This window comes from Prosopis cineraria, unplaced genomic scaffold (genome assembly GCF_029017545.1).
Source record: "Prosopis cineraria cultivar Desert tree isolate PC_DT_omini unplaced genomic scaffold, ASM2901754v1 PC111, whole genome shotgun sequence".
NCBI lineage: Eukaryota > Viridiplantae > Streptophyta > Magnoliopsida > Fabales > Fabaceae > Prosopis > Prosopis cineraria.
In genome coordinates this window covers 1,423-73,511 of record NW_026555438.1, presented here as the reverse complement: position 1 = coordinate 73,511, position 72,089 = coordinate 1,423, and the positions used below count along the sequence as shown (strand labels likewise).

At 32.8% G+C, this 72,089-nt stretch overlaps 5 protein-coding genes and 1 long non-coding RNA gene across 10 annotated transcripts; 1 reads left to right on the top strand and 5 right to left on the bottom strand.

The window, feature by feature from the left end:
• Nucleotides 1-531: 531 nt before the first annotated feature.
• On the bottom strand, nucleotides 532-3,850 carry LOC129295427 (uncharacterized). The gene is given in 3 exon segments (XM_054933946.1): nucleotides 532-875; nucleotides 878-3,043; nucleotides 3,046-3,850. Coding segments are annotated over 3 exon segments (3,315 nt in total).
• A 3,962-nt stretch (nucleotides 3,851-7,812) lies between these two features.
• LOC129295429 (uncharacterized) lies at nucleotides 7,813-9,486 on the bottom strand. The gene is made up of 2 exons (XM_054933948.1): nucleotides 8,351-9,486; nucleotides 7,813-8,287 (listed from the first exon to the last, which is right to left on the bottom strand). The coding sequence occupies exons 1-2, from the start codon at nucleotides 9,484-9,486 to the stop codon at nucleotides 7,813-7,815; spliced, it is 1,611 nt and encodes a 536-aa protein (XP_054789923.1).
• Nucleotides 9,487-18,436: 8,950 nt separating this feature from the next.
• Nucleotides 18,437-19,623, bottom strand: LOC129295426 (uncharacterized). Its single transcript, XR_008589573.1, has 3 exons — nucleotides 19,535-19,623; nucleotides 18,870-19,438; nucleotides 18,437-18,600 (listed from the first exon to the last, which is right to left on the bottom strand). It is a non-coding gene; the product is annotated as an uncharacterized LOC129295426 (long non-coding RNA).
• A 2,254-nt stretch (nucleotides 19,624-21,877) lies between these two features.
• On the bottom strand, nucleotides 21,878-35,373 carry LOC129295428 (disease resistance protein RUN1-like). Its single transcript, XM_054933947.1, has 5 exons — nucleotides 35,161-35,373; nucleotides 24,056-24,222; nucleotides 23,404-23,957; nucleotides 22,073-22,755; nucleotides 21,878-21,912 (listed from the first exon to the last, which is right to left on the bottom strand). Exons 1-5 carry the CDS (start codon nucleotides 35,186-35,188, stop codon nucleotides 21,878-21,880), a joined length of 1,467 nt encoding a protein of 488 aa, XP_054789922.1. The 5' UTR covers nucleotides 35,189-35,373.
• Nucleotides 35,374-38,126: 2,753 nt separating this feature from the next.
• Nucleotides 38,127-38,923, bottom strand: LOC129295425 (cysteine proteinase inhibitor 4-like). The gene has a single exon (XM_054933945.1). It carries the CDS (start codon nucleotides 38,896-38,898, stop codon nucleotides 38,395-38,397), a length of 504 nt encoding a protein of 167 aa, XP_054789920.1. The 5' UTR covers nucleotides 38,899-38,923; the 3' UTR covers nucleotides 38,127-38,394.
• Nucleotides 38,924-51,220: 12,297 nt separating this feature from the next.
• LOC129295430 (pentatricopeptide repeat-containing protein At5g04780, mitochondrial-like) lies at nucleotides 51,221-60,405 on the top strand. Of its 5 annotated transcripts, XR_008589575.1 has the most exons (4): nucleotides 51,221-51,431; nucleotides 52,812-53,011; nucleotides 53,255-56,151; nucleotides 59,304-60,404. XR_008589575.1 is itself a non-coding variant. In XM_054933950.1 (2 exons), the coding sequence occupies exon 2, from the start codon at nucleotides 53,275-53,277 to the stop codon at nucleotides 56,029-56,031; it is 2,757 nt and encodes a 918-aa protein (XP_054789925.1). In that variant the 5' UTR covers nucleotides 51,221-51,431; nucleotides 52,812-53,274; the 3' UTR covers nucleotides 56,032-56,925. The 5 variants fall into 5 exon arrangements, 1 of the variants encoding a protein (XP_054789925.1); XR_008589577.1 differs by having other exon boundaries at nucleotides 52,812-56,151; nucleotides 59,315-60,405; XR_008589576.1 differs by having other exon boundaries at nucleotides 52,829-56,151.
• The last annotated feature ends 11,684 nt before the right edge of the window (nucleotides 60,406-72,089 follow it).

Below are 72,089 nucleotides of genomic sequence, written 5' to 3'. Positions count from 1 at the left end.
ATAATGAGATTTGTAATCCAAATATGATAACATGAAACGAGAAGAAAGATGGTCTCAAAGGAGCAAGGGCGGAAAAAATTCATTCACTGAGGCTAAAGTTCATAGAGAAATGGGAATATCTTGGTTTATGAGTACAAATGGCCAAAGCGCGAATGGGATATATGGATTTACTTAATCACATCTCTTTCCTTTAGCTTTTCAAAACCCCAACAGGTGTTTCACTGAGCTGCTATTGATATGCATAATATGAGAGACGATGGAGACAACTTTCCCAAACATAGATAATTAACTTTTGATGCCTTCCTTTTCTTCTCCTAAGACATCCTTTTGTCTTGGCGAACTCTTCTTCTTCTTATCATGGCTTTGCCCCCCTTTTTTTTTAGCTCTAACTTTTGCTTAGATTACCTTTACAGGTTTTTTAACCTAACGAGCTATTCTTTCCTTTTCATTTTCTATTAGCTCTAACTTTTGCCTAGGTTGCCTTTACAGGTTTTCAACCTAACGAGCGCTTCATTCTTTTTCATTTTCTGTTTAAGCAAAGTAACGCTTGACAGCATCTGCATTAATGGGCTTTGCTAACTCTTGACCGTCCATGTCAGCTAGGATCAGTGCTCCTCCAGAAAAGGCATGTTTGACAACATAAGGTCCCTCATAGGTCGGAGCCCATTTGCCTCTATTATCTTCTTGGTTAGGCAATATTTTCTTGAGTACAAGATCCCCAGCACTGAATTCCCGTGGGCGAAGTTTTTTATCAAAAGCTCTTGCCATTCTCTTTTGGTACAATTGTCCATGACACATTGCAATGAGCCTTTTCTCTTCAATCATGTTAAGTTGCTCAAATCGGGTTCGTATCCATTCATTTTCTTCTAATCTACCTCTGCCAATACTCTTAAAGATGGTATTTCTATCTCAATGGGTGTAACAGCTTCCATTCCATAAACAAGGGAGTATGGGGTCACCCCTATGGATGTGCGTGCAGTAGTACGATAACCATGTAAAGCATAGGGAAGCATCTCATGCCAATCCTTATAAGTTACTGTCATTTTTCCAATGATCTTCTTAATATTTTTATTGGCTGCTTCAACTGCTCCATTCATTTGAGGTCTATACGGGGCTGAATTATGATGCTTGATTTGGAACTTCTCGCAAAAGTTCCTGACTTCCGTTCCATTGAGATTGGGACCATTATCAGTAATGATCCTTTCAGGAATCCCATATCGGCATAAAATATTTGTCTTCATGAATTTAAGGAACGTCTTTTGCGTGATGCTAGCAAATGAATTTGCTTCTACCCATTTTGTGAAATAGTCAATCGCGACAAGGATGAAGCGATGTCCATTCGAAGCTTTTGGGTTAATTGGGCCAATAATGTCAATGCCCCACATTGAGAATGGCCAGGGTGATACCAAATTATGTAATGGGATTGGAGGAGCATTTATCCTATTAGCATAGATCTGACATTTATGGCATTTCTTGACATGCTCAAAGCAATCTTTCTCTATTGTTAGCCAGAAGTAGCCATACCTTTGAATCTGTTTGGCCATAGTGTGACCATTCGCATGCGTGCCACATATGCCCTCATGTACCTCAACCATGATTTTATTTGCTTCTTCTGAACTCACACAGCGAAGTAAAGTACCATCATAACCCCTCTTGTACAGAACATCTTGACTGATAAAGAATGTCATAGCCAAACGACGAAGGGTTTTCTTTTCATTCTCAGTCATTCCAGCTGGGTATGATCTCTTAGTGATATAATCCTTAATATCCTGGAACCAAGGATATTCTTCTCGATCTTCTTCAACATTCAGACAGTATGCTGGAAAGCTTCTAGCTTCCACTTGGATGGGTTGGATATGGACTCCACAATCAAGTTGGATCATTGCTGCTAAAGTGGCTAAAGCATCAGCGAAACGGTTTTTATCTCTAGTCAAGTGATGAAAGCTAGCAACCTTAAATTGCTTAATCAAATCTGTTAGGAGTTCTTGATAGGGAATCAATTTTACATCCTTTGTTCTCCATTCTCCTGTTACTTGATGAATAATGAGAGCTGAATCACCAAATACCTTCAAACACCGTATACCAAGGGTAATAGCTGCTCGAAGACCATTAACACAAGCTTCATATTCTGCTATGTTGTTAGTACAATCAAATTCTAATTTGATGGCCACTGGAAATTGTTTTCCTTCTGGTGAAACGATCACCGCTCCTACCCCATTTCCATGCATGTTGGCGGCTCCATCAAAATACATTTCCCATTCTTGCTCTTCATTGTTTCCTTCACCACAACCTTCTTCTGTAGTGCATATGCCTTCATCAGGAAATTGAAAATCTAATGGCTGGTCATCCCCTAAAGGATTATCGGCCAAGTGATCTGCTATTGCACTACCTTTGACTGACTTTTGCATCACATGCTTTATATCATATTCTGATAGTACAACTTGCCATTTTAGTACTCTACCAGCAATGTGCGGGCTCTCAAAGATGTATTTAAGTGGGTCCACTCGTGAGATTAGCCAGGTAGTGTAGTAAAGCATGTATTGCCTTAGCCTTCTAGTTGCCCATACTAGTCCACAACAAGTTCGCTCAATCACCGGATAACGAGCTTCACACTCATTAAACTTCTTGCTCAAGAAATAAATCGCTCTTTCCTTCTTTCCAGAATCATCAAGTTGACCTAGCATTGCTCCCATTGAGCGAGGTAAAGTTGTTAGGTAAAGGATTAGTGGACGATCTGGTGATGGAGGTACCAAAATCGGGGGATTTAACAAATAATCTTTAATTTTATCAAAGGCCTTTTGACAATCATCATCCCATGTCTCCTTGCAATTTTTCTTTAACAGCTTAAACATTGGTTCGCAAGTGGCTGTTAGATTGGCAATGAATCTAGCAATGTAATTCAATCGTCCCAAGAAACTTCTAACTTCTTTCTCTGTTTGGGGAGATGGCATTTCTCGAATTGCTCTCACTTTATCTGGATCTACTTCTATCCCTTTACGACTCACAATGAATCCCAATAACTTCCCAGAAAGAGCTCCAAAATGCATTTGTTAGGATTCAATCTTAGCCGATATTCGCGTAATCTCCCAAATAGCTTTCTAAGGACTCCAACATGACTCTCATTCTCCGCTGATTTAGCTACCATATCATCTACATATACTTCAATTTCTTTATGCATCATGTCATGGAATAGTGCTACCATAGCTCGTTGATAAGTTGCCCCAGCATTTTTCAAACCAAAAGGCATTACCCGATAACAATAAGTTCCCCATTGGGTTGTAAAGGTTGTTTTCTCTTTATCCCTTTCATGCATAGGGATTTGATTGTACCCTGAATAACCATCCATAAAGGAATAGCGATAGCTTCGAGCAGTATTATCGACCAATACATCAATGTGGGGTAATGGAAAGTCATCTTTCGGACTCGCATTATTTAGATTACGATAATCAACACACATTCGAATCCGACCATCTTTTTTAGGAACAGGAACAATATTTGCCACCCATTGTGGGTAAGTTACTACCTCCAAAAATCCTGCTTCTAACTGCTTTATTACTTCTTCTTTTATTTGCAAGGACACCCCCGTGTTCATTCTCCTTAACTTCTGTTTCTTAGGCTCGACCTTGGGAAGTAATGGTATTTTATGAGAAGCAATGCTTGGGTCTAGCCCAGGCATGTCTTTATATGACCATGCAAACACATCTATGTATTCTTTGAACAACTCAATCATTTGTTCTCTTTCAGGATTATCTACTATTTTGAGCATTCTTTGATCCTCCTCGGTTCCCATATTAACCATCTCAATCACTTCTTCATGTGGGCATATTCCCTTATCACTCAATTCAAGCATCTTTGAAAAAGTTTGGATTATGTCTTCATCATCAGACTCACAATCATGCATATCAGTGGCAACGAATGAATCATCTTCACAGGGTTTATTAATCTCTGGGTGGGAGATGGAATCAGAAGAAACAAAATCCCTGGATAATGAATATGGAACGAGATAAAATAAGGAACAGGAACGAAACGGAGAAAGATGTATTGAAGTAGATAGGGTGGAATAAAGAAATAGACATGAATGCAATTGAAATTCATTTTCATGAATTATGTATATCAAAAGTTTGCATTAGTGAATACCCAAGATCTATTACCTAAACCTGGGCTCAAAAGTGGATAAAGTAGGAACAACATAATTGAAACAATTACTCTAAGCTAATGACATCATTGGCCTCTTCAAACTCCCAATTCGCTAGAACTTTGTTGGAATCATCGACTGCAATTGAGGCACTTGTTCTGCATGCTACATCTTCATTAAAAGAGATCACTGAGATAGTTGGTTTATATATCATCTCGGACGGGCCTGGGAAGGATTCTTTAATGTGTGGAATCTCCAATTTACTAGCCTTTTTGCCTTTTGCCAAGCTTGCTTTGTCTTTCATCTGGTCTTCTAGGGTAGGCTCATACCCTAACCCTTGGCGATTACAATTATCCAAAACCTTAATTGGACACGTAATTCCTTGTAAATGAGAGCCTAAACCTTTCCCTGGCATAAACCCACTCTTTGCCATGATTTTAGCCACGACGGAATTGATGTTGTGAGTACTATCGCAAATACTCTCGACCTCTAGGCTTTGAAAGGAAACTCCATGATCTTTCTCTGCAGCCTCAATATAAGGGAGTGAGCTTGGTTTGCTCACCATGATTTCCTCCTCTCCTTTAACTGCTATAATTCTCCCATCACTGATGAACTTAACCTTTTGATGTAAGGTAGAAGGAACAGCCCTAGCAGAATGAATCCATGGCCTTCCTAGCAGCATTGTGTAACTTGGGTCTATGTTCATGAGTTGGAAATCCACCTTAAACCTGCTTGGCCCTATCTCCAGGGAGAGACAAACGGATCCTAATACTTCCCGTCTTGATCCATCGAATGCTCTTACCACAATATTACTTTTATGTACACTTGAAGCTTCTAGTGATAATGATTCAAATGTGGAGAGCGGCAAGACATTTAACGCTGATCCTCCGTCAATTAATACTCTTGCGATTATGAACCCTTCACATTTCAAAGTGATGTGCAAAGCCTTGGCTTGGTGGATAGCGGTTTCTGTAACTTCCTCTTCCGAAAAGGAAATGGTAGAGGAGGCTTTTACAACATTCATTACACTTGCCACCTTCTCAGGGGTTATATTAGGCTGCACAAAAGCTTGATTCAACACTTCCTGCAATGCTTGGCGATGCGCTTCAGAACTCAAAATCAAAGAAAGTATGGAGATACGCGCTGGAGTTTTCTTCAATTGGTCCACAATGCTGTAATCACTTTGCTTCATAATCGATAAAAACTCATCTTCTAATTTTTCCATTTCTTTAGGATTATCCTCCTTTGGCCTGTCAATACTTGCATTTTCCTCTTTTACCATTTTCCTAATGTAGGATGGTAAGTATGGTTTTCCACTTCGAGTAACCCCCTTGGTTTGCCATTTCATTGCTTGTCCCGGCAATTAACGTTGGGTTTTTGTGGTTCTCCACAATGCTTTGATATTTCCACGGGACTGCTCGATCACTTTCATAGGGAAAGGGATGAGGCGTGCTTATGGTCAATGTTGGTTGTCTTACGTGAGGTACAAGATCTGCAGAGGCTTTGTTTATCACAAAAGAGACTGCCTGAACCCGTTCTTTTGGGCTCGAATTTTTAATGACAAGCTCAACATGTTTTTTTTCTACCATGCACACTTTGGTGTCTCCCTTCTTTACAGACACGATCCCTAACGCCATCATTTTTCTAACAGCTCCTTTAAACTGTTCACAACTTTCTATGTCATGGCCTATTTTCTCCTGATGATATTCACAGTATCCAGGCATTTGATCACTGATATTATTCGTGAGGAGCATTTCTCGCATATAGCCATACTCCTTTAAGTGAGCATAAAGCTCATTCATAGGCATCCTGATCCTTGCGGAGCTTTTGAAGCACGCATCTTCTTCTTCAATAGCGTTGACTCGTTTTTCGTGATTTGGGAGTGGATCAGTATAAGGGTAGAGCTTCCCTCTTCTTTAAGCTGGATATGGTTAGAATCAACTAGGTCTAGCACATTCCTTTTAAACGTCACACAGTCTTCTATTGAGTGCCCAGGTGCACCCATGTGGTATTCACAAACAACATTTGGATTATACCATGCCGGGTAAGGCGGACCAAGAGGCTTATAAGGTCGCGGACCTAATAATTGGGCTGTCAAAAGTTTATGTACAATTCAGCATTTGTTAATCCAAAATTGGGCCATGGGTGACTATCCCTGGATTGGACATTTCTCCTCTCTCCATCCTATCCGTGCTTGTTAGGCCTGAACCTAAATTGTTGCTGTCTTTGATTCCTTCTCTCTACTTGATAAGGGACTTGAGAATTGGTAGCTGCTTGTCTTATAGGTTGAATATAGTTCACATTCCCTTCTTTCTTTTTTTGGTCATAGTTCTTTCGTGAACTACTTTCAGCTTGAGAAGTGGCTATCTTCCCTTCTCGTATGTCTATGTCAATCCTTTCCCCAATTACCATTAAATCAGCAAAATCAGTGACATGTGTTCCTATCATGTGTTGGTAAAATGGCTTAGGCAATGCACGGATGAAGTACGAGCAAAGTTCGGAATTAACCATTGGAGGTTGCACTTGCGAAGCCACTATTCTCCATCTTTGAGCATATTCTTTGAATGACTCTGATGATTTCTTGGTCATTGCTTTCAATTATTCTCTGGTCGGAGCAGTATCAAGATTGAACTTGTATTGTCTCATGAAAACATCCACAAGGTCTTTCCATCTTTTGATCTTGGTTTGGTCTAGTTGCATGTACCAAGTCAATGCGGCTCCAGTTAAGCTTTCAGGAAAGAAGTTTATCAGAAACTTCTCATCTTGTGACCATATGGACATCTTTGTGCAATAGGCCCTCAAATGATAAATTGGGTTACTTGTACCATCATATTTATCGAAGCTTGGCATCTTGAATTTCTTGGGAACATTCAATTTCTGGGGTCAAACATAATTCTTTCAAGTCTAAGGAACCCCACGTGTTTGATCCTTGAAGAGCCTTCAATTGATCTTTCATCTCTCCAAGTTCTTCTTTCAACTCCTTCTCTTTATGTAGCACTTGTGGGATTTGGAACATGTAGGCATGATCTTCCCCAGGACCATCCGGTATGTTAAAGGCCCCTATCCCAGAATCTTGTTTTTCTGGCGTGGGTACTTTAGGATCTGATCCTCTGTTTGGCTCAATTGTTCTATTAGCCGCGTTCTCATCTGCCATGGTATTCCGTGGTGGGTTATCATCACTCCGTCCTTTTAGAGCCTCTGTTAGCAATTTCATCATGTCACTTATTTCGGCCATTTTAGACTCCACTGCAGACATCCGATCATTTAAGGTTGCTGACTCACTCAAGTTTGAATTTTCCATTGCACGACTACGCGATCGTGTGTTGTATGCTCGAGTGGCGGGAATCTGGTCAATCGAGTTTTTCTTTCGAGGCGCAATGTTGGCTTACCTGTGTAACATAATAATTAATTTTAATAAGTTTTACCTTTACGTTTGTTTCGTAAGATATCCAGCATTGTGTAGACATAAGGGTTTCACGACGCTGGCACCCTTTAAATTCCTCCAGAAATTTATTATTTCATAGGGGATTTAAAGTTGACTATTGAATTAGAAGGACATTGGACCCTATCGAAATTCAAGGTCTTAAGAAAATGATGGTAGTACAAATCAATCAACAATTTCACAACCACAAAGCGTCATGTGGATCTCATACAATGATTCAAATGTTAATACAGATTTAGATCTTTGTCACACTATTGAGTTCTTTTACAATTTCATTGCACAAATGGAAGAATTCAACAATCTCTAATGGAGTTCCTCTAGGGAGAACCATGCCTTCAGCTTGCTTAAATGCTCTTGCAAATTCTGGAATTTTGTCATTAGCCAAATCAATTATCTGCCTACATTTTAACATCCACTCTTTGGTTTCTTCTGTTTGATCAAGGCAAAGTGATTTCCACTCTTCTAAGACTTCATTTTGTTGATTAAGCCTCTGAACAAAGTTCTGTGCTGTCTCAGCTGCACTTCCTCTCACCCTGGCTAGTTCATTCACCTTCCTTTCCAATTGTCTTGTGAGCGTATTGATTTCTTGCTGCATCTCCTCAATGGGTCTGATGTCTTGTAATTCCTTCTTCAATGCATCATTTTCTCTGACTATTTTAACAAGTCTTGCTTTAGTGCTTTGAACTTTGTTATCACTAGTTTGCACTTCCCTTTTCAGTTTGGCATTTTCCTTTTTCAATTTCTTAGTCTCAGGTGTTTCTTCAAGGTTATGCCCTTCTCTTTCCTTTGCTAGCTTCCTCCGTAACTCAGCGCATTCATTTTGGTATTTTTCCAATTCTTCTTTATTCTTAGACTCTGAGCTAGCAAGCGCTTGTAACTCATTTTCCTTCATCTTCAAGCATTCAACCAATTGCCCATTAATCTCTTTCAAGTCATTGCCTAACAAGGGATTTTGAGGATGAAATAAAGGATTTGCTCCTTGAATCATACTCTTCAGCCAAGTAGTGTACTCTGGACTTGAGTTTACTACACGTATCCCTAGCTCAATCTTCCCTTTGTAACCTATCTCTTGCCATGCTTCTTTGACATTCTGGTTTAATAACTTTGTCCCATCCTCCTTATGTAGAAAGTATAACTCCTGCACCTCTTTCTTAGAAGGAACATTTTGCTTATAGGCCAGTTGCCTTAACGCTAAGGAAGGGTTATAGTTGATACACCCTCTGGGTCCCATTAAAGGCACATTCGGAAAGTCACCACAATGGTAAATAACCTCCTCTTTCCACCACCAGTCTAGTTTCCATAAAATGGAACTTTCTTTAAGTTCTGAGAAGGTTCTTTTCCAATCCATGTAGCTCATTCCGTCAATCACGAATTGGCCTTTAAAAGACATGAGTGGATTACTGTCTGAGTCGTTCTTCTTTCTGAAAGGAAGCGTCTTTCCATAAAGGTGGCCAAGCATCCATAAATCCAGTAATGCAATACAACAATTGACCTTTCCTTTCCCTTTATTGTGACATTGAGTTAAGGTCAAGTACGTTTCTGCCAAGATTGCTGGTACCGGATTCACGTTATGGTATTCCACCATTTGGAATACACTAATGGCTCCTAAGTCAATTATGCCAATTGATGATGGAAACAGGATTATTCCATATATGCATAAGGCAAAGACTCTGCAAAATGTAACCCAAGCCTCTTTTCCTGCCAAAACTTTCAAGTGGGCTTCTACATCAGCTCTTGAGATTCCCTCTGTTTGTCCTGGGCAAACCATTCGTACCTTTTCCTTAGGAATTTCCAAAATTTTCGCTATCGTGCCTCGAGATGGTAAATATCCAGGATAAAGATATACTGCCATGTTCTCCTTAAGGGGCATTCTCAGAATTTCTCCATATTCTTCCAAAGTCGGTGCCATTTGGAAGTCTTGAAATGTGAAACATCTTAACGAGGCATCCCAATATTGGCTTAATTCCATTATTGCATCATTATGTATTGTGACTGACAGAAGATCCAAGATATTTCCATATTTCCTTTTAAAATCTTGCATAATCTTCCCTTTGATATGACGGCTCAACTCAATTAAGGTTTCCAGCGGCTCAACTTTTACAAATAATTTGATCCCTTTTCCCTGATATAATTTTCCAGTATGACTTAGATTTGTACTACCTTCGAGTGCCATTTATCCCTTATGCTAATTTCACAAAGATTCTGGATAACTCACAGTTCCTGTTAATCAAAACAAAGGTTAATAATATATAATTCTCATAATTTTAGCAAGCTATCTGGCTCACTTTTTTGAAAACCCTCTCCTCCAGATACTTATTGCACCATAGGGAGATGGAGTAAACAATTAATGGACGAGAGGCTTAAATCCCTACATGATTAATGTCGAAAGGTTTAGCCTTACAATCTTATTTTTGAGAAAAGAGAAAAAAAAATGATAAAAATGATTTTGATAATAGATATGCAAGGAGAAAATCCATTCTCTCCTCAATGTGCTTATTGCCCATAGGGAGAAAGGGATTAATTAGCCTATGTGTAGCTAAAACTGACACATGGCTAAAGTCTCAACTTTAAAAATAAAGTAACTCAATGACAAGAGAAATTATTTAATTTGTGGTTTTTTTTTAAAAAAATGCGAATACTTTATGATGACATGCTATGACAATGATGCAATAAAAGATCAATACTCTCATCCTGCGTCCTATTCAGGGAGACTTAAGTTCATAATCGGGTGCTCACTAGAATGGTTGGCTACTAGCTGCTGTCTGAAACGTGTAATTCACGGGTGGATGTATATTCCTAAAAGGCTCCCAGATGCCCTCACACAAAGGTAAAGACCTTACTTAATAATTTTGGCCCTCCGAGAACATAAGCTCTACAGGGACCAAATTTATTAGGCAAGTAACAGCTTGGGTGAGGCATTCATGGTAACCTCCGAGAGTTCAAAAACTCCACAGGGAAACCACTACTAACCTCTACTAACCTATGGTACTCACAGACCCGGGTATAGGGCCCAAAATATGTGTGTGTCAAATTGTGTAAGTGTATAGTGTGATGAGAGCATGCAAGCATGCTATCTTATTCCCATATGCTACCCAACTCCCAACTTTTAATCAGATCAAATAGAGAAACAAATATTTGTACAAATAAAAGTCATCTATCTTAAGGTTCATTCCGCATGTTATCTATCCTAAGACATGTTATAAGAATCAAAAGAGAGAGAGAGAGAAGAAAAGAAAAAAAAAAGAAAAAAAGGAAGGGGAAAAAAAAACCCACACAAATTAAAAGGGATAATAATAATAAAAGAAAAACCATATTATATTTTGAGCGCAACAAATTTATACAGGCTTGACTCTCATATTGTCCCCAGTGGAGTCGCCAACTGTCGCACCCGAAAAAAAAATGCGACGCGGATGGCGCGAGCGGAGGTCCTGGCCTTCGCAGCGGGAACCGGATCGAACGAGGAGTCGCCACCAAGATTTTAAGGGAAATCTCGGGAAACCGATTAATGGAAGATGAGGGTGGTCTGCGAAATCAGAGAACGGGTTCGGGAGTCGGTTGAGTGTGGGGAAGGTGTTAGGCACCCCACAACACCCGTTCGTCAGAACGGTTACCTGAAGTTTATTGCGCTCTATTAATATAGTTTTATAATTATTTTAATTATCCCTTTTATATTCATGTGTTTGATATAAAAATGATAAGAATTAAGTGAGAAATGTTTATTTATTTACAAGGGAGGACGGACTTGACTCAGAATCTGACTCTGAGGCCTACGTACCCTGTGATGGGGATCAAAGTCCACGTAGTTCGGGCTCAAAAATTTGTTGGTGAAAATATTTTTGAAGAGAAATTAATTAGAAATAATTCACCATTTTACAAATAAAACAATTTCTGAAATTTGATAAGTGTGTTTTAAATTGCAAAAGGTAATTTAATTTTAATTATTTTCTTATTTTTGAATTTTTTTTTAAAAAGGAAGGATTTAAAATTATTTTTCTTTATGTTTTATGATTGAGCATTTTAATCACAGTACCTGCAGAACCTTATTGATTCATGCGGTAATGCAATTGCTCTAAATATCTACGGAGATTCTGAAATCTCACACGATAAATGAGTTTGGCAATTTAATTTATTTATTTATATTCTTATGTACATTTTAAGTGTTAATAATAATTTTTTAGCATGTAGATACATGTTTTTAAAGAATTTTAATCATCATACCTGCAAAAGCCTTATTGACTTATAGTAATATGATTATCCTAAATATCTACAGAGATTCTAAAATCTCACACGATAAAGTAATTAAATTTAAACACGTCTTTAATTTAATTAATATAATATTTAATTTATATATATATTTTAAAAACTTAATCGTTATATCTGCAGAGTCTTATTGACTCACACGATAATACGATGATCTCAGAAGCCTACGGAGATTTCAAAAATCTCACATGACTAAAAGATATAATCAGTAAATATGGTTACAAGTTAAATGCATTAATTTGATTAATTAATTTTTAAATTGTGTATTATATGATTATAAAAAAAATGAGAATCACTATATCCGTGAGGACTCATTATCCCACACGATAATGTGATTAATTTAAGTCCTTACGAAGATTCTTAAAATCTCACATGGAACCTAAATGGGTTATTTAGATTATAAAAAGATAGTTAGTTTTAACGGTTGGTCATTGAAACCATTGATTATGCATATGAATTAGATCTCTATACCTGCGAAATCTTATTGATTTACACGGTATGAGACCACTTTAAATGTTTACAGAAATTCTTAAAATCTCACACGACAAGTAAATGATTAGAGATGAAATTTTCTCTTATTCATTTCATTTTTAAAACTGGGTAAGAATCGAATTCTCTCCCTTCTGCCTTTTATAAAATAGGCTTGTCATAATAAATGAAATTGTACATGTAATCGTGATAGAGAATGCCATATGATATGAGTGTAGCAATATTAATGACAAGTAAAGGACCTTAGCACTAATGGAGATAAGGAAATAATGCTCATACATGTTAATATACACACTTAAAGACCTTGCTTAATAATTACACTAATCCTCTATTTGAAGTGAAATTGTGCCTAATAATCAAATTTAGCTTAACTATGATAGGAAGCAAAAATTATTATTTGCAATTTCTTTATTTTTCTTTTTCAAGCTCTCTTTTCTTAAAAAAATATGACAATTGCAATGAAATCATTTGAGAACTAAAAAAAAAATGTGTGGGACAGGTATTTAAACATGAAAAATAAATTTGAATCGAACGTGTGCCTTTCAAATTCAAAAGCAAGAAAGCAAGGCAAATCATACGCATAACATTCTGTTCTCTCAATAATAAACCAGCGATCATTAAGAGGAAGAAGAAAGATGACTATACCGAATGACGTATTCCCCTCCTCTCTTCGTTTCTTCTTTCTCTCGGCCTTTGCTTTCTTTTCGGTGTTTTTTCGGCCTCTGCTTTCTTGTTCAGCTTTGAGTTCTCTCCCTCACGTTTCAGCCTCTGTTTTTTTTTGCCAGAAACACTCCTCGCCTCTTCTCGGTTTCCCTCCTTTTCTCTGGTCAGAACAGCCCCTTCTCCCTCAGCCTCTATTTCACGTCTTTCGGTCTCTCCCTTTCTCCGTTTTCACGCTCTTATTTCTCCTTCTCGGTCACTCTTCTCTTCTCTTCTCCTTCGGTTTTTCGTGCTCTGTTTTCTGTTTCTTCTGTCTGTCTGTTTCTCTCACTTTTTTCAGTCCAGAAAAAACCCGTCCCGCCTCTGTTTCACGCTCGGTCTTATATAGGGGATGGAAGAGGTGAATTCCTGCTTTCCTGCTCCGCTTCTTCCTTTCTGCTGCGTTCTTCTCTGTGCACCCGCGTCTCTGCTCTGTTTTTCTTTCTTTTTTTGTCTGTGTTGTTCTGTTCTATTTCTTCTCATTTTTCTGTGCTGTCCCATCTTCTTTCTCTGTTGTGCCGTCTTCAGCGTATGTGCATGTGTCCTTGGTTCTGTTTTTTTTTGCTAGCCGATAGCATATGCGTACGTGTTCCGGTTGCTTGCTGTTTTTCTGCTTTGTTTTGCTTCTTCTGTGCCCAACCGAAAGCGTACGTGCGTGTGTGTTCTCTTTTCTATGTTGCATGTGTATGCTCTGCACTTGTTGTTTTTTTTTACCTTGCATGCGTGCTTGTTTCTGTGTCTCTGTGCTGTTACAAAGCCGAAAGAGCTGTGTGTGTGTGTACGGCAGTCTATTTCTTTTCTCATTTCCTCTCTCCAACCTACCAACATGTACGTCCTGCTATCCCTTCTTCTCTTTTTTTTTTTTAACTTGAAGAATTAGATTAAAAGGAAGAAGAAAGAAAAGAGAAAAAGAAATTAATTTTGAGTTAAATCAAAATATTTCCCTCTCTCTTTTTTAAAAAAAAAAAAACAGATTAAAGAGAGAAAGAAAAAGATAACAAAAATTAACTCTCAAAAGTTGATTCTTGAATATTTTGAATGATTGGGATAATTTGGGAGAGATTTTCTTTTCAAGATTGAACACTTTTTTTTATTTTGTTAAATTATCATTATTATTATTTTTTTGAAAATATAATCTTAAAAAGGGATTAAATTTCATTTTTATATTTTTTATATTTTTTTGATTTTTTATTATTAAAATTTTAAAAAAAATGCCCGGACAAAATACGGTGTTCACACCTTGCAAATGTTCATTGTTGAGCATTACTTTGGTTGGATACAAAGGACCTGTTTTTTGGAACATTAAAGAGGATCTATGATGAGAGGAATTTGATTTGCTCGTGGAAATCAAGGAATAGATGAAGAGTTTGATAGAAATGAGTTACCACATGCAATAATTTGTGGCCCAAAATATATTGATGCTTTGTTATTCATAAATCATGAATAAAAACAGTTCATTTTTGGGACTTACTTGCATAAAAGTGTTTAGTTGTGACTTGTGATTGTGATTCTGTGATCAATCAAATATTCAATATTCATCAATTTGGACTTTGTTTTATTACTCTGAAAGATGCAGTTACTTTTTTTTTTTGTGCATGGACTTTTTTTTTTTAAATTCAAAACTATCTTATTTAAGGCACTGTCATGTAAACCAAGTTGTTGATGGCTTGGCTAAGCAGGAAATTCATATTACAACTTTCTATGACATGGCACCTCAATTTTTTAGGGACCTAGTGCACAAAGATTGCTTGGGATTTCAATCTCTTACTGTTTAATTTTACTTCTATTTAAAGGCAATAGAAGGTTCAACGATGTACAAGATGATGTTCAGCAATTTAGTTATGCATGCTGAACTTTCTGTTAATTTGGGCCTTTATTGTCATTTTTTCTCATCTGGAGGTTCTGAATGTGATTCTTTGTGCTTTTTTTATTTAAAAAGGAGGAATAAAGTACAAGATAGTATAAGTTTGAAAGCATTTGTATGTGCCAACCAAAAAAAATGAAGCACTACTTTAAAGGCAATGAATTATGAGGGATAAGATTTAAAAATTTTTTTGGGAGAAGATCAAACTATATTAGATAATAAAAGTACTTGTAATAAAATGTTATAGTTTAAAGCTGTTATAAGAAAACCATGAAGAGAAACTACAAAAAATATAGAACATGCTATGCGAGACAAAAAAAAAATTATTGTACCTTGAACTCTAGAAGAAGTGATTTGATATCCAAGAGGATCAGATTAGTGGAATCTTTCAAGAATAATCTTAAAAAGTAGTGATTTTTTTTTTTTTTACCATTTTAATCATACAAAGTGAAGCCACTTTAAAGTATTTTTGTTAATCTTTTCAGCTAGTTAAAAGTTAACCTATATTTTAAAGAGGATAAATTCATCAATTTATATGACTCATGATGCACCAAAAAATATAAAACATTTTAAAAAATTAAGATTTTATTGAATAAACTTATTTCAATATTATCCTTTTTTTTTATTTAATTTTTCATCTCTCTCTCTCTTTTCACTATTTTATATGAAGAGTATTTTTGAAAATTTATATTTTTATATTAAAAAAATTAAGATCATTAAGCATATTTAATAATAATTATTAGTATATGATATTTTTTTCAAAAGGATCTTATATTGTAATTTGATATTGATAGAGTATCATCTTTTAAATTTTTAATCTCTTCATGTAATTTCTTATAAATAGAACTCTTCTTTACATAATTTAAAACAAAAGTTTGCAAGCTTCTTCTTACAAAATATATTGACGACCAATAAAATTGCTTCGTTTTGGTGCAAAAAATAGTAATAATAATAACGAGCAGTACACGTAACGTAACGCCGCAATAGACATAAATTGCCTAATCGAATTAGGTAGCCTTGTTATGGCTTTACATAATTGAAGTACGTTCATGAATGAGTAGAAAGTAGAAACAGCTTGCAAATTGAGAGAGTCAAATGAAGAATTTTGGCCGAAAATGAAATAAAATATGTAGTTAATATTATGAAGGATTGCTTGCTTGTTGCTTGCCAGTCGTTGAAGATGCTGTCCTCCACGTTCTATCCCGCCAAAAACACTGCTAAGTTATATGCTCTTTCAGTTTTTTAATAAATCATTTTTAAGTAACTTATTAAAATAAAATTAATTTAGTTAGAGTAATAAAATTATCTTAAAAATAAATCATGTTTCAATTTTGCCTCTAAGTCTAAAAAAGAGTTGTTTGAAATGTTAAAAAAGTTTTCTTAGGAATGGAAACAATGCACTTTTTTTTAGAATTTTTTAAAAGGTAGTTTTAAAATAGTACATTAAAGATAAAAGCAAGGCAAAATGACTTATATAAAATATCCAAAAAAAAACTTTTTAGAATGTGATTAATAAAAAGGATCAGCGGGTAATACTAAATTCTTGTCATTAATATATATACACACACACTCCTACTCTTATTTATAAAGGAGAAAGAGAAATTTTTTTGGCCATATTACTAAGTCATGCTATTAAATTTTTATCAAGAAATTTTTGTTACACCCTCCATTTAGTGTTAGTAAAAAAAACATTATTAAAATATGAATATTTAATATAAATTAATTAAAATCTTATCAATTTTTAGATAATTTTATTGAGTTTTAAAGTTTTCCATCATCTTGATAAAACTGTGCCTAGTAGAATTTTTTTTTTTTTTTGGGATGAGTTTAGCCCGAGAAAATTAAACAGTGCCTCTTTAGTGGAAGGCTGGAAGCAGCATGATTATTGGTCAACTCGCATAATATTTTATTAATTTAAATAAATCAATATCTCATATCGTCTAAACATGTTTGATAATTCGACATTTCGAGCTGATGATATTTATTTTATTTTATTTTAGTTTTTAGTTAAGGTAGGAAGAACATGTGATTGGGATAATTAATTACAGAACCATGGAGTACTTGAATATAATATTGAATTGTACTATAGGTTAATGTGAAATGTAGTGTTGTTGGGTCAAGTTCATGCCTCCATTCCTTGTTTGGAGTGTTTTTTTTTTTTTTTTGGAACCAATTATTATGATTGCTAACTGTATTTTAAAGTGTAATATTTTTAAGGATTACATGAATAAATTATCACTTATATTTTTTAGATATATTTATCTGGTCTTATTTATAAATCATTTTTAACATGCATATTTTGTCAAAACTAAGAAAAATCATAAAACTCATTAATTATATATAAAAATTTAATAAATTTTTAATTTTACTCCTATAAAATATGCATTCTTTAATAACATGCTTTTCCTCGTCAACATTTAATGAAAAATAAAAAAAATTAAAATTATGATAAAAAATTAATGACATGTAAATAAAATAGGAGGGAGTATAAATTAATTTTTTGCACTATCATAAGAAGTTTTTTTTTTTCCAAGAAGAAACACAAATAAATTGATGATACTCAAAGTTTGTGAATCAGCTAAATCTTAGCATTTAACAGGCTAGCTAAATAACAAGCGTGCTTCTCTGTCGAATAATGCTTTTAACATGTGTAATAACGTTCTCCTCCAGCCCCACTTCCTTCAATAAATGCAATGCCTAAATGGGCCCTGAATATTTAAGATTAAAAAATAAATAATTTTTAAATAATGTAGAGTTTTATAAAAAGATATTATTTTATAGAGGTTTTATACTTTTATAGAAAAGTAAATATTATTGTTGGCTATTTTTAAATAGAGTTAATAAACATCCTAGATTTTAAACTATTGCTTGGATAACATTATGAGTTAAGAATTATTGAAATGTGCAAAATCTCAAAGATTTTCTCCCTTCAACTTTTAAATTTTGAGCATTAAAAACCTTACTGTTAAGTTAAAAATTAAAAATGGTAATTACTTTTAAAGAACAAAATAAGTATACATCACCATGCAATTAGGCTTCACAATTATAAAAATAACGGAATGGTGTTGTTGCCAGAGCATATAGATCCTTCCATGATGAACATCCGTTTTTTGTAACACCTTAAATCCAGACTCTACACAACATTACAATTCATGAGTTTTATTTTGCTGAATCAATGTGCGTGTGTATAACATTGTTAAGTGCATTACATGTCATCATTTCCATTCCAGTCAGGGGACAAGAATACTCAACCTTTTTTTCCATTAACCTCATGTTATCCTTAAATTAATAGTAGTGTATATATATACCTATTAATTTTATAAAAGAGATCAATATTTCCCTAATCTGTTAAGTTTTAACCTTAGAAATTATTCTAATTTGATTGATTAATAAGAGCATGTTGAGCATATAAAGCTAAAACTAAGAATGTGAAAATATTAATTCTGATATACATTTTTTAATTCCTGATTGAATATGATATCTTTTCCTATTTAATTAATTACGTTGAAATCCCAAAAAAAAAAAGTGAAAGAGAAGGCAAAATACATTTTGTCTTGTTCATTCTTCTCAGTCAGAAAGCTACTCATATCATTTGAGTTAATTCTACTTGATAACTGAATACATAATGCTATATATGAAAAACCACATCATCATTTTATCACCTTCTCTTGAGAAATTTGTTCTTTTTCATCACTTGTGCAGATTGGGTACCTGAATGGTTTTCAGCAATTTTTCAAAAAGGTAAGTAGTGGAATAACGGTTGAAGTGACATTAGAAGAGCTTAAATAGGATAGTAGTCCCTCGCCTCTGAAATAATTGTGACGTTGGAGTTGTACATGGAATAAGAAAGTTAATAAATAGATCAAGTTTTATCAAAATGCATTAATGGTATTTTACTTAAATTTATCTTACATTTTTGAACGGAAGGAATAACTATTTTAAAAGGGAAGGAGTAAGAAGAAGATCAGTTATATTGTTACCTCTTTTCTCTCTTCTCCCCAAACTTTTGCAACTACTTGATGAAGAAGTGTTGGTGAAAGCTTGACCTGATGAGGAGTAGGAAGTAGTGGGGTCGGGTGACATTCACTTGCATCTCTTCTTTACATATCACTCTCCACCCACATCCCAATATTTCAATGTTAGAACTTTGAAAAGTAGAAAGTAAAATGTGAAGGGAATTGTTATGAGGTGTCAGATGTTGCCAACATGTTTTCTCATTTAATTCCAATACCATTAATATGCACAGATGAGAAGGAGTCTTATAAGATTCCCAAATATCAATATCATGTGCCCACTCTTTGCATATATAATCATCTCCTGCAGCAGCCTTACTACCCCACCAAATCACACCACTCTCACCTGAGACATGGAGGCATACTACAATTCCAAACCATTCACTTTCACGGAGATATAGAGGTATGTCCACTTTTATCTCACATTCTCGTCTGTACTCATCCAAAAGATGATATTCTTTACTTGTACAACATGATGGTAATTTGCATCCAGCTGGTATAATTGCAACAAAATCTCTTTGGGGCAGACATTCTGACTGCACTAATACTAAACTGTTATTCTCATTAATTAATTACCCTTAATGGGAGCATGTCCCAAATAATACACACGAAAAAGAGATAGATAGTCATACCTTAACATGCTTGAACATCAACGGTGGAACAAAATAACTATCATGCCTCTCATGATCAGAATTTACATATTCAATTTGCCGACGATACTAAGACGAAGAATTCATTATGTTATGTATGTATAATTAAAAAAAATACACACGAGTCATTAATTTTAAATAGATTGTAGGAAGACAAACATATACCTCATGGTCATGTGAAGCAACCAAATTCCATACTTGTCGACCTGATAAAGGTTCCATTGAATCACAACCAACTGCACTTAACCGAATCAACTGTAGTGGAAGCCTTGGCAATGACTTGAGCCTTTTGCAATCATCCAAAAAAAGATAGAGAAGTCGAAAGAGACCAGAGAAACAACCCGTGGGCAGATTAACAAAATCATTTCCTCTTAGATCCAATACAATGAGTGATGATAAACCACTAATATTATCAGGAATTGATCCCTCATTTAAGCCACAACATAGTAAATATAACTCTGTTAACAACGTAAGATTCAAGCAAAAAATTTGGTGATTCACAGGACTAGTCTTCACTGACTTGTAGCAGCCACTCAATTTCAAATATCCAAGACCTGTCAATGAATCAAGTGATTCTGGAAATGTAGTTATAGCAGTACCACTCACATCAAGATATGATAGTTTCTTCATGCCTTCCCCAAACTCTGGGAACATTGCAACTTTTCCACACCTACTTAGATCTAACTTTTCTAAAGAATTTGTTTCCCATTTTCTTGGTAGGATTTCAAGATTGCTACACTCACTCAAGTTCACCTCAACTAGCCTTTTCAACTCTCCAAGTGAGCGATGAACCATGACAAGGGATTGACAGGAATAAAGATTTAAATGTTCTAAATTTGGAACTCTTGAGAAGTCCAGAGTTTCAATCAAATTGAAAGAATTGCTTAGATCAATACATTTCAACTTTTCCATAGGCTAGACAAATAAAAGATATGAGAGTTAGCCTCACTAAACGATATATCAATAAAACATGGACACAAACATACTTTTAAAATAGATAATATTACATGGAGTGTTAATCTCACCTGTCTACCATTCCAAAGGTGTTTTATTTTGCTCTGCTGCATTTTAATATGAACAAGTTTATCCAAGGGAAGTGGGAGAGTTTCAAGAGGAAATTGTAGCCAATGAACAACTTTCAATGCACTAGAAAGTTTCAATTCCCTTGGTAAGATGAGTTCACAATCGGCTGCATTCATTATGAGCAATCTAATATTATTCATCTTTGAAAAGGCCTCAGGGTGTACTTTTCTTTTATGTAAGTTCCCATAAAATCCTCGCATAACAATAACTTGTGTTGCTTCAGATCCCTGACAATTGCCACAAAAAAAAAACATCAAAATGATAAGAAAGTAAAGTATATATAACTAAAAACTTGAGATCTATGTTAACAAAATGAGATATTATATTTAGAAAGTTGCTTTGTTTCATATTTAAGTAATTTTTTTTTCTTTTAAAAGACAGAAATTAAAAAATTTGTTTGAATGAGTATTTCGAATCTAATTATTTCTAAAATTGTTTTCAAAAAAAATATAAATATCATAAATCCATTTTCATTTTATTTTTCTTATTTTCAAAATACATTATATTTGATTATTGAAAACTAAAGTTACATCGACCAATAATTACCATAAAACATCACCATTAATCACTAGTAGCCATCATTATCAATCAATTTTAATTCTAAAGCTAACTTTAAATCAGCAAAATCAAACAAATTTTATTTTTGTCTTGTTTTGAAAAACAAATTTAAAAACTATATTGCAAAACACCTTTTAAAAACAAAATATGAGAACAATTTTTGTTTTGTTTTCAATGCACTAGAAAGTTTCCATTCCTTTGGTAAGATGAGTTGATTATTAGTGTACTCTATTATGAGTAATCTAATATAAATCATCTTTAAGAAGGCTTTGGGGTGTGCTTTTATATTTTCTGCGTTCCATCAATAATATCCTTCCATAACAACAACTTGTATTGCTTTAGATCCCTAATAAAAGTGTCAATTGTCAGGAAAATAACATGAAAATGATAAGAAAGTAAAGTATAATAAAAACTTGGGATCAATTTCTATTAACAAAATGAGATGTTTAGAAAGTAAGACACTCACCATGTTATTTTCCAATACTTCTTTAATGTCCTCTAACTTCCACAACCTGCTACGGTTGCCAACATTGGGAGATTCTTGACGAATAATATCCTTACCCAATTCTTCAAGTAAATCATGTATCTCTAAAGTAGAATATCCCAAAAAATCTTCTGTTTCAACTAGTAAAGTTTTTTCAATCAAGACTTCTATTCCAATTGTCGGGTTTAGATCACAACCTTTCAAAACTTGGGCCACTTCATCTTTTCTCCAACCCCTAAAAAAACAAGCAATATCTAAAAATATTGTCTTTTCTATCTCATTTAATCCATCATAACTTATTTTAAGTATTTTAAGAATATTAATATCTAGAATTTTCTTCAACCTATCCAAAGTATCGATCCATTCATCTTTACTTCTTCCGCAAAGAAAAGAACCTAGAACTTTAAGTGCTAAAGGAAGACCTGCTGCATATGCAACCACAGATTTAGATAACTTCAAATAACCTTCTTCAGGATGATCTTTGTTAAATGCTTTCTTAGAAAAAAGTTGAAGAGACTCAACTTTCTCCATGGCTTTCATCTCATATATTTTCCCTCCACATGAAGTGAGCACATGCTTATTTCTTGTTGTGATAATTATTCTGCTTCCTTTACCAAACCAATTTGAACTTTCAGCCAACTTCTCTAATTGACTAGTATCATCTAAATCATCAAGGACAAGAAGAACCTTTTTATTGCAAAAAAGCTTTCTTATCATCTTCATTCCTTCATAATCATCATGAATTTTCTTGTTTATGCCAAGATAAGAAAGAAGTCTTTTCTGCAAAGAGACTAGGCCTTTTGTTTGCAAAGTTTCTCTAACATTGGCAAGAAAGCAATACATTTCAAATCTGTCAGAGATTTGTTCATAAACAACTCTTGCAAGAGTTGTTTTGCCGACACCACCCATACCCCATATCCCAACAAAGTAAATGTCATCCAACCCAATCTCTAAGCATGACATTAGATCAACCATTCTTCGCTTTGTGCCAACCAGATTATCATCATAAGATGGTAATTGGGAGCATAAATATTTCCATATTGCTCCCACTACTTCATCGATAAGGTGCGCTTCGGGCCTATAAAATAAAACAATAATGCAAAATATGACTTTCTATGAATATTGTCTACTAAAATTAGATATAATGTTGCAGACGGTGATGGGGAGATAATTGAATTGTGAATTCGTGGGCAAGAATTGATCAAATGGCCTGCTAGAATAAAAAATTCGATGACGATTTTTTGAAAAAATAAACTTATCAACAAATGTTTCTATAATTTGTGATATATGAGCTGTAATTCAGTTAATTTGCTCATCCTTTTAAATTTTATCTTTCTGAACAAATTAAAATCATTAAAAACGAATACAAGTAATAAATACAAATAAAATAAAAACATTGGATGGAGATGTGAATAGAGTTTTAAAATTCAAGTCGTAAGTATGATCAAGCCAAAAAAATTAAAACAATTAAGTAATTGATATGAGCCTTACTGACCCCATTTATCAGTGAAGACTAAGTTTAACAACTCATGAAATGAATAATCTCCATCTATTTCACCAAAACAAATTACAAAGTACTTATACGTGTTTTGCTCAAATATAAACGATAGATAAACGAATAAAACGACACTGAATGAAAACATTTATTGTTTAATTCTATTTCTTATTTTCTACAGCAACTAATAATCTTTAAAATATGGTCAAGTCATTTTGAAAAATAACCTACCGACTTCTGGTGTCCCAACCAGATATGTTTCCAATTTCAGATAAAGAGTTTTTCCAAATCTGCACTGTGTCCATGTTTCCTCTGTGTCTTTTTCCATGATTGGCCAGAGCTTCTCCGAATCTTTTTCTTTGATTTCTTACATCAGATGGATCTACGTCATAGAAGATTGGAAAAACTCGTCGACCCATTTCGTTCATGCTTGCAAGAATTTGTTGTAGTTCGTCCAAACACCATTTGGAATCTGCATAATTTTGAGAGAGAACCACAATTGCGCAGCGAGAATCCTTAATTGCTTGAATGAGTTGTGCTGATATAACTTCTCCTCTCTCAAGTCCTTCATCATCTCTAAAAGTTCTTATCCCACTTCTAGTGAGAGCATGATACAAGTGATCAGTAAACTTCAAGCGAGAATCTTCTCCTCTAAAACTCAAAAAAACGTCATATTTCCAAGTTAGAGTTGAATTAGAAGCACCAGAGGTTGAGGAAGATTCTTCCAAGACAGTGTTCGCCATTGCAGGTTTGAATTTCTTGGTGGTTGTGTCCAAATTTGAGATCTACACAATCAAAATCATATCAATAATTGCCAAAGAAAAAGAAAAAAGAATATCAGATCCATGAACCAGAACCAATGGATTTAAAATACTCCCCGCACAATGCTGGATGGATGCAGCCCAGCTATGAATGTTGTTGAATAGATCAGAGATCTGAGTTTCCTCTTTACTACTTCATACTCAGTGCTGTGATTTGACGTCACTGAACTACAAGCTGTGGAGAGAAACCAGAGAGATGTACAGCTATAGAGGAGACCCAAGCCAAGACCTGTTTTGCCCGTCAATGACTTTCTTTTTTCTATGTCGTTCAATTTACTCAATCAAAAGTGAACTATTTCAGAGGGAACCATCTATTTACTGTTATGCTTGGTATTGTGAATGCACATCTGTATTAAAAAAAAATACTATTTCATTTAATTTACTAGCCTATGGCTGGGTATATGCTGGAATTGAAATATGATTTTAAAATATTAGCTTTACTCTAGCGTGTAGATACCTAGAGATGAAGGAAAGAAAAAGAAGGGGGTGAAAAGGTTGGATGCAATAACAGTTATGTACAAAACTTTGAATTCATTGTCTGATATGTTTTGTCATTGTCGTGTCTGATTGGTGCTTCATGGGAACCCAAAGCAAATTGCTGTATCTAATTGATTTATAAATTTATCCTTCTTAGCTCTTCATTTAATATGTGTAAAAATTTACTCAAAAAAAAATATGGGTAAAAATTAAACATGGTTTGAAATAAATAAATAAATAAATTATTGGTTTAATGATTTACTGATTTTATTAGTTTTCGCTGATTTGATCAATTTTAAATTATTGCCAACTAATTTGCAATTTTACTCCCAATTTATGGAGTGGATCATGCTCCGATAATTGTTTCACCGGTTAAAAAGTATGCTTCTCCCAAATGTAATTTGTTGAGTTGCAGTGATAACGACTTGGCTGAACTTTGGGGCCTTCTTTTTGGCCTTAAGCTGGCATGGGATAACAGATATCGTCGACTTCTTGTCGAGACGGATTCTACAGAAGCTATAGAGAATGCGAAGATCCCTCCCAACCCTGAACGCAGTGATAGGATCCTAATCGAGGAAATCAGACAACAGCTTGATTGGGATGGGAAGTCCGCATCCAACACGTTCAACGAGAATGTAATCAGGCTGCTGATGCGTTCGCGAAGCTTGGATTTGATGCGATGCCCGGTGTAACATCCTTGATTTTTAAACTGAATTGATTAAGCCTGAACTTGATTAAATTAAGTATACTAGTGAGGTGTGTGGCCAAAGATGCTTAATAGGCATGTTTGATAATGTTTCAGTCCTGAAAATGGGTTCAAAAGAAAATCGGGTTATCCAGGAATAAAAAGAGGAAAGAAATCTAAAAGAAAAAGCTCTGTATCACGTGCTGCTAACATGTCTAGAGAGGTCCTCTCTATGCCATGTGCCGCGGCGCATTATATGTCCGTCGCAACGCATGGCCACTTTTCTACAAAATAAGATTGCAAAAAAAGATTATGCAAAAGAAAGAAATGAAGATATATGAAGGATGGGTGATAATGCTCTCTGTTAAGGTTTGAGAAATTCGAGCATTAAAAGTATTTTGAAGCTCATAAATATTAAATGTAAGCTTCCTACACTCAAAACTTCCTAGTTCCTTCCATTTTCTTAGTATTGAAAGTTAAGGTTTGTTTGGTAATAATGATTTTCGATTCATATAAACTATGGGTCTGAACGCATTGACTTAAATAAAGTTAATGGGAGTAGATCGAGCTAATGAAACATGGTGTTTATGGAGCTATGATGATTGGTAATTGGGGAGCATTTAATATCCAAAAATTCACCATAAATATGTTATTGGGGACAAAGTGATTTCATTAATGACCATTAAAGAGTTCAATGAAGTTAATGTAGACTAGAAAAAGCTAACAAACCCTATGGGTATTCTTTATATGAGTAAAAAATGAATTTTAAACATGAAGAAGTAATGAGTTAATAGTGAAAATTAACCCAAATGTGGATATTGATGAATTTCATTATAAATGTTTGTGGAGTGACTATTTTTAGTACTATTCAAGCTTCTTAGAAGTTTTGAGAATGAGTATTTGAGGGGTGAAAGCTTTGACCTCTCAAAGGTTTGAGATAATTGAAAAAATTTTACAATGTGCTTTTGTGTCTCAATTAATTTATTAATTAATTTTTGATAACTTAAATGTGTAAAATTGAATGGAATACAAGAGTGGCTTGATTTGTTTGAAAACCCTCTATAAAGTGGCTAGTTAATGAAGTTTATGATTCTATGTGTTATGTGGAATTCCATAAATACTTGTAAATAGAGTTCAATGATTTGGAAGGTGAAAAGTTCAATGAATATTGTTATTTTGGGAGTTCTATAAATGTTTATGATGTGGAGTGTAATGATGTGACTTTCTACTATGAGAAGTTCAATAAACATGCATATTGTTGTAGAGTTTAATGAAAAGTATTTTTGAGGAGTTCAATGATTGATTTATGCATCTTGTTTTGATTATCATGTGTGAAATGAGTACAGTGATATTGTTACGCATGCTTATGTAGTGAATACTTGCATGCTATAAATTATTACATAAAGATGCATTGCATAATCGTAAGAGATGGGAGTTTGCCTAGGTAGAGAAGTAAAGATCTAAATCCACGTGGTAGGACTCCCATCAAAGTGGATGGCTTGCCTGGATCATTTATATACTTATTATCCTACTTGTTCAACGAGGGACTGTCTTACTAGTTCAATGAGACACTTGAACCTAACTAACTATCTACTGATTCAACGAGAAAGTTAGTTTAGGGAGAATGACACCCCATAATGTGAGAAAATAAGAGCAATCATGTTTCACAAGTGAGTTGGAAAAAACCTTGGTCGGGTGACCCCTCATAAATATTTAGGCTAAGGAAGTCTCGGATTATAGACTATCCCAGTTTGTTACAGCCTATGGTTTCAAGTTAGAGGAATAAGGAGGATATAAGGAAAATGTGATCATGCATATAATGAGAAAAAGGGCATATGATTGTAAGTATTGTAACCCTCATGTTGATGACAGCGAGTTTAACTCAATTCGATGTGAAACTATGTTAAAAGATCATGATATTAGTTCTCTTCTTGTATGAAATTATATTTACTATTCATGATCCTTTAAGCATGTGCAATTATGTTTAAAAATGTGGATTTTATGCTCTAGAGAATGATATATAATTTGAAATCATATTTAATTAGTCACTTGCATTTAAATTAATTGATATGCATTAATATAAGTTAGTTGGACCTTGGTTACTGAGTGATTGAACTCACCCTATTATCTTCAATATTACAGGGAATAGCTCAAGAGGATCGGACAAAGGAAAATTACCAGAGGCATAGGATTGTTATCCTATTAGTAGGCCTCTTTATTTTAAATATTTATGTGTAAATGATGATTAAAATTGCCAACTAAAAATTATCCATTTTTGCATCTTACTTGCACTACGTGTATTGTGGGTTATAAGTGTATTTTGGGTTTTAGGATATGTGTTTGTGATTTATGGCATTGATAGTATAGTCAAAATACTAGTGCAAGTAAGAGTTGAGAATAACTTGAATAGTTTATGAATTATTTGATGAAATGGGTATTTTAACTCCCCTTTCTATTTTTGAGAATTAAGGGGATGAGTGTTGAGAATGTGATTTATAAGCATTTTGCATGATGTGGTGCGTTGTGTAAATTAGTTTTGTTATATTGTACGTGGTCTAAGTGGTGTCAATAGCTCTTGGCTTTTGGTGAATTATTTAGACACTTAATTTTGTGAAAAATGTAGTAAAAGTGTAAGTTCTCTAAAGAGTATTCAAATTTCAAATATGTAATAATTTGGTTATGGAACCAAAGCCATTAGTTAGAACTCGGAAAGAGCTTTTCGTATACACCTAGCTCACATCAATCAGATGTCGAATGGAGAAATGAAACACGTCAAAAGTTACTCTAAAAGCTGTCAAACCAATTGTAAAAGTTTGTTATCATGAATCGTGCAATGTGACACGACACATTGTGCAATGAGCCGCGGTGATGACACAAAGACAAACAAGCCGCAGTGCTTGTTCAATGAGCCGCAGTACATACCCCTAAAAATCACATAATTGCATTGTTTTGTGATTTCTTAGCATGTGCATTGAACCTTAAAGTAATCTCATGCTTCTACGTAATTATAAACTTTAATTTATAAATTTTGAAATTTTTTTAAATGGATTTAGTTTTGAAAACTTGGGGCATTATCTTTATAACTTATTTGCAAACTTAATAAACTTATTTTTACCTCAATCCAATTTTTTTGATTAATTGAAATTTGAAGTTAATTATGAACTGTGAGGGAGGATATTGCACCTAGCTGTCATATTTTCCGTCAGCCTCCTTGCAAGGTTTGCCATGTCATTGAGCAAGAATATACTACTGTGGTTTGTAATGGCATTGCGTAGGCAATGATTTTATAAAAACTAAAAAAATTATTGGATTAATGATTCAATGATTTTATTAGTTTTAGGTGATTTCATCAATTTTAAATTAGTGCAAACCAATTTGCAATTTTACTCCCAACTTATGGAGTGGATCATGCTCGGATTATTGGTTTCACCGCTTAAAAGTATGTTTCCAAAACTTATTATAGTTTTGTCTCTACATAGATTTGGTAAATGGATTACGTACACTACTCACTCAATGAATATTTTATGTGATACAATAATTACATTTTGATTTAATTGAATGGTTGATAAGTTTTATTATTTGGATAAATTTATATCATATAAGTCCTAGTTTATGCAAAGTATACCACTCCAAAATAAATGTATTTTCAAATGAATAGAAAAAATATTTTCAGCCTTGCATTAAGTTTTCAAAAGTGAAAAAATATATTAAAATAATAGTTTAAATCTTTACTATATAGAAAGGAGAAAGGAACAACGTCAAAGGGAGAAAAAAGGGAGATGAGCAATTATTAATAATCATCCATTTAGTCTTTCGGGTTTGACTTAATTATTAATTTATTTTTTTTAAATTTAATTTTTATCAATATGATTTCTCATGTTTTTTAAATTATCATGTTAATTTTTAAATTTTAAAACACTAATTGATTTTTAAATTTATCTAATATGTAAATTATATTGATGACTTTACGTATACATGTAGATCACCTGATATTTTTGGGGTAGTAGACCATTCAAGAATGTTGATTTATTGCATATGCCTACTTGACAAAATACCTTCCTTCCATGCTTATATTTCCGCAACCAGATTGACCAATTTTCAAGATGAGGAAGAGATGTGGGAGATGACTATCTAAGCAATTTGTTGGAGTTTGAATTTGCAGACCAATGGAAAATATTGAAAAGGTATTGATATTGACCTTGAAATTCATCTACCAAATTGTTGGTCTTAGGGCAGATTCTATGATGCGAAGCATTATTTCTAGCAGACTAGATAAGATTGAAGAGAACATATTTCTTTCTTAAAATTTCAACTTCATTATCTTTAAGAAGTTCAGTGCAAAGCTCGAGGAACCACGTGTTAACTATTGAATCCTCAGAGAAAGGGGGGCAAAGAAACAGTTAGGATTTAAAAAATGAAAGTTCACTATCTATTAAGAATGATAGCGGAATATTTCAGTATGATTGCACTTTTACCAATAAGGGCTTAGGCTTGTTTAATATTTTTGCAATAATTAAAAAATATTGATAATAAACCGTGTTGTGAATAAAATTTTGGATCATTTACCTTATAAAAAGTTAGATGTTTCAACGTTTTGATATTTTTTAAATATTAAAATTTCAACAATTCATCTTGTCATGGAAATGAAGAGAGGAGTGAAGACACAATTCACATTATATGATCTGAAATATATAAAGAGTCTTCCAATTTTTATGAATCCATTATTTAAATTAATACTTAGATTTTCCTTATTCTATTCTTAGTTAAAATAATTTTTTACAATATTTATTATTTCGATTATGATTTTATGATTAATACTAATCAATTTTTTTTAACAAATTAAGTCGGTATAGATGGTAAAGATCTAATTATTTTTTAAACAAATAATTGGCGTTCAAATATTAACTCTTGTACATGTAAAAAAACCTATTTTATAAGGTTTTATACAGGCAAATGTTTGGGGATTCCGAGTATTTGGGAAAAGACAAAATACCAAGCACTTGCTTTTGTTCAAGGTAAGGTCAAGTAGGTCCATGGTTTGAGCCACAAGCATCTTTCATATGCCGGCGGAGAGACTATGATCAAATCTGTAATTAACACGATCCCAAACTTTATTATGACTTGCTTCAAATTCCCCATTAAAACCTGCAAGGAGTTAAATAGCTTCATTTCTAATTCTTGGTGGGATGGCTCTCAGGGCAGTGGCAAAGCTCATTGGGTTGCATGGAATAAAATGACAAAGCATAAGCATGAAGGAGTTACAGATTTTGTTGTGCATAATGATGCTTTATTAGCCAAAACCGCTTGGCGGCTTCTGCAAAATCCTAATGCTCTATGGGCACGAGTCCTTAAAGGATTATATTTTCCTAAAACAGATTTCTTATCAGCTACCAAGGGGTATAAGGCCTCTTGGTGCTGATCGAGAATTGTGGATGGAAGACTGTTCTTGGACAAATACCTTTGTTGGCAAAATGGCAATAGTAGAAGTGTCAATGTTTGGCAAGATAGGTGGATCCCACCTCTGAAGAGTCACAGCCTACCTATTTGTGAAGATCCTGAGTTGAATAAAGACAGTGTGGTAGATTGCTCTATTGAAGATCGACAATGGAATCTCTCTCAGATTACCGGTTTCATAAGAGAGGAATTTGTCCAAGCCATTAAACAAATACCTCTATCAAGTAGAGAGAGATAGAGAGGGAGAAGATAAAGTGATTTTGGTGCCTGCAAGAAATGGTATATGTAACGTCAAGGCTGGATACAACAGAGCACACTCGAAGGAGGTAGAGAGGACTGATACAGCCTAGGTTGCACAGATACGGGTACGAGTATCGGATACGATACGACATGATACGGGGATACGGCAAATTTTTAAAATTTTAAGATACGGGTACGGCAATATATAATATTTTTTTATATAAATGTAAGTAATATGTCAACTATCAAAATGTATAGCAATCCAAAAAAATACAAAATACTATCAAATACATCACATTTCATCATCCTCATTTTCCATTACATTACTAGGCTCTCCTATAATTTCTTGCTCTAAAATGGGTTCATCAAGTGACAAACTTGCCATCTCAAGGCTATTGATAGCATCAAATGGCTCCATAGTGTCTCCACCAATATCCCACATTCTACTTTGCCCAATGCGATACTTTCCACTCTTCCTTGACAAGAGACGAAGATTAGTATGCACAAAAACTAAGTCTTCAGCTCTTTTAGGAGTGATCTTGTTTCTCTTCAATGAGTAGATAAAGGAGTAAGTGCTCCAATTTCTTTCACAATAAGAGGAAGAGCACGGTTGGCCTAGAAGTTTCAATGCAAGCCTCTGAAGAATAGGGGTGAAAGAACCATAATTTAACCACCACCCTTTAGGTTCTAAATTCCACCTATCTTGCAAGCAATCAAATGATGAATAGAAGTCTAAACTTTCAACAAATTTTGGGAACTCTTGAAAGACTGCCTTTCTCTCCTCAGGATCAATAAAGTCCCTATAAAGGCACTTTACTCTCTCAGATGATATTTCATTATCTAAATGAGGCGGAATTCTATTGGGAGCACCTTCAAGTCATTGGGGTGTATAATACCTATAACATTTGCAAACAAAAAGGATTAAGAACAAAACTAAATAATTCATGAATGAAAAATATTGCAATAGTAATATAACTAACCTAGGATTCAATGAATGTGCAAGATAATGAAGGGGAGTGCAACTTTTTGTCCATCGATCAATAATGATCCTATAAACAACATCAAAGAAAGCTGAATACTCAGAAAGCTCCTTATTCTCATGCTTGTAGATGGACTCCTTCACTTGTTCTATCATTGAATCCCACATTTCATAAATTAAATGAAGTATAGGCTTATTTGTGTCAGCCATCCGAAGCATGTCATAAATCGGTCCAGTGAAAGAAAGTATATAATCCACCTTATCCCACCAAGAGTCATTAAGGATCAAATTTTTCACTGTGGCTGCCTTTCCAACATCATCTTCCTTATAAGCATTCCATGCTTCACTCATCACCATTGTACGAAGTGAAGTTTTAATGAGCTTGAGTCTTTTGAGCATAACAATGGTGGATGCAAAGCGAGTATCAGCTATGGCAAGTAATTTTAATGGCACAAATTCATTAAAAATTGCCAATCGCATAGAATGACACATGATAAATGTTCTAATAAAAGCAGCATCATCCTTAACCTCCTCTATCCAATGGCATTCATCATACACAATCTCATTTGCCTCTGTGTTCTTTGCTGCACATATGTTCTTTAATGCAAGATTAAGCGTATGCACAACACATGACGTCCAGAAAATAGTGGGATACTCAGCCTCTATAAGCCTACCTGCTGATTTGCAAACAGATGCATTGTCAGTGATTATTTGAACCACATTTTGAGGCTTGACCTCTTCAATCACTTGACGCATCAAGTCAGCCATATAATGTCTGTCTTTATATTCTTTGGATCCATCAACTGCCTTCAAAAACATGGGATCCCCATCAGACACAACCATAAAATTAATCAGAGGCCTCCTTTGAGCATCTGTCCAACCATCTGTGACTATGCTCACTCCTTTCAAACTCCAAGTTCCTTTAATTGGTTCAAGTAACTTCTCTGTGTGAGCTCTTTCTCTTTGCAACAATGGACCCCTTAATGCATTATAACCAGGAGGTTTGTATCCAGGAATGATGTTGTTCGCAGCATATTGATATGAACTAATGAAATATGGATTGCGTGACAAATGAAAAGATAGACCACCTGTATAAAACATTCTTACAATTTCAGCATGTAGATTTTCTCTTGCCCCTTGTTGGAAGGCCTTTTCTAATGGACTTACTGCCCTTCTCTTGCTTTGGTTGCTTTCACTTGTCATAGGATATAAGGGATATGAACCTTCAGCCGAGGGTGGTAATGGCACTTGCTTTGACTTGGTTTTATCATTAGCATCTTCTTGTAATTTTCTCATCTCAGCTAGGCAATACTCATCAACTTTCGAGCATATAGCAATTCCCTTGCCAGAAGTTTTTAACAAGTGCCACTTAACTCTAGAATAAGAGCCATTGAATTCTTTGTTACAATAATTGCACCTCCAATATCTATTTCCACCTCCTGGTATGTCTCTATTTTTATTCACCAAAGTGACATAGCACCATAAGGGAGTTCCATCTTTTTGTAGCTCATTTATAGAAGAAAAACGGGCTGCTGAATTAATACTTCCCCCAGAACTATTTGCTGTAGCCATAGCTAATTAAAAAAAATTGAGATAAACTAAAATTAAATATGACTAAAAGCATTGAAATGCAGATTGAGATTTGAGCAAAATAACATGTAACATAAAAATAAAAAGCAAGCAGGCATTAAATATAAATTCTACACATGAACATTGCAATCTAATATGTTAAATTAATAAATAAGAATTAAATTTAGAGAAGAGGGTAGAGTATGAGCTTCGGTCAAAAGAAAAAAAAACTGGACATGAGAGTTGAAGCAAAGTTTAAGTCTTTAAGATGAATCAAAACTAAAATAAAAAATCTATTCATTTTTCAGTTTCGGGCTCGTGACAGCGTGAGAGACAGAGTTGAGAGTTGAGAGACACGAGAGAGAGAGAGAGAGAGAGAAGTGTAAACCAGTGAACGGACGAAAGACCGACGCCGGTGAGCTAAGCAACCAAGAATGCGCAGGAGCAAGAAAGAACCAGGCGCACGGCAGGTCGGCAGCTTGTTCCAAAGGTTCGCGGAGGAGAACAACGGCGCGATCTGGGAAGGTTCGATCTGATTTCGCGAACTGAGTGTAAGAGAATGACGGCCGACTGATTTTGCGAGTTGGGAGAGAAGTCAGAATCAGAAGTGAGTGAGGTTCGATCTGCTTATTTAGGCAATTTTTTTATGCAAAATGCAGCGTCCAGCGTCGAAGCCATGTCAACCGTGTCAACGTCGTGTCTTGCCGTGTCGTGCCGTGTCGCCCAAACAAAAAACGTATCGGACACGGACGTACTCACACGGAGCGAGTATCCGTGTCCAGTGCGTATCCGACACGGATACGGCACCAAAATTGGCGTATCCGTGCTTCCTAGTTCATACAGCTAGCTCATCTGTAGCAATAACTACTGACTGGAAAAATTTATGGAGCATTAGTATGGTGCCACGCATTAAAAATCTTGCATGGAGGTATTTAGCTAATGCAGTGGCTATTAATGAGGAGCTTATAAAGAGAAGAAGATGGAATACTGATCTTTGCCCAGTCTGTGAAATGAGATAGGGACACTGGAACATTGATTATTTTTATGCCCTTGGGTTCAGTATGTATGGCTTGGCAGTGTTTTTCCTATGAGAATTGATCCGCGTAGAATTACAAGCTTCAAGAATTGGCGGAATGTTATCACTGGTTCTAGAAGTCACTTCACAGAATATGACATCGCTCATATATGTCGTATACTGTGGTTTAATCATGCAGCTCCTGACTCACATGAAGCACCGATATAAGTATAACTATCGAATACGATACAATATGATATACGGACACAATAATTTTTAAAAATTTTAAAATACGGATACAATTATATAAATAATTAAATATTTAGATACATATATATTTTAATACAATAAACGGTTAAGCAAATGTTAAAATTAAAAAAATATAAAAAATTTATATTATCTAAATGCAAAATCCATAACACCATAACATAAATTGTAGGATTAACAATAACATCACCAGTAAAGTTAAAAGAAAATGAAAAAAAAATATTACTGCAGTGAGACTAACTTGTGTGATTATGAAAATATTAATAGCCAAATTGCAATATTTTTCTATATCTGTTTTTCAGAATTAATTTAAGCCACTTTTCATTATTAATTTTTTCACTTATAACAACTTTAGCAGCAAAATTTCAGTGTTTAAAGCACGACTATATGCCCGAAGATAGCGACAGAATGGAAGATGTGACCAGAGGTGGGCAGTTACAGAATGGAAGAACTGACTAGAGAAGAAGCGCCGGAAACTTACCTCGGAGAAATAGAGCGACGAAACCCATTTCTGATATGAGGAGGCCGGAGAAGAAGTGACGGAATACAGAGGTGAGGTCGGAAAGACGCTGAAATCGTGACTGAGGAGGCGCTGGAAAGATGATGCGACGGCGGCCGTGGGTCGGAAGACAGAGAGATGCTCACACAGTCACACGCGACAGATTTTGTAGAAATTAGATGAAAGGGAAAAGGATCGACTTCGACTTCTTTAATCTGCGAACAATAGATGATTGGATTAGCTGGAACTTGAAATAGGGTAAAAAACCAGAGTTTTAAATGAATAATGGATTATTCATGGTTCTATGCTGGAATATCTGGAAAAGAAGGAATGAACGGATATTTGAGGGGAAAAGTCGCTTCAATGAATGTATTATTGCCCAGGCGAAGGGCATGATGAGTTGTTTGGAGAGGGTTCAAACAAAGACAAGTTCCATTAATTGGCACGGAAATGGGATTCAGAACTGTGACCTACGATGGAAACCTCCAGAGACAAGTTGGGTGTCACTCTGTGTTGATGGTGCTTTCTCGATGACGCAACAGACTCGTGGGTGTGGCGGTCTGCTGAGGAACTCGGCTGGGCAATTTATCACAGGGTTTAGCTTACATTTAGATGAAGGTGACCACTTATCAGCAGAGCTGTGGGCTATTTTAATAGGCTTAAAGATTGCTTGGGATGCTGGAGTTAGGAAAATCGTGGTGGAGTCTGATTCAGCAGAAGCCATATCATTGACAGAGGTTACCAACTATTCTATACATCCTGACTGTCATATAATTATGGAAATTCAAAGCATGATCCACCGAGCATGGGAGATTAGAATTTGTCAAATTTCTCGTGATGCAAATGTTGCTGCAGATCATTTGGCGAAACAAGCTCTTGATGCGTGGCCTGGGTTGCACATTCTTAGCTTTCCCACGGAGAGTCTTAGACGTTGCATGGATAGCACTTGTACTGTAAATGAGTCTAGAGTTTAGGCTCATCTATTTCTTATCAAAAGGATCGACTGGATGAATGAAGCAAATAGGGCTTCTAATTTTGGGGGGAAAAAAGCCAGCAAAAACGCAGAGGGCCGTGTCCAACCCGTGTCTACCCGAACCCGCCCGTGTCCGACAAAAGATAAAAAAGCAGACACGCCTCATTCGCGTCCTGAACGTGTATCCATGTCGGATACGTGTCCGACCCGGACACGGCAGCATTTTGGGAGTGTCCATGCTTCTTTCTCCCAATTGCTGTAATATTGAAGGCTAACAGTGCAGTAGGAGAATTTTGGAGAGTTTGTGCTCTGGATCAGATCAACGAGGATGCTTGTGATGATAATGCAGCAACAAAAATGGATATTACCCTTAGTTGTCTGCTTGAAGATCATTTGTGATGGTGCATATCATAAGAAAGATAGTGCAGCAGCTCTTGGAATTGTTTGTAGAGATAAAAATGGGGAATTCAATTGGGGGTTTGTGGAAAAAATAAAATCTCTCTCTGCCTTCATGACTGAGGCACTGGCATTGATGCTGGCCTTTGACTCGGGTAATCAAAAAATTCATTTTTGAAAGTGTTTGTGCTACACTTGTCTCGTTGTGTGAAGAAAGGCCAGACTTGATCTATGTGAATGGTGCTGTCGAGGAATTATTCAAGACATCCTTGATTTCAAGGCTTCCAATGTTAGGTTCACTATTAATTTCACTCGACGTGAAGGTAACAAGACAGCGGATCATCGAGCTGTTGGTGCTTGTAAGGATGTGTACCCTTTTGGGTGGGTGAATACACCATCACTTCTTTTATCTTCTATTCTAACATTGGATGCTGTGGAGGCTGAAAGGGATGTTGGTGTTCCTGATCCACTGGACGCTGGATTAAGTATGGGCTGATTGTGTTTCTTATTGTTGCTGTTGTGTTGTTTGTTTCCTTGACCTTTCTTTTGCTCATTTGGCTTTGTGCTTTTGTGGTTGTTGTTCTCTTTTCCTTTTCGGTGCTGGTGTTTATGTTGTTGACATTTATTATTTGGTTAAAATATATATTTAATTTTTTTTAATTTTATATAATTTTTTATTTTACTTCCTTAATTTTATAAAGTATTTTTTTTAATTTTTTAACCTTTACATTATTAATTTTATCTCAATAAATTTTTACATTAAACTTTTAAATATTAATAAAATATTTTAAAATATTGATATATTAAGTTTAATTTTTTTTAAATAATAATGATTGATATAAAAATAATTATTTAAAATTAGGGGTTAGAAGATTAAAAAAATATTTTACAAAATTAAATAATTAAATTAAATTTTATATAAAATTAAAGGATTAAAAATATACTTTAATCTTTATTATTTTTTTGGTGGAATGGTGGCAAAAAAAAAATGATTTTATACACATATTTTTAGTATGTGCGTACTACTACATAAATGGCCTTTTACACCATTAAAATTTACATTTTACCTTGGTTAAATTAAATTTTGTTATTGATATATATTATTTTTGTCTCACCGAAAAATTCTTCTCCCATTGAGACACTGGTATAGATCCATCACATATACATTCTCCATTTCAACTATAATCAATTAATTCACCACTTATAAATAATATTAATTAAAACTTTAAATTTTTAAAAATATTCACATTTTTTATTTATATTCTCATTAAATACTTTATATAAGAGTATTAATAAAGTAATTAAAATTAACACATTGCATGATTACTTTCAAAAAGAATAATAAATAAAGTAGAAGTATATTTAAAAAAATAAATATAAAAATTATTCAATATTTTATATTTTAGACTAAACAAGATTTTTAAAAAATATTTTATATTTTTATAAATTTCTTATACTTAAAGTGTTAAACTTAAGCAATTTCAGGACTCACTTCACAAATTGATTGCCTTAAAACCTATTATCTCTTTCTATCGAATTGAAGTACTTTTTCTCTTTCACACACGGATGTAACATAAAGAACGTGCAGAGCTTTGGCCACAAAAGAAAACATAAATAGAGCAAAAAACTTTTATTTGGAAAAAAATAAAACTCATTCAATTACAGATCCCGCGGTACAAATTTGGCCATGAGAGGAAAAAAACACAGTGAAGAAGCAGCAAAACTACATTAGAGAATAATCGAACACCATCTTATCCGACGAAGTCAGATATATATAGAACGTGACTTTTGAGTCCTACTACACACTTGAGATGACCTTCTTATTCAACACCGATTCATCATCATCATCACCACCATCTTTCTGCACCATCTTTCTGATCTCTCTTGCGTTGATGAGAAGGAGCAAAGCTAATTAACTGCTTAGAATTCTGACTCAGCCATGGCTTCTCTTCCACCACTGAATCAAACTCTCTGTAACGTCCATTCTGCTCCGCCCATATCTTCAGGTAGTACTTCGTCCCCACCACCACTTGCTTCTGCGCCTCCATCACCTTCATGAACTCCACCTTCTCTCCTCCGGCGGCGGCTCCGTTGTTGCCAGCACCGTCAGACAAAACGGCGTCGTTTTGTAACACTACTCGAATTCTCTTGTTATACTCTTCCACCGAGAACCTTCCGAGCTCCTGCACTTCCTTGTTCCTCCTCACGTCTCCCATGTCCATCTTCGCCCCCACCTTATGAACTCTCCGGCCGCCTCCGGATCCGTACGACGCTGGGATGAGGAGAACTGAAAGCACGGTGACGAAAATGATCATCAATGTCACGGCGGGTGAGTTTAGCATGAACACCATGTTGAAGAAGAAAGGTTTGAGAATGAATGTGTTAGTTATCTTGGTGGAAAATCAGTGAGGATGAGGAGCATATATATAGGGAGGATGACGGAAACGGCGTGCCGCATATGGGAAATAGTGAGTGGTAAACGACGAGATAGGGGCTTCTTATTTTCAGAGAATATTTTTTTAAATGCCCCGCTTTTCTAACTTCAATTTTCATTTTTCTTTTAAATTATTAGTTTTTATATAAAATATAAAAATATTTTAATATCTTAAAATCTTAAAATGGTATAATTTTATATTTTTTATAATTTTTTCAAAAAATATCAAAATCACACACTCTTATCTTGTGGTGGATGCACTTACAGATCAATGGTGATCAGCAAGTGCGTCCGCTCAACTTGAGAAAAAATTATCAAGAATAGGTGGAACTTTTTAAAATTGCCGCATTGTTCTAATAACTTTGAATCTATTATATTCAAATTAAAATATATTTGAGTTTTAAAAAAAATTGAGTCTTTTATATTTCACTTAAGTGCAATAGATTTTAAATTTTGAACTTATGTATTTAAAATTATATTATTTCTATAAAAATATCATTTTAATTTTTTTATAATATTATTTTATAAAACTAAATATTTACTTTATATATATTAAATAATTATTTCTATTATTTTTAGTTTATGTCTCCACTGGTGCTTTGCGTTCATCACTGCTCTTATCTTTGAAAATTTCTAAAATATATTTTATTTTATTTAGAGACTGATGATCCAAAAAAAATGATTATCAAAATTAGAAAAACATGACATTACAAAAAAAAAAATATTACGAAAAAGATACATTAGAAGCCTACCCCATATACCGCGTAGAGTTTGGGATGGGAATTATTGGGGGCGGCTTGCTGTTATATACACACACACACTGTACATTTTTTATCGGGTGTTTTTCAAAAATATCATAATATTTTTAAATAATTAAATAATTTTTTTATTTTAAAAAAGGAAAGATATATTAATTAATATTAACTGTGTTTTTTACTCACCATCATTATGATATTAATTAATATTATTAAGAGTAAAATTAAAATTATTATAATTTAATATGGTTTCAACTAAATAATAAAATTTTATTGATATACAAGATTCTTTTTATTAAAAACACGTTATATAGAAACCATTATTTTAAAAAGTTGATCAAATAAAATGTTGGATTAATTGAATTGTCAACCAAAGTTGTTAACCATTTGATTTGGATCAAAAGATTATTTTTATGATTGAATCATATTAAACCAAAATTTAACCGCTATAAGCTAGAAATTAGAGCTATTTTTTAAAAAATTGAATGATTTTAATATACATTCAAAAACCTTACAATTTAAAAAAAATAGAAAAATTCAAAATCAGATTCCTATTAAATTAAAAGCCAACTCTGCCTTTGGACAAGTCATATATATAAAATATAATTTGAGATTATTTTTTACAAAAATATTGATGTTATAAATATAAATGCAGAATTTTTTTAGACTATTTATATCTAATTTAACTAAAACCTACCTATATTTAAAAAATTATAAAATTATAATTTATAATATTATTAATTTAAAATTATTTTATATTATTTTATTAACAATTAAGCATACTATAAGTCTGTTTCTAATACTTGTTTTACATATATTTAATATTATTTTTATTTAATTATTATATTATCTGTTTTATTGTTAGTCTAATTAATTAAATTATAAAAATTAAAAGTCGCTAACTTTTACAATTCAACGTCCATCCAATTCGGCTTTTAAAATATTGATGAAAACGAAAGGAGTGTATATATGTTATATGTGGATGTTATCACATCGGGTTGTGGGGCGTGAAGGAGGAAAATGACGAAGTGAGGGTATGGGGAATGACAGAAACAGAAAGCGAGGAGGGCCTTGTTGCTTTTGTCTTCGTCTTCGCAGAATTGTTAATCGCCCACGTCACAGATAAGGATCGCTTCATCAATTTTGGAGGCTGACACGTCCGTACCTGCATGTATATATGATGACAGCTGCCACTGCTGAGAGAAAGTCCATTGTATTTAGAAATCAGAGGATTATCATACAGAATATTTTTTAAAAATTTTATTTGATTAAAAAAAATTTCCTTCATATAAAAATATTAAATATTTTTAATTAAATTTTATCTTCAATAAAATAATTATTTATTTTTAAATTAATATTATATTTTAATATTTATCTTTATATAATAAAGTGTTTTATCTTAAAAAAATGTAAAGTAATTTATTCAATAGTGACATTTATAAAAAAAATGATAATTAATACATTAAAAAATTAAAAATATTTTATATTTTTTAATATTTAACTTTTTAAAAAATATCTTATATTTTTAAACAAAAGGAGTATAGTATTAGTATAAAAATGTATATTTTTAATTATACTTTTATTTGATTATATTTAACTCAATTAATTAATAGTTTAGGGTGTTTTTAAATAACTCAAATATTATATTTATGGGTACATTTAAAAAGATACAATTTTTTTAAAAAAATCAATATATTAATTGTTAATTAACTTTTTTAGAAATCTAAGCTAGTTAACAAAATTTACACTATATTGATTTTTTAAAAAAAATTACATCATATTCTAGAAAGAGTTTGTTGTATATTAATTACAACTCGAGTGGCCGTGGCTATGGTTGAGAGGTGTCCAGTTCAGAAAGTAAACTTGTGTATGAGCGTGCACTCCTTTAATTTTATTTACAAAACAAAAAAAAATAAAATTTAATTTTATTTATAAAACACTTGTTAATCCCTGACACTCTTTTTTATATTTTTATTTTTATTAAATATTTTAAATAAAAATATCAGTAAAAAGATTTAAAAATAAAGATAAAAATTTGTTAAATTTTAAGACAAAATTAGTGAGGTATAAGATTTTTTTTAATTTTGATAAAATATATTAAAAGTGGCTTATAAATAATAAAATGGAGTAAGTTTGAAGGTGAGGGTTTTGTCAACAAAAATTAAGTTAGATGGTAATAAATGATATGCCTATTCTTTCACCGTAATATAAGTTAAATAGTTAATTAATTTACATTTCTTAAAAATATTAGTTAAAATCTTTTTTTTAAATTTTTTATCTTTTTCAATTGTGCCCTATAATAAGTATAACATTTGATTTATTCAAAATATCATAATTAATTATTTAATAAAGTAAAGGTGTAATTGAAATATATATATATATATATATATATATATATATAACACTTATTCAATGTCTATATTTTAAATCAAAGCAAAATTTTTAGAGAATGACTCATATTATGGTATGGAGCGAGTAACTTATAAGGTGGGGGGTGCAAATTCCACCCTCAATATAATGATATTGTCGGCAGGCAATTTACGAACACTTCTATTAGCGTTTTTAAATACGGAATAACGGAAACCTGTCATTATTTTGGTGTCTCTATACTAATTCATGTAATTTTTTTTAAACATAAAAATGTGAGGGTTTTGTCTAGTCTATTAAGTCCATCATAACTGGAATAATAAGTGTTAAATAATTGATGTGGTTAGTGAATGTATTTAGTTTAGTTATAAATAATAGATGTTTCTCGAATTGTGTAAATAATACTCCCTTCATTCAAAAATATAAGACATTTTTTAAAAAATTGAATGTTAAAAATGTAAAGTATTTTTAATCTTTTGAAGTATAATTATTGTCTTTTTTTTTCAAAAGTGTCCCTACTAATAATAACTTTATATTTATTATAGGGTGTTTAATAGAGATAAATATAAAAAATAGAGTTAGTTGAAAAGTAGATAACTATTTTATTGGGAATAAAATTCAGTTAAAAATGCCTTACATTTTTAAATGGAAGGAGTAGATGTTTCTAATTGTAACACGGTTAATTAATTTTTGGCCATGGTGAGTGTAAAATATGGGAAGTGTAAATTATAAATATGAGTAGTTTTGGTATATAATATAGTTATAAGGGTTACCATACAATCTACTCTCAAAGTTAGAGCCGTCGATTTTGAGTTTGAAAAAATTCAAGGTCGGGTTGTTAGTTTAAAGTATAAAATAATAAATTGAGCTTAAAAGAGCTTTAAAAAAAATAATATTAAAATTTTAATAAAAGAAATAAAAGGGCCAGCCTTTGTAGAATTTTTTTAAAATTTTAATATTAAAAAAATTAAATACTACTACAATTTTAAAACCCTAGCCTCATTTCATGAAGGTAAAGAAATAATATATAAAAAACTTAATATATTTTCCATTGAGAGATTCCACAAGAAGAATGATAAAATTATATTGATGTTGAAGACAATGAAATTATTAAGATTTAGCTAATGATACTAGTAAAATCTAATTGTTATTAGTGTTGATTTATAATATTATATTTTTTATTAGACTTAAATTTATTATTGTGTGTATTAACTTAATTTATTTTTCTAAACTTAATGTTATATGTAATAATTTTTTGAGATTTTAAATATGATTTTTTAAACTTTTAAATTAAAAAATGAAAAAAAAATAGAACTAAGACCCTAAGGGTTGGCCCTTCAGCCCTAAGAGCTAAAGTCTTGAAATATAATTAAACTTAATAAGGTTAAGCTGTGTAAGTTATAATTTTTTAAGGGCTTACTTTAATTGATAACTTTACTTAAAGTTTCAATACAAGTGCATATTTATCCTCAAGTTTTTTGGCGCAATATCGTTCCAACATTTTTTTAATTTGGTATAATGCAATCTTGTCGTTGGGATTTGACCACATTGATCATTATCTTATCATTATATGCTTGCTGGAGTGCCACATTTACGTCCACATTACCTTCGTCTCTTTGCTATATTAGATTTTTTTTTTTTCTATTTTGAATCTTGATCACATTCATATTGGATCCCTAGTCGCTAAAAAGTTACCTTTACCTTTGAAAGTATTCACTTAAGAGCACGTCATGACTTAAATTCAATTTTGAGCCATTTTTTCACACGTGTCCTATCATTAACACATTATAGACCGACATTAATTTAAGTTATGAGTCTCATGAGCATATGCATGTGGATGGCTAATAATGGGATGCATAGACGTGAATCACTCTTTCTTTGCTCCTTATGCACAACCGTACAATTATTGGGAGGCTTCATAAATGGTCATAGATGCCACTTGTACAGTTTAAAACTCTTATGCTCTTATCATCTTAATTTGCTTTGAATCCTCCAGTGTTGATTATTCTCTCCTTTATTTCAGCATGAAAAGATTTAGTAGCTGTTTTGTATTGTAGTGTTTGGTTGCTTCAGGGCTTTGCTTTAATTGTGTATCCTTGGGAATCAAGTATGCCAGTTGCTAGAGTGATTCAATATTCGACTTGGATTAATGTTTTCGGTATCCTTTTGGACTATTACACTGAAGCTACTACTAGGTTCTTGAAAATTTTTGGAGTTTCTAAAAATTTAGCACTAGTAATACAAATTGGTAGGTCTTATTGGGGTTGGGGTTGTTAAAATTGAGTTTAAATTACCCAAACATAAAAAAAAGCCCATATATTATGCTCAACTTTAACTTTTTTAAGCTTCAAGCTTATTTGAGTCAACCTTGTATTGCCAAGTTTTCCCATTTTTTAAAACAAATTTCAATTTTTACTATTAAATTAATTATTTTTATTATTAAAAAATATAAATTATACATTTACTTAAAAATGTAGAATATTCAATTTTAATGAGAAATTTTTTCTAAATTTTAAAAATCAATCTTAAATATTATTTTAAGTTATTTTATATATTAAAAATAAAAAATATAACAATATTAATATTTTTAATTTTTTATAAAGTATCTATAATAATGTACTCAAATATATGGTTTGTTAGTATAAAACAAGCTATAAATTAAAGGATTAATTAATATTTAATTTATTTTATATATTTTTAAAAATTGTAAAGTCCTATTTAGGTATTCAAGTCAAACCCCAACTTGGTTGGACTTAGCTTGAATTTTTCAAAACAGTAAAATTTAAAATTTTATTAAATCTGACCTCAATTTTTTTAAAAAATTTATTTATATTGACATGCCACCTTTTGCCTAAATTATCAGTTTTACTTGAAAAGTTTGATTGCTTTTGTGTCCTTGAGCAATTCCACTATCAGAGTCACACGTTCGTTTTCTTATTTAAATGATTTAAGGTTGTTGAACAGTACTTTTATTTGTAGCTTCTTTTATGTTAGAACATGTTGGTCGCTTCACGATGTTTTAGAGCGGGTCATTTTACTTGACATTGCTTTAAGATTGCTGCTCACTTGGGTTCCATGTTCTGCCATGTCTACGGATCTATGCTGGGGAATCTCTCGTTTGATGGGTCTTATAGTTTTTAGAGCCCAGACTTTATAGGCCCAAATCAAGTTCATTTGTTGATACCAATGTTGAGATATGAAATACTAGTACTTCAAATTATCTCATATATATATATATATATATATCGGTATCATATATAATATCAATACTTTTTAATATTTCAATACGTATTCAAAAATATCAAAATATTATTTTTTAATTTAAAAAATTAATTTTTCAATGCTTCTAAATTGCAAGTTAATACTTTAAAATCAATGCTTTGAAATTATTTTTAAGAAATTAAATTTTATTAAATACTATGAATTGTGATATTAATTTTTTTAATATATTTCTATGATTTACTTTAAAGTCAAACATTAGATTTTCCTTTAAAAAAATAAGTTTTAGATATAAAAAAAGATAAAAATTATATTTTTTAATTTTAAAGATGTAGGAATATAATCTTTTGGTAAATAAACCCCAAGTATAGAACTATTAGAAGAGATTAGGGGGTAGGAAATTAGGTAGAGATGTAATATAAGTATAATTAATGATTATGTTTTACTTAATATTACTATAGAGAATTATATATGTATGCTAGGGTGGATATTTTCTAAAATGCAATTATATTTATAATATTTTATGATTTTTATAAATATATTTGCATGTATTGAAAATGTATCATATCCTATATTTTTAAAAATAAAAGTATCAACATATTGTATTTGATACGTGTATCAATATTTATGCAACATAGGTTCAGACTTCCATTCATAGGTGTTTTGAGGTTTGATGCACCCAAAATAAAAAAGGCAAGGCAAATGTGCATAACAAATGGAGGTGGTAATTTGAGTGAAATCCAAGAAAAAATTTTAGGGCTAGGCTTGAAAATTTAAAAAAATTTTTTATTACAAGCTTATTCAAGTTAAGTAATCTAAATAAGCTTGAAAAAATATGGGCTAAACTTGAACCCAAATGCACTTAACCTTACTTCTAAATTCCTTTTTTTATTATTTATAAAATAAGATAAAAATTGAAAATATTAATTTTTTAAAAATTGATATTACATAAAAAAAATATAACATAATATTTAACAATTTGAGCATTCGGGCTAGCTGAATAAACTTGAAATTTTGAGGGGATAGGGTTAGGTTTGGCTATATAATATTTTATGTATATTAGGGTATTTTAAGTCTAATCTTGATAAACCCCATGACACTGATGATATGGTAAGCAAGCTTGGAGAGCTTGATGATGGCAAGCATAAACATAGTGGCATGAAAAGATCCCAACACAAAGAGCCCAATACTTCTAATCTAACATGCTTCAGGATCCTTTACAACATATTGGGACCTAATGACAAGAGCCTGAACTAAAATCATGAAGCAAGCTTGGTTTAGTCGTGTACAAGAAATTCAAGAGCTTGAAAAGAATTAGGGCATGCCTTTTAGGCTCAAAGGAGAGTATCTAAACTTATATAATGTGTTAAAGATCTAAATCTCTAAGGAGTGAAGCCTAAAAGGTGCAAACCTTAACCTAATATAAGGAAGACTATAAGTGGAGTCTCTTGTGTAACATCCCAAAAATTAACCTAATGTTAATTAAGTTAATTTAGAGAAAATGAGTAATTTTGGAGGAATATTTAGATATAAATATTTTTAATTAGAAGATTATTATTAGATTTAATTTAGATTAAAATCCTAAATTATGATCTTATAGTAAATAGAAATAGTAATGATAATATTATTAAAAAAAAAGAAAGAAAGAAGAAGGAAAAGAAACATAAAATAAATTGAAAATTAAAGAGAGGGAAGAGAAGTAATTTTTACTTTGAGTGTTGAGGTGTAATTAATGCAAAAAAAAAGAGAGAAAAGGGCGGCGGAAGAATTCGTTCACGTGTATGCATTGAAGAAGACAAAAGAAAAGGTAAAGACTGTGGGACCCATAATTGTTTTTAAAACAACTCATTGCCATATTTCATCTCTATTTCTCTTCCTTCTTTCTTCATCTGCCTCGGGTGTGAATAGAGAGCGAGTGAGAGAGAGAGTGACGCTGCGGTTAGAAGAGCTGATTTAGAAGGTGAAACTCCATAATAGGATACTTTAAATAAGATTTTAAGTATTCTAAGACTAGGTAAGTATTTTAAATATTTTCTTAATCATTTTTTCCCTGAGACTGCAAATTTTAAGATTTTGAAAAATCTAGGATTTGAAAGAGAGATAAAATTTTGGTGAGAAAATCTGGTTGTTGAGGTTGTTGGTAGTGTAATAAATATTCTAGAGTATTATTTTGTTGATAGAATTAGAATTTGAGACATTTGAGTTTATTCCTAAATCCCTATGGGTAAATTTTTGGTTAAATCCAAAAATATAAATTGATTTGTTGATATTTAGATGATTATTTAAGATGAGAAATAAATTATTATAGCTATAGAATAATGATTCTAAGCTTGAAATCAAGTTTTTAATTTTTGGGTATTTTTATTTGCGAATTTTTGGAATAAAAAGGGAAATTTTGATATTAGAAAATTATTTGAATTAAATTATTGTGAAGGAGACTATTGAACCAAGTGGATAGGTTCAAATACATGAAATTAAATTTTAGAACTCAAGAGACTAAGACAAAGGTCTTAAAAATAAAATAAAATAAATACTTAGGTGTTAGAGTATGAGTAAAAATTGTGTTAATAATATTATTGACACATTAGGATATGATTAATTGTAGATTAATTTTCTTTGATACCATTCAAGTTTTGGAAAGCTTTGAAAGTGTTGTAACTTAAGGGGTAACCTTTGACCTCTCAAAGGTTGAGGTAACTAGGAAAAATTTATTTTATGTATTTATATGCTACTTAATTAATTATGTTGTGTGAAACAAAAGAATATATATATATATATATATCTCTAAATTTTGAAATGGTTGTTTGTAGTGCATGTGGCTTTGTTGAGACTCTATCACTTGTGACTAAGTTAATTGTAACTTGATATGAGTAATGAGATTGATGGTTGATGATGATGTGTACACTCTTGGTTATAAGTTGTGGATTATGCACAGTGATGAATTATATATTAGCATGTTCAGTTTTATATGATCAATGTGGTTTTATGTGATAATATAAAAATTGATGCAAGATGTATGATTGAAATATGATGATTCTTGATGTTTGTTGAGCAAGAAGTTGATGAGCATGTGGGATAATTGTGAGTTATATATATATGAGTTTTTGAAATATATTTTCTCATGAGCATAATCATATGGCGGGAGTTCGCCTTAGTGAAGGAGTTAGCAATTATGCAAAATTCATACGGTACTTGACTATTAACCAATAATCCTAGGGGTTATAATCGCTACTTACCTTGTAAGGTACTGTAGCATTGTTCTTATTAAGGGATTTGACCCTACTGGTCTACCTGAAATTTTGAGTAGAGCTAGTTTTGGATATGACACCCCATAGTATGTGATTTGGGAAAAAACCGTGTTCATAAGTGAGTAAGGTAACCCTGACCCGGTAGCCCCTCATGATATGATTAAGGCCTTGGGTAGTCTACCACATGGACGATCCCTTTCGATTGTTGGCCCATGGATTTCATGTCAGAGGAAATAAGGGGGATATAAGAAAGAGATTGATCATGCATATTATTACTATCATGTCATTTGAATGATTGATGATTATGTTGAGAATATAATTATAATTGAAGAAATGAAAACATGTAGTAATTATGCGAATAATGTATATGTGGTTATTTGTACAAATTTTGTACTTGACTTTATCCTTGATATTATTCACATGAGTTAAATGTTAATGTGATTAACATGTTATTAATGTGATTGTTTGAATGGTCACCTTAATAAATTTATTGGCCACTTGCATTCATGATTAATTTTCATGCATTTGTATAACTTAGATGTATCTTGGTTACTGAGTGGTTGTACTCACCCCTCTTTTTTAACATATTACAGGAGCTAGCTCATCTCAGAAGAATAGAGGAAAGGAGCATTAGGCCAAGTGATAGTAATCACTTTTGTAGGCCTTTCTCTTTTTATTTTGATATGTGTATTTAGTTTATGATATTGACAACTAGGATAATATATTTTTAATCTACTTGCATTATGGGTTTTGTGTTGGGGGAAATGTATTTTGGGCCTTGGGAATGTGGTTTGATGCTTGTGCTATATTAACGGGCTAAAATTTTTGTGCAAGTGAAAATAGTTAATATTGCCTAATTTGAGAACTTGAATGTTGTTATGGTCTTCCCTTATATTTTTGATGTCTAAGGATGAGCAATTGATATTAATTATATGTGAATGAAAAGGGAAATTCATGTATATGATAGGCTATTGATGAATAGGTGATATATAGACTATGATGATTAGGTAATAGTCATTATGATAAAGGTAATTGAGACCTTAGCCCCCTACTGCCAGTTATGGAAGGATTTGAGTGGTCAAGTGTTATGTCGTAAATATATATATATATGTATTATAGTGTAAGGTATAAAGAGAAAATAAAGGGGAAGCTCTTCTCCCATGTTGATGTTATTTCTTTTATCATGCTTCCGCATATGTTTAATTAAATGATACGAGTTCTTGAGATATTTTAAAGATTTGGGATTCCTTTATATTGAATCGTTTGTGAAAATACATGTTAAGAATTTGTTTAGGTTAATCTTTTATAGGATAATCCTTTTGGGTTAGTCCTTGATTTAATATAGTTAGTTTGATGATTAAATTCTAATTTAGGACACCCTTTACATCTTGCAAGCAAGTGAGCATAAAATCTTAGTGAAGAGGTCAAGAGTGACGTGATTTTGAGTTTCTTATGATCCCTTGATTGTCTCCTTAATTGCTTTCTAATTTGGTAGTCCTTTGACTTGATTTTCTTTTTTAAGAAGCAAAGCTAGTCATAATTTTTTTTATTTTAAATTTAGTCAAAGATTATGATTAAATATATTATTTTTTAAGTTTTGTAATTCAATAATTTTAGGATCACATATCCTAAATTATGTGGTAAATATTTTCTGCTTTATTTTATATTATTTTTGTCCCTCTTTTAGTATTAAGAAATTAAGGTTTTAATTTTAAGAAAAAGTTTTTTTATGAGCCTATATATAATAGGCGTGCTTCCACTTGTTTGAAAGAAGATAAGTTGTATAAAATTATTAACTTTAGAGTTTATAACTTTTGTGAATTTTAGTGTTTTGTGATGGCATCCCGTGTGAGAAATGAACATAATCCAAAGCTTGATCAACTCTTATAGTGTCTTTAAAGGTTGAAGTTTCTAGAGGCAAGTGTTCTAAAAGACCTTTTTTTTAATCATTATTCCTTTTTTTATTTTTTTCTTTATTTCTTTCATCATTTTGTCCCCCCTTTTTTTTTGTGTTTTTGTCGTGTTTCAAAGTTTTATCCTTAAACTGGCACGACTTTGCTTCTACATCTCCTATCAATTTTAATAAGCTTAGTTTGAATTAAGCTTGCCTAAATAAATTTAACCTATCTAAATTATCAGTTTTAATATCAAACATAGTATTATATGTGGTTTTCCCAATTTTCTTTTGCCTTCAAAAGAGCCTAGAAAGGACTTGTCTGGGAATTTATTTTTGACTAACATATGTGAAGTTTTTCAAAATTTTGAGATTGTCATATAAAATTTTTTATTTTAAAAAATTTAAAATTAACTTTTTTATTTTTTATTTTTTAATAGAAGGCTTGCCTGTCATTATTTAATAGTTATTTTATTAATAAAAATTATCATGTTATATTAAAAAAAGATACAAAACAACTTACATGACATCTATATCAAACTAATTATAATTTATTTATATTTTTTATTATTATTAGTTTACATTAAGTATCACGTAGATTGCTACGTGTTTTATTTAATATGATACTATAATTTCTATTAGTAAAATTATGAAAAAATATAATAGTACAAAATCAACGGTAAAAAGATATTATTATTATTATTATTATTATTACTTTTTAAAATATGCTCCCCCACCCAACCCTTGGCTGTTATTCCCTCCCCAACCTCGCTGCAATGCCCCCTCCCCCGTTTTGACCCCGTCTTCGCTGCTGCTCGTGTCGTGACTCGTGACCTCGTCTCGTGTCCGTCGCCGTCGTGGGTGTGGCTTTGAGCTTCGACTTCCTCAAGAAGAAGACGAGGTCAGCAGCTAGCTCACCGTTTGAACTTCTCTTCCGGTTCCGCCATCCAAGCCGTCACCTAGCAAGGTCCGTTCATCTATCGTCTCTTCCATTCATTTTTCTTGCTGATTATGATTTTTCAATTTGCTGCTCTGTTTTTCTTTTCCTTTTTCTTTTCCCCCCCTCTTTTGAGTAGTAATCAGCAACTGTCATTCAAAAGAATGGCTGCACATTTTCGAATGTGCTGCTCTTTTAAATACCCCATTTTTCATTTCTTGGTGCGAAGCCCATTTCTTGCTGCTTTACTGTCTCCTCCATGCTGTCCATTTTTGGAACTTGGAAGCAGGCACTTTGTTGGTACCATAAATGTGTTGTAAAACTGCATTTTTTTTTTTAAATTTTAATGTATTTTCATACCTCTTGTCCCTGAAAGTGGATTCTTCAATTGTTTCTGCTAAACTAAGTGAAATTTGGAGCTAGCTTAGTTTCTGCAGCTCATCCTGTTCCTATTTTTCCCCCCTATTAAGAAGTATAGATGATAGATCATTTTCTCATTCTTCGAGCGGAGTGGGTATGGGCAGAGCAAACTCTGCTGGGTTGGACCGAGGCAAGATGAGAAAAACATGTAGGAATGGGGCAAGCTATAGGCAAATTTGAATATTTATAATATTTTAATTAAATTAAATTATTTTAATCATTGGCTTGACCTGGTTGGCCTGATTGAATCACTAACCTTAAACATTGTCTCAATTGGTTCAATGACCTATCTGGTTTTTTAATACCTTCTAATTTAGCCTAAAAAATTAGGGAATGCTTGAAAGGAATTTTTGGATGTGCCATAAAACTGAAAAAGAATTATTAGACCAATAAAGGTTGGGTCTAGCAAAACAACGTGGCTAACTAATGTTTAAATCCTAGTTTAAAAAAGGTGTCAACATTCAGTGCCCAATCATGCTTCAAACAGGATTGCAGTTGATAGAAGGACACTTGTGTGCAACTAAAGCAAAAAAGAGAAAAGAGAACAGAAGGATGAGGAAATGAGGGGGAAAAAAACGCACTTGACAATATATATTAACCATGAATATGATCAATCCATAAATTTTGGTTTGAATCAATCCTTTCATATAATTCTAAATTTTAAAAAATTGTCACTCATTTTTTTTTTAAAGGATGACATATAAATAATATTTTTTAATCATAACTTATAAATTTAAGTATATAACTAATTTAACTAAATTAAAAAAAATCCATAGTAAGAAATGGGACCTAATCCCCGACGTGGTGAGTATTTACTTTTTCCCCTTGTCCACTGTTGTTTTAGATGTTATTTCACTTATTTGAATGTTCACTGACATTCTTCAGAAGTTCTTGGAGTCATTTTCTAATATTATGTTCATTTCTATCGTTGTTTCCTTCCTGGATTCTTAGCTATCAAGTTTGAACTCTAACCCTATCCTTTGCTTCCAGTTATTGTTGGCCCCCAGCTACTTGGTATGCAGAAATTGCATCTGATTGAATGAATGAAGATATGCAGTTATGTTACGAGAAAATTAGTTCCTTCTTTATGTAGTGGGTACTTGGTGAAGTTGGAGACATCTTATGTTTTGCCGCTTAAATGGGCCACTCTATTGTAGGACGCTTTGTGTAACAAATCCAATGGGCCTGAGGTAATTCAATTTTGTTCCTATTCAATTATCAAATGTACTATGAAGTTCTGGCTTTGTAACTTCCCCTCCTTTCAAAACCCTATTCATCAACAACTGCTTAAGCCACTATCTAAGTTTATTTACTCCCCAAAATTTATACAAACTTATGCTGCTGTTGTAACCTTTCTCTGCTTTTATACAAGAATCTTTACTTCCTACTCAAAGCTCCCATCACATGTGTTACTTCTGAGTTTGTAACCTTAGGTATGTAAGTTCATGCCCACATGACTAAGTTTGGATCACCTCACGTTCCAAGTCTTAGAAATCATTGGACAACATCGTACTCCCAGTGGCGACAATTTGGTTATGCCCAGAAATTGTTTGAAGAAGGTTCTACTCAAAGTTCCATATCTCACTCAAAGCTTTTGTCACAATGTATTGCGTCCAAGTCTGTAGCCTCAGGCATGGTAGTTCATGCCCACATGATTAAGTTCGGATCATCTGACAATCCAAGTCTTAAAAATTACTTGACAACCTTGTACTCCAAGTCTCGGCAATTTGGGCATGCCCGGAAGTTGGTTGAAGATGGTTCAGAACCAAATTTGGTTTCTTGGTCTGCTTTGATATCTGGATATGCACAACATGGGCTTGGGGAGGAAGCGCTGTTAGCATTTTTTGAGATGCGCATGTTGGGTATTAAATGCAATGAGTTTACCTTTTCAAGTGTTCTTAAGGCGTGCTCAATCAAGAAAGACTTGAAGTTAGGGAAACTGGTTCATGCAATGACAATAATCACAGGGTTTGAGTCTGATGTGTTTGTTACGAATACTTTGGTTGTTATGTATGCAAGATGTGGGCAGCTTGGTGATTCTAGGAGACTATTTGGCTCAATTATAGAATTAAATGTTGTTTCATGGAATGCATTGCTCTCTTGCTATGTGCAAAGTGATTTGGATATAGAAGCCATAGATTTGTTTAGAGAAATGGTTCAGAGTGGAATAAGGCCTAATGAGTTTAGCCTTTCAATCATAATAAATGCATGTGCTGGATTGCAAGATGGCGATCACGGGAGGACTGTTCATGGGCATTTGCTGAAGTTGGGATACAATCTAGATCTATTTTCTGCAAATGCTCTAGTTGACATGTATTCAAAAGCAGGGGACATTGAAGATGCAATGGCAGTTTTCCGAGAAATTACACATCCTGATATTATTTCTTGGAATGCAATTATTGCTGGTTGTGTTCTTCATGAGTGTCATGATTGGGCTTTAACATTGTTTGGTGAGATGAAAAGTTCAGGAACTTGTCCCAATATGTTTACCATATCAAGTGCTCTAAAGGCCTGTGCTGCAATAGGGTTCAAGGACTTGGGTAGACAGTTGCACTCTAGTTTGATAAAGACAGATATTGATTCAGATTCGTTTGTGGGAGCCGGACTAGTAGACATGTACTCCAAATGTGAAATGATGGATGATGCAACGAGAGCTTATGACTTAATGGTAAAAAAGGAGTTGGTTGCAGGGAATGCTTTGATCTCTGGTTACTCACAGTGTGGAGAAGACTTAAAAGCAGTGTCCATTTTTGCTGAACTGTGCAAGGAGGATGTAGTTTATAACCAAACTACTTTGTCAACAGTTCTCAAATCTGTGGCTAGCATACAGGCACTTGATGCATGCAGGCAAATTCATACTCTTTCCATCAAATCTGGACTTTATTCAGATTTCTATGTGATAAATAGTCTTCTTGATGCATACGGAAAATGTAATCATATTGATGAAGCTTCAAAAATTTTTGAAGAACGCACATGTGAAGATTTGGTGGCTTATACATCCATGATAACAGCATATTCTCAAGATGGCGATGGAGAAGAGGCTTTAAAACTCTATTTGCGAATGCAAAATGCAGATATCAAGCCAGATTCATTTGTCTGTAGTTCTCTTTTGAATGCCTGTGCAAATTTGTCGGCATATGAGCAAGGGAAACAATTACATGTTCATGCCCTCAAGTTTGGATTTCTATCTGATATTTTTGCAAGCAATTCCCTTGTTAATATGTATGCAAAATGTGGAAGCATAGAAGATGCTAGTCGTGTTTTTTCTGAGATACCTCAAAGAGGAATAGTCTCATGGTCTGCAATGATTGGAGGGTTGGCACAACATGGCCATGGGAAAGAGGCTCTTCAATTATTCGGTCAAATGCTTGAAGAAGGTGTGAGTCCCAATCAAATAACATTAGTTAGTGTTCTTTGTGCATGTAATCATGCTGGTCTGGTAAATGAGGGGAAACAATACTTTGAAAAAATGGAGGATATGTTTGGGGTTAAACCAATGCAAGAGCATTATGCTTGCATGATTGATCTTCTTGGTCGAGCAGGAAAATTAACTGAAGCAATTGAGCTTGTAAGTTCCATGCCATTTGAAGCTGATGGATCAGTTTGGGGGGCACTTCTTGGAGCTGCAAGAATTCATAAGAATGTAGAACTTGGTCAACAAGCTGCTGAGATGCTTTTGGCTATTGAACCTGAGAAATCTGGTACCCATGTTCTTCTTGCAAACATCTATGCATCCACAGGGATGTGGGAAAATGTTGCAAAGGTTAGAAAGCTTATGAAGGAAAGCAAGGTGAAGAAGGAGCCTGGAATGAGTTGGATCGAGGTCAAGGACAAAGTGTACACCTTCATTGTTGGAGATAGAAGCCATTATATGAGTGCTGAAATATATGCTAAACTGGATGAGCTTTGTGGCCTTCTAAGTAAAGCTGGTTATATTCCCATCATAGATATTGATCTACATAATGTCAACCAAAGTGAAAAGGAGCAACTCTTATTTCACCATAGCGAGAAACTTGCTGTAGTCTTTGGGTTAATTGCTACACCTCCTGGCTCCCCAATAAGGGTTAAGAAGAATCTACGAGTCTGTGTGGACTGCCACACCTTTTTCAAGTTTTTATGTAAACTTGTTTCAAGGGAAATTATTATCAGAGATGTTAATAGATTCCATCATTTTGAAAACGGTTCATGTTCATGTGGTGATTACTGGTAATAACATCAAGATGGTTCATTCTTTCATTCTCATAAAGCACGCTGATACCTTATGTGCTACTACCATCCTCTTAACCAAATTTGATGCATCAAAGACAACTCTGCCGTGCACAGCTACAAGGTAAACATGCTTCATACTCGCATCTTTAATTTGATTTTGAGCGGATCATTTTTCCCTTCTATTCTTCATCACTTTGGCTATCGGAGAATCTGAAGGAAAAGGAAATATTTGAAAAATGTTTTGCTGAGATATGGATATTTAGATGTCCTCAGATTTTGTTAGTATGATAATACCTTATATCAGGCTATAAAAGTGTTGATGAGCAAAGTTGCATGCATGTAATATGACATCAGGTCTTTTCTTCTCAATGATTTTTGATGAGCTGAGATGAGGATGTTTTGCTTTTGCTCTAAATAATACTCCCTCCGTCCCAAATTATAGGGCGTTATAAAAGTGTTGATGAGCAAAGTTGCATGCATGTAATATGACATCAGGTCTTTTCTTCTCAATGATTTTTGATGAGCTGAGATGTGGATGTTTTGCTTTTGCTCCAAATAATACTCCCTCCGTCCCAAATTATAGGGTGCTTTTAAAAGAATTTCTCCATCTTAAAATATAAGACACTTCGGGTAGATTAAAGTTTCATTAAATGCATCAATTTCAATATTACCCTTTCTCTCTTTATGATTAATTTCCATCACTTTTCTTTTTAGTATATTAAATCATGGGTATTTTTGAAAGTTTATATTTTTGTTTTGGAAAGATGAGGTTGTTAAGTGTATTTAATGAGGTTATTGGTATGTGAAATTTTGTCTAAAGGTGTCTTATAATTTGAGATAAAGGGAGTACTTTATATTAGCCTGTTTAATTGTTGATCAGCTAAGTTGCATTCTTATTCCTAAATCAGGTCTTTCTCTCCCAGGGTTTTAATATGCCATAAATTTCAAGAACTAAGGATTTTAGTTCTATTTTTATTATTATGCTATGTTTCTTGACAAACTAGATATATTCTTCATATGTTATACAAAGTTTGAAGAAAGTCATACCATTTATGGTTTATAAATAGTACGGCTTGCTATAGATTTTATATTTTATATGGATGAGACAGTGAGTTCTACTGGTGTTGCTGTTTTGAAAGTTAAGTCCTATGCAGGCATGTTCGATACACTTAATAAAATGGGAAAAAAATGAAATGAAAAATATGATTTTAGTGATGGGAAAATGAGTATCATGTCCTTGACAAATGTCAGGAAAAATGTTGGTCTTTTAGTCCCATGGCACTTCGTGATTTTAAGTTTTGAAGTGAGGCAAGCTTTCAGAACCAACTTCTTTCAGGGTTTGGAAATTCTGCTTCTCTTTTTACTAATGCCTTCTTACTAATTTCAGTGTTGGAACTTGAAACAGGAGATGTTTCCTCTTTGATTTTTATTTTTTTTTTTAAACTATTTTTAAGATTTTTTGTTAGTATGTCAGAGGAGAAATGAAGTAACGAAAAGCAAACTATATGATCACAACTTTCAATGAACAACTCATGCATCTTAAATATGTTTGATTACTCGATTTTTAAAGACTCAAAATAAAGAAAAGAACATTAAACAAGACAAGAATTACTACTACTAAAAGTCTACATTATACCTAAAGCTTAAAAAAATTATTTTAGATCATTTGGCTCGATTGAAAAATTCGTGAATAATTCAGTCCAATTAAAACCTTGAATTGATGAAAAAAATATTCAAAAATTGATAAATCAATAAATTTAATTTGATAATAAGACCGTATGCCTTAATCATCCTTTGGCCGAGACCAAGGAAATGAAGAGTATCTCTCATTACATACATATGTATACAACTTCCTCTTTTGTTTATCATTTGATGTGAAATTTAGAAATAGTTTGATATGTAGAATAAAATAAAAGAAAAAGAATAAATTTGTAATTTCAAAAGGTTTCTTCATTGGAGAGGTGGTTTATGATGATAGGTAGAGGGATGACAGATGATTTGTTGTTTTTCTTTTTCCTTGTTTTTAGGTTGGTTATGAGTTGCCGTCTATATGTGCTCCTGCAACCTCTCTTTTTTGTGATTAATGAAATCACACTTTACTTAATAAAAAATAGTTTCATCTGTCGTTTTATAAAAAAAAATAATAGGAAAAGATAATTATTGTTGAATAATGTTAATGAATGTAATAAATATTATATTTCTCAACTTTAATGTGGAGAATAAAAAATTATATTTTCTTATGGTAATCATTAATGCTCTGTTTGGTTGGGAAGAAAATATAGGAGGAGAGAAAATATAGAGAGAAAACAGGAGAGAAAATAGATTTTTGTCGTTTGGATAGGGAAGAAAAAAAGGAGAGGAAAGAAAAAGTGGGAGGAAAATGGGGTGTGGGACAGTTTTTTTCCTTCCAACTTTTATCTCTAAAAGTAGAGAAATTTTGGGAGTAAAACTTTTTTCCACCATCTACCTTCTCTCTCTCTTATTTATTTCACACTCTGACTCTCAGGAGACTATTTAATTACATTAATTTAATTTTAATTAAACAGTTTGGTTTATAATTTTTAACTTTTATAGTTATGAATTACATTAATTTAACTATTTAATTAAATAATTTAACTATTGGCTAGATCAAGTGTCCAGAATTACATTAATTTAATTTTAATTATTTGATTTTAAAATAAAATATAAAAATACATTTTCAACAAATAATTTGATTTTGAATTAATTTAATTATGTTAATTTTAATATAATTTCTGCTTTCAATTTATTTCACAAATATAATTACATGAACCATGATATATTTTGATATAATGGCATTATAATCATTATGATATGTTCATTTTTTTCTCCCTATTTTCTCCTATCCATCCAAACAGGAGAAGTGATAATATTTTCTTTTTAGTTTTTTCTTCTCTTCATTTTCTTTCCTTTCAAATTTTTTTCCCATCCAAAGGGAGGGTAAGAGTCTATCTAATATTTGATACTACCAACTACTTCAACTTAACTATGCATTATCTTTCTGCTCATAAATTCTTAAATATCATATCCTTTTTGAAAATTTTTTACCTCCAACCTAGCCCTTCCCTATAGAGAAGGGAGATGTACATACCCACATGCGCACACAACACATGTCAATATTAGGTTTAAACCTAGAACCTCTTCTAAGAGAAGAAGGTAGTGTTACCATTAGGACAACTAGCCATTGACTAAATATCATATCCTTAATTTTCACTTTCAAGTGCATAATAATTCTTCTTATTTTCTTCAATTAAGGTGTGATGCAGAGTTTTGATGGTACTTGAGAAGCAGTGTCTGTCACTTTGGCCTTTGTTTGGTTCATAGAAAAATCGGCCAAATGAAAGGGTAGATTGGTTCCTTTCCATCACATGGCGTGTTTGCCGGCATTAAAAAAAGCTGCATTTTCATTTGGTAGCCAACATTGCTTTGCACATAGGAAGCCAAAAACCTTCACATATTGGTAGGAATATACACTCTTCTGGATGAAAAAGGAATGCACAGAAAGAACAAAATTCATTCATCTCTCCCATCTCTGCCAACAAAACTGAAACTGAAGGCCACCTCTCCTGGAACCAAAGGGCCATAACCGTTGATCAGTGATGAGCAACAAGTGACTGTTGAAAATGAAGATCCAAATGCCTTATTCCTCTCATCCATTATGCTTTTTGACATCGCTCTCAAAATAGGAAATGATGACAGGGTCGCAGAGTTGCAGATTTGCAGAAGAGACAAGAAAGAATGGAGTGAGAGAGATGGAGATTGAGGAAAGTGAACAAAAGAGATGAACGGGAGAAAATGAAATCAAGAGAGAGGAACCAAGGAAAATGAGAAGAAGAAAAGTGGAGGAAGAATAGGCAGGAGCCATTGGGGATGTGAGATTTTAGTAAGGTATGCTCACTTCATCAATTTAATCCGTTCGAAGATTGTTGGGATCATGACTGATTTATTTTTATTCCCAAATTTTGTCACTGAAATCCTTCATTCCAAACAAAGCCCTTAAAATTAAACTCTGTTAACTCCAGGGTCAGCTATTTCTTATCATTTCATTTATCATAGAACAGATTTTCAGGTTGTTATTTGGAGGTGTAGAATCATGACAATGATATGTTTTCCATTTGTGGCCTGTGCTGTGATATGCTATCAAAGTTACATTGTATCTTTAACTTGTTAAATTGTTTCAAGAGCTTGATTATTTAGTTGGACATTTGTATGTAGAAATTACTTTGTTATGCATTATATTCATTAGCATATGCATTCAATATTCGTTACAAACCAAAATAAATAAAAGGACTATACAATTGAGAGCTAATCCCCTCGATACTCGGTTACACCTTCCTTTCTCTTGCTCCTATCGGAGTCTTCACTTGTAAAATGTAGCCACGAGGTGAGTCCAGGACTTAATAACCAAATAGTCTAATCAACTACTCGTGTGTGAAAACAGTTTGTGTGTATGTGAAGTGGCATAATAAAACATATAATATGTCTCATAAATCCACACATATGGTTATAGCATGATATGCATAATCATCACATTACCTTATAACTTTCTTATGTCTTTCGACTAAATCTGTGAGCTGACAATTCTATAGGACCAAATCTATATAACTGGACTGGTCTAGGCTCACCACTAGTAGGAGACAGCTCCAGCCAAGAGCGCATTTGCCCACTATGGACCACAGATTCCCCCTATCTCCAAATACTAGGGGTGTTGATATTCAATCTATCTCACGTAATATTGAAACTTTCAAACAATATAATATTGAACACTATATGGATTTCCAAATAATGTCCCGACAATAAATTAGGGTAAACTCCCATCCTCATTATGATCATGCCAACATGCTTAATGCATTCAATACATACTCATAATATATCAATGATCATAATTGCTCATTCCACATAAACCATAGAATTTCGTAAGTAGTTATATATAAAAATATTATTTATTTTTCAAAAATATTATTTATTTTTCAAACACTAAAACATTAAAGCAACTTTTCATTCCACTTCACATAATTTTAAAATCATAATTTCATATTGTTACTATGTTAATACCAAATCAAAACATTAACTTTGAAATCTACACACTATCATCCAAACACATAAAGAGAGATTAGACAATCCGATTACCTCAACCTTTTTGTCACTAAAAGGGTTATTGTGGTTAACCAATGGCTCCACACATATCTACTAGCACCAAAATGCTGGATCAAAGACTAATCTACAAGATTAAACCTTTAATTGTCAATTCGCATATTAATTACCCTTGTTATAACACAACTAGGTTACCCATTTTACCTAAAACCTCAATTTAGCTCCAACACATTTCATTAATCCTATTTAACATCCTAATACATAAATAACACTATTACATTACCCACATTGTCCTTTATCTTCAAATTTCTACCTAGAGGTCGTCCAAATCCTAACCTACAACTACAAATCATTATATAATCCACAAAAATAGGTTTACAAGCTTGTTTTAACTCCTCAAGACCTTAACTAAGGCAATGGGTTCAATCATAATCCAAGGAAACACGAAATCAAAGCCTCAAAATACCTTAATCATAAAAAAAGTCTGAATATAGAGAGAAGAAGTGGAGGAAGTTTACTCAAGCTAAATCTTGCTCCAAATACTTCCAAAGTGAGCCCAAGGTTGAGCCCTAGTAGTCCCAAGAGTCTCCTTTGATGCTCTCGATATCTTTCTTTCTTTCTTTAATTTCCCATTTGATCGCGTATTTGATATACTCAAATCTATGTACATGCGTCATGGCGCTTGGCACAGAGAGTTTCCTTCACAATTTAAATTTCCCTCAATGCTATGGCCCATTTGAACTTCAACTTGGCCCTCTTCTACGGCTGTCTAATGATTCATAAGTTCTATTAGTCTCCTAAAAAATTATTAATTAAAAATTCACTTAATTTAACTAAAATATCCTTATAAACATTGAAAATTCTCAAAGTTAAAATCTAGGATGTTACATAACTAGTCAAACCATTGACCGGCCATGGCAACAACATGATTCTCTTAAAAAAAAAAAAATTCCTATGATCAAATTGAATTGGACCATATTGAATCAAGAATGGGCTGAAAACCACTATTGGACCAGAACCCAGACCAAACGGTTTTTTTGGAATTTTTTAAGATTTTTTTTCTCGATAAAGAGAAGAGAAGAAGGAGCTTCAATGAAAAGGTGAAGGCATAGATATGAAGGGAAAGGGGGAAGATTTTTTATGTTTTAAAGGAGAAATAACTTATTGATAAATATTGAAAAAATGATGGGAGCTTGTCACTGAAAAGGAAATCGAGAGTTAGACATCACAGGAGAGGAAGAAACATCCTTCACTGAACGATGAGAAGCTGCATAGAAGGATTGAGTCAAAACCTAAAACAAGGACTCTTTCTATAGGAATCAGGGGAAGTTAAAAATATATTATAATAATTTTGAAAATCATGACCTTCTCACCTTTTTTATTCTCACGTGTCTCCTCTTAACATTCATGAAAAATGATGAAAGTTAAAGACCTCCAATCTATTCCCCAACGACCAAATTTTCTATTATTAATTAAATATTAAATATATATGCATGTATCTATTAAATATATACACATATATTATAATATAATATTTTTTATTTAATTATTGTGTTATCGATTCAACCATTCAATTTAATCAGTTAGACCATGTAAACCGTAAACCATTAACTTTTTTAGTTTAATGACCTATCTGATTCTTAAAACATTGCTAAATTCTATATAAAAATGGGATCCCAAAATTAAATAAAATCAAAATTACATAAAAGATAGTTTAAATACTTTGAAATAAGTGCAAAAGACGTTTTGCAAACATAAGAATCAAATAAGACTGAACAAAAAATCAAAATGAAAACCAAAAGGGCAAAAATGCCCATCAAGCATGTCTATCATGGAAGAGTGCACATCTATCTTAACATATGACATAAAGATTATCCATTGCGAACTGCGCATACTATGCCATAATGGATTACATAGAGAGGGCACTTTCTCACCTTGTTATATGGAGATTTTGGACACTAGGGGTGATTTCACCAAATTTCCTACTTCTAATAATCAACCAAGTGTCCAAAATCCCAATCACAAGCCATTAGCTCCAACTGTGCCTTGAACCATACTCAATGGATGTAAAAGTATCATGCAAAACATTCATACTTGGTTAAATCATCTTAATTCCACAAATAACCACCTAACAACCAAAATCATCAAAAGGGTGGAAATACAGTTCTTAGCTATCAAAGTCATAAATCATTCAAACAGTCCAAAAAGTTTTAAACATAAGATTACATTTGCATATGCATTTGGCTCAATCAAAATTCGAACTTGGACAAACTCTCTTAATGGCCAAGATGCAACAAAAAATACCAATCTAATATCTATGGCTACATGCAAGTGCCTCATGAATAAATTCTAGTTGGCAATATCATTCTATTACACAAAGTAAATTAAAGACATTACAAATAAAATAATGGTCTCTAGCATCGAAGGCCTCCCTTTTGCTCCTACTTGGATCATCTCTTATAAAATGTTAATCCACGATGTTGAAATTGAAATCTTAATAACCAGAAAACAAATTCATTCACATGTGAGAGAAAACATTTATGAGCATGCAAAGTGGGCATCTTCACAAACAAAATTTCAAATCACTCAAGCATGTCATAAAAACAATTTCACAATGCATGATTATTGCACTACCTTATAACTTCTTGTTACCTTTGATTGATTCCATTGGCTAGTAATACAAATAGGACTATCCCATGTGACAATACTAGTCTAAACTCTCTAATTGTGAAGTGTAACCTAGCAAAAGGCTCTCACACTCATTATCAAACCATGGATTCCCCCTTTACCAAATCTAAAAGGGTATTATATGCCCAACCCACTCTGATTCCCTATAGGAAGTTGATGGTACAGGACAATGCCCAACTTATGCCATTTCCTAAATGATAATGACAATACAAGGCAATAGACCAATCACCAAGGCTATTTACAGTTTTGGTGTTACCTTGGGGATTTCATTAACTTTCATGGGGTGAACTCCTATCTATACATACATGATCATGCTAAATAATATTTTTTATGCTCAAATTTACAACAATTCAGTGTTCATCACACATGCTTGAGATTCAAGATTAACATTAAATAAACAACTTAATATCATCATACAACATTTTCATACCCACTTTACTTTATTTTATAAATCAGAAGGTATTATTTTCATATAAACATGCTTGTCACAATTTTGCAGATCTCATAAAGATATCAGCAAGCATTGATCAACCCTTGCTTTTTTACCAAGTTTTACCCGTGATAATCAAGTAATCAAGCCTCTTCCTTGTATAACATAATGTCCATCTTGACATTATCAGAACACAGCACATAACATTACCATAATAACTAAGATTATACAAATCCTTATATTAGATTACTATAATAGATAAGGGATTTAAAAGTCAAGTTTAAAAGTTAGGATCCCAAGAAAATCCTTTTAGAAAATGTTTGAGCTCAAATAATAATTTAAAATGTGAATAAATAACATAAGGAAGCATGGAAAAAGGAATCAAAACAACTCAAGGTCAAAAAGTGAAAAATTGAACAAGGCTTAATTTACTCTACCTGCTGCGGTGGCTCACAAAAGGGGAGAATCCCCTTGCTGTGTATTGTGCTATGACGCACCTACCTTGCATCACGTTGTATATCTACTATCATGATAGCATTCTGAGACCAAATTTTAGAGTGCACTGTTTCACCATCTGACATTTGATTTGAGTGATTCAAATGTTCACATGTCGCTAACTGAGCCACCTAACTATTTGCATTGGTTTCACATCAAAATACTTTAGCATTTAAAAGTTGGAGACTAAGGCATACAAAAAAAACTTTTTTCACTTCAAAATATACCCAAGTCTAAAATTACAAACTACGTGTTAATAACCCTAAAACTACTTGAATCGACTCATACAAACCATAAAGCACCTAGTAAAACAATCACATAAAACTGCACACATTCCAAACATGATTTAGACATCCAACCTTAATTCCACAATAATCAACGAGCATAGGCATAAATTAAAATTACAATTCAATGGCAATCTATACATATATAATTACCAAAATAATGACACTTGCACTAGTATTTCAACCTCTTACAACAATTTCCAACACAAATACAATATCTTAGGTTGAAATATATTAAAACACCAATCTCATGCAAGAGACCTAAAAATAATGCATGTCCTATCGAAGCATTCACCTATAAAATATAATCATGATGGTGAGATAATGCCTTAATAACCCAATATTCTAATATATCCACAAGTACACTAGAATAGCACATGAGCGTGTGAAGTGGCAAGTAAAGCAAGTTTGTTCGATACATGCCATACACATGATTATAAAATTCCATTCATACAATGCATGATCAACATTCTCCACTTTATATCTTCTTTATTTCCTTCGACTGAATTTATGGACTAATAACATAATAGGACTAAGTTCATGTGATTAGATTAGCCCAAGCTTACTAATCATGAGAGGTAACCTAATCAAAAACACCTTTGCCCCTTTTTGGACCACAGATTCCCCCTTCCTTGAATATTAGGAATGTTGTATGTCTAATCTATCCATTGATAGTACTATGACTTTCAAACAAGAAAAATTGAGCAATGGGGCCTTTAAGGTGCTAATGTACCATATGAATTTCAAATAATATACCCCTACAACCCTAAGGTGAACTCCCACCCTTTTAATGATCATGCTCATACAATTTTAGTAATATATATTTAACTCATTAGGAATGCTCATACAACAATTACTAACATTTCAAACTTGTATCCGATTTCAAAATTATTTACAAATAACTGTAAATAGGTTTTAAACATAGAAATAATACTATAGTTTAATATCACTTCACATAGATTTTCAAAATGCTAAATATTCATACAAATAAATTACTAGTTTTTGCAATAGATTATGTATTTACACTTTCACAAAACTCATAACCATCCAAATACACAAGTAAAATGACTAAATTATCTAGTTATTTTAACTCTTTTATCATAAAAAGGGTTATTATGGGAAAAAGTTTGAGCCTGTTTTAGCAATGGATATTGCTCCTTTGGGTGGCCATATTTTCCACAGTTAAAGCAAACAACATCCAAAGCTTCATATTCAAGTTTGTAAACTCAGTTCCTGATCACAAATCTAGATTGTAGTGTCTTGTTTAAATCTACCTCGACATTAACTCTAGCAAAACGTCCTCTCTCCATAGATGTGCCATTATTCCTATAGTGCACCAGTGTATTTATATCCACCTTTAAGGCCCTACCTACCATATTTCCTAGTTCCAATATGAAATCCTCGGTGTAATAGTGTATAGGAAGAGTGGGGACCCTTACCCAAATTGCAAGTTTACTCATAGTGTTATTATAAGGGTTGAAGTTTGGGCTCCACCTCTGTACCGCAAGATAATGTCCCTATATCAACCAAGGTCCTTCGAATAAAAGCTTTTGAGGCAGTAACGGGTTTGATGTTCTGAAAGAAAAATAGTTGTTAAGAAGATCGTTGAGTTTGAATTGTGTGGATTTAAGGATCCACTCAAGCTTTTTCTCATGATCTTCAAAATCACACTTTTTCCCAGAACCATTAAAACCACTATGTCTTTCCATAACATGCAAAGTTTTCTTAGACGATCATTAGGCATGTCTATCTTTGGCAAGCTATTAAGAATTGTTTTTTGCTCGTCTAATAGGTTTGGTGTCAACCTTTCTTCCTCTATTAACCATTCCTTCATAAGTTCCATAAAATCTTTATCAACCTTGTAGTTTACATTCCCTACTAGCTTCTCTTTATAAGAGATTTGTGATTTTACTGGTTCTTTTTTCACAGACTTCTCTTCTTTATTCACTGTTATAACTTCTTCCTTCTCAGCATCTTTCATTTGGGTATCATTATGTTCTTCTTGGTGTTCCTTCATATCTACATCTCCTTCTCTTTTTTGGATGTTTCGAGCTATCACATCCTTATCCTGCTTAGATAATCCTTTTCTTCCACTGTTGTCCAGCTTCTTGAAGTTGCCTATCAACGTTTCGTGCCCTATCTGACTCTCAGTCACTCTCTTGTACTCTCTCTCATCCCTCTGGTTTACTTCGCACAACTCTGTCTTTGTGTTTTAGAACGAAGACAACGAAACTTAGCCTAGATGATCTAAAATGCTTCTTATATGTACAAAATAACTTAAAAAAGTGTCAAAAGTTGGGGAAAATAATATGAATAAACGACAATCATTAGGTCCATCGTACCTCATAGTCATCAATCCATTATACTTAACCCGATTTAGACCTCAATTAATTAGTTTAATCGCTTAATTAATCTAATTAGTCCTAATTTAAATTTTAGGATCTTAAAATTTCTCTCCCACTTCTTTTTGTCTTGCTCATCTTTTCTCTCTCCCTTACTCTTGATATTTGTTATATTTTTATAATACGTTATTACCACAACTTTGATTTGGAGATAAGATGCTCTTTAGAGTTTAGATCTATGTGCTTTTATATCTTACTCCCTTTAGTCCTTAATATGAGATACCTTTTAAAAGTTTTGTTGATCTTTATTATAAGACACCTTATAAAACTTAATAAAGCATTAATGAGTTATTTCCAAAAATAATCACATATCTAAGTTCTTCATTTGAGTGACATATTTGACTTTAAAATTTAAAGGCAAAGTTAATAAGTTTAATTAAAGGTAATTTTGAATTTTATAGGAATTTATGGGGGACAAAATCAAGACTCTTACCTAATTTTAACTACATTTCTTAATCCACTTGAGTTAGTTAAAAATGTCTTTTAAATAGGACCATAGAAATTATATAATAATATTCTACCAATTGATATGAGTTGTTCTTGTCTAATCATCACGCAAAGTTTTGATTTTTTATTCATTTGCTACATATATTTTTTGTTGCTTTAATTTTTCCATTCTTCATGATATATTCTGCTCTCGCAAACTAACAAGTAGTATTTGTTTTCTTCATACTTACAAATTTTTGAAGTACAAACAATTTATTTAAAATTTTTAGTAAATGTGATATTCATGAGCTATCGGTTATATTATTTATTACTTTTGTTCATTTAAAGGTAATTTTTCAATTTTTTTAGTTGATTCCCATATATAAATCTCATAATATATTCATGTCACCAATTTTAGTTTCATTCAATTTTAATTGTTGTTGTGATATTTATTGACTTTTTACACTTGATTATTTGTTTATTCATATTGTGATAAATTTTGGTTTCTAATATTTATTTGGGCTACAGGGCAATTTCACCCCTTAAATTATAGGTTCCCCTTCAAATTTTAAAATGGTACAAGTTCATTTCTAATATTAATAAAAGTTAATTTTGAATATTAATTTATTAGAAAATTATAAAAATGACCTTAAAATTGTTGAAAAAGGAAAAAAATGACAAAATAGGACCAAGAAATTTTTTTTGGTCCTTTTATAATTTTGGGTCCTTTTTTTTAATTTCATTGCTAACTATTAATCAAAATTAATATTTGTTAATGGTAGAGCAATATTGCTTTGATTTCAAAAGTTAAAAGAGAATATTATAATAAAAATAAGTTTAAAATTTCAAATACTCTTGAATCTATAATTTACGGGCTAATTTGTCATTTAACCTTTTTTATCATACCAATTTTAATAGTATATTGTTTGATTAATGAATGAATTAAATAAATTTTATACATTTGTTGTCGATTAATGCACAAAGTTCCATTGCAAAATAATTTCATTTAGTCCTTTAGTTAGTCCATTAAATAAATTAACTATGATTATTAAGGTAATGTAGTTTAATTAAATGTGTGGTCACACTTTTTCTTTCCAATCGCTTAATCTTTCACCTTGGAAGAGTCCCATAGACTAATCTCTTGTCATCAACTTCAACTAACTTTGGGCTGTTTAGTTTTTAATTGATCAAAAATCAATTTGTTAAAAGTCATATAATAAAAATTAGTTTAATAAAAATTAATTATTGTAATAAAATTTATATTTAAATATTTTTAAAATTAGTTTAATAAACCAAAATTTTTAAATTATATAATAAAATATACTTTTGAATGTATAATTACTCAAAAGGATGTTGCTTTTTATGATTTGTAAATTTTGTTATGTAAATTCTTTAAATTAGAAATGTTTAAACCATTATATGTGATAAACATTTTAAATAACATAAATTTTTATATGTTTAATAATAAGGATTAAAAATATATAATTTGATATCTAACAAAATTGTATAAATAGTTCAATATACATTGATATCAAATGACATTTCAAGAGCTTACATGCAATTTTTTTTTGTATAAAAATCCGTCCATATGTAATTTTTTTGTATAAAAATAAGAGGTAGCATAGGCATACAAAAAATTAGGAAGGTCACTTTTCTACATCTTCCCGTGTTATTATCTCGAATCCATATTCAAGGGCTTTTAAAGATATACTTTCCAAAAATTGATTTGGAGTCAAATTGAGTACCCATATCACTTTTCACTTTTCTTACACTTTCAAAAAGTGGAAAGTGGAAAAAACAAACAAGCCCTTAAATAACAAACCTTAAATGTTACAATCCTTTTCTTCTAACAATTTTGTTATCAAAATTCAACATAACTAACCAACCTTGATTCGTTATGCCCATTTAAACCTTTTCTAGTATGTTGGTTTCACTTTGAAACTTACCCAATGTTTTCTTACACACGCTTCATTATAAGACAATCTACCTATTAGAACGGTATTTGTTGTCACAAATTATAACACTTGCCCCGAGTGTTATCCAAAAATCACACAATTCAAATAAAATAAGTGTGGTTCAGGAATTAATCTTAAAACTAACTTAGGAACAAACTATTTAAATCACTAAGCAAATACACAATTGCAAATTAAACATTTAAAGCCTTTAAAAATTTTTATAGGTTTTACCTATAGCGCATGGAAGTAAGTTAGACGAAAGAAGGGTAAAAATATGCTGTCATGACAGCATTAAATTGCTGTCATGACAGCCCTCCTGAGTCAACTTCAGGGCAGCATCGGTTTGTCTTCCGATCTCCGATCAAAGAAATTTTAAAGCTCACACGTCACATTCAAAGGGTACTATAAGTGTACCAAATTTCAAAAAGATCCAATGGTTGGATTAAAAATTGAACATGTTATAAATTTGGTCACTTTTGCTGTCATGACAGCACTTCCGGACCAACTTTTGAAGTGCACCATTTCATCATCCGACCTCCGATCGGAGTGATTCCAAAGCTCACATATCATTTTTAAGAATACTATTAGCATACCAAATTTTAAAAAGATCCAACGGACGGATTGAATTTTGTGTAGGTTACAACATCAACACTGTAGCTGTCATGACAGCAATTTAATGTTGTCATGACAGCACCTCCAGACCAAATTCCGGAGTGCGTCATTTCTCCGTCTGATATCCAATCGACATGATTCCAAATCCCACATGAAACTTATAAAAGGTTTTACTTGTCACCCAAATTTTAGAGAAATCCAACTGTCGGATTAAGATTTGGACACCCGGATGTAAAAGTGCAGCTTTTTGGTAAAAACCATTTTCAAAATTGTCCAAATCTCATCCTAATGGTCACAAACCTGTGGAAACACTTTGGACACGTCAAATAGACTAAAAACACCTGATAGATCATTTAAATAATGGAAAACTCCCATACATCAAAATTTGACCACCCGAGTGCCATTTCCCAAAATGGACCCTAAACCTCTAAAATGCACAAATCATACAAGAGTGGTCGCAAATCAATTCAAATACCACATATGCTAAACATTTTCACTTGGCTCAGAACTCCTTGTGGGGCCCACTCACCCACTCTCTCTATCCAAGGTGTATGTTTGTCCATAGCACATCATTTGCAATGCAACCACTTTGCATTTGCTTATAAAATCACATATATATCAAAATAAATATCTGCTTGTAATAGAAACTTGGTCTACTAAGTAAATCCATCAAAACCACACACCATAACCAAGTTTCCTAGCCATAAGTCTGCAAACAGATAAAAATTCATAAAGCACACAATCCACACATATTCACACACACATACATAATCATATCCTATTGGCACCCTAATCCTAATACATTACAATATATTTACTCAAAAGAAAGGGGTTGTAGTTCTTTACAAATCACAAGCAAACCCTAGCTTTGCTCCTTTCCCCGTCCATGACTGGATCCTTCGTCTGGACCTAGAATATTGAAAAGAAAGGGGTGAGACAACCACAGTCTCAGTAACAGAAAAATCTACATTGATTATTATAAAGCAAGCCATAATCAAATAAGCGAATAATAAATTCAACATAGTATATAATTTAGCCATTTAAAATGCATGAATGCATGACCTAGGCCGGTATAGCCTTTCATGACCAACAGAATGCCCCCTGGCACTCTTTAACTCGCAGGTAAACCTTATACCTACTTGTATCTTCACAGGCACAAAACATAATCTAAGGCATGATCTAATCCACCGAACCGCCTATGTCCCTTCGACGTGAATCCTGAGCAGTCAAAGCTAACTCCCTCCCAGAGCCAGCCCGACTTACTCTCCATGTGAGGGCTACCTTGGCCTAGGTTCAACCTCACACTTCATATGTCGGATTCCCTCCCTCACTGAGAGGTGTCGAACACTCAATACACTAACCACTTTAGTGCACTGAGCCCACAATACGTAAGACAACACTGAGTACTGACAGTGTGCCATAAAATATCAAAAATCCACACCTTCTCATTGGTGAACTCCCACCAAGATCATGCCTTTTACTCTTGTCTACCTTTCTTGAGTATTGACCACTTCAACACTTTAAGGTAGTATAACATTTATAAATCTCCCTTAAACGGTTCCTTAGTCTATCTAAGGTACCTTACTTAGTTACACTTCCTTAAGTGTAACTTCTATTCCTTATGATTAAAATACATGTAAACAAATCTCGTTTCC

What these genes read in the sequence shown, in the direction of transcription:
- LOC129295429 (XM_054933948.1), bottom strand. Translation starts at nt 9,486, where the DNA reads ATGGCACCGACTTTGGAAGAATATGGAGAAATTCTGAGAATGCCCCTT. An exon ending in CTAGCAAAGGAAAGAGAAGG is followed by an intron (nt 8,288 to 8,350) that starts GCATAACCTTGA and finishes CAAACTGAAAAG; the next exon opens with GGAAGTGCAAACTAGTGATA.
- LOC129295428 (XM_054933947.1), bottom strand. Translation starts at nt 35,188, where the DNA reads ATGGGTTTCGTCGCTCTATTTCTCCGAG. An exon ending in GGCTGCATCCATCCAGCATT is followed by an intron (nt 23,958 to 24,055) that starts GTGCGGGGAGTA and finishes TTGATTGTGTAG; the next exon opens with ATCTCAAATTTGGACACAAC. An exon ending in GGTTGGGACACCAGAAGTCG is followed by an intron (nt 22,756 to 23,403) that starts GTAGGTTATTTT and finishes TTTATTTTATAG; the next exon opens with GCCCGAAGCGCACCTTATCG.
- LOC129295425 (XM_054933945.1), bottom strand. Translation starts at nt 38,898, where the DNA reads ATGGTGTTCATGCTAAACTCACCCGCCGTGACATTGATGATCATTTTC.
- LOC129295430 (XM_054933950.1), top strand. Translation starts at nt 53,275, where the DNA reads ATGACTAAGTTTGGATCACCTCACGTTCCAAGTCTTAGAAATCATTGG.